Below are 67844 nucleotides of genomic sequence, written 5' to 3' on the forward strand. Positions count from 1 at the left end.
TTTCTTTTCTACCATTTTGGCTCAATGGAATCTTTTTCTATTTTGGTTTTTCTATTTGAATTGATATAGGATTTATGTTATTAAATGTAAATTTCTATTTTTAGATACCTTAACATGTGTCCTTGGTGCACATGTTAACATGACCCTAATAATAATAATAATACTCTGTTTTGTTTTTCTCTCTTTTGTAACAAAATAATAATAATAATAATAATAATAATAATAATAATAAGGGTTAAATATGCAAAAGGTCTCTGCACTTACGAGTCATTTGAGTTTTAATCCCTGCATTTTAAAAACATTGCATTTTGCCACTGCACTTTCATTTTACTTTAAAAATGGTACCCAGGCTTTTTTTTTTTGTTGAAATGACACATTTTTTTCTGATCTGTCATTGTTGACTGGACTTTAGAGTTGATGACTCCTTGTATTTTGCAGTGAATCGATCAAAATACCCTTAAATAAGTAATTTTTTAAAAGTAAAATAAAATTGACACATCATAAAAAAATGTGTCACTTCAACAAAAAAAAAGGATTCGGGGACCATTTTTAAAGTAAAATGAAAGTGTAGTGGCAAAATGAAAGAATTTTAAAATACAAGGACTAAAACTCAAATGACTTGTAAGTACATGAACCTTTTGCATATTTAAGCCTAATAATAATAGTAATTTACACTAATAATAATAATTCTATATGATAATATTTTTCCAACAGAGCATACCCAATTAGAGCTGTCAAAATGGGCGGCCCGGCCAATTTCGGGCCGGCCCGGTCGGGCTTCGGGCTTCGTCGGGCCGGGATAAAAAGCCAGGATAAAAAACGGGCTACCAAAATTAGTGCCCGAGCCCGGCCCGGTACGGGTAGTCGGGCTTTCGGGCCGGCCCGGTTTATTTTTTAATTTTTTTTTTTACTTCTAGTGCTCAAACTCAACCATATAAATAACATTAATCATTCTCGCGCGTCCTATTTTTTACTCATCCGCTATATATATATATAATAATTCTCGCGTGCCGTATTTTTACTCATCCCCTATCTACGAGTTTCTCGCGCGCCCTATTATTACTCATCCACTACCTACGATCTTCTCGCGCGTCATATTTTTACTCATCCGCTACCTACAACTTTCTCGCGCGTCCTATTTTTACTCATCCGCTACGTACGAGTTTCTCGCGCGCCCTATTTTTATTCATCCACTACGTACGAGTTTCTCGCGCGCCCTATTTTTACTCATCCACTACCTACGAGTTTCTCGCACCCTATTTTTACGCATCCGCTACTTACGAGTTTCTCGTGCGTCATATTTTTACTCATCCGCTACCTACGACTTTCTCGCGCGCCCTATTTTTACTCATCCGCTACGTACGAGTTTTTCGCGCGCCCTATTTTTATTCATCCACTACGTACGTGTTTCTCGTATGTCCTATTTTTACTCATCCGCTACCTACGAGATTCTTGGGTGCCATATTTTTACTCATCTGCTACTTAAGTAGCGGACGATGTTTTATAATTTATATTACAAACTAATTTAAAATCATCCAAAACAAATTATTTATATTTATATTTTATTTTTTTAATTTTAATTTTTTCGGGCTTGCGGGCCGCCCGCGGCCCATTCGGGCTAGCCCATATTTTAATCGGGCTTTATCGGGTCGGGCTAAAAAGCCCGGAAATAATTCGGGCTAGGATTTTCAAGGCCCGAGCCCGGGAAAAAATCGGGCTTGGCGGGCCGGCCCATTCGAGCTAGCCCATTTTGACAGCTCTATACCCAATCCAAGAGTTCCAGTTTTATACCTCTCGTTTCCTCGCAATTTTAAATAAAATTTCATAATCCAAATGATGGCGCAGATCTATTCATAACTGTCTAGATTTAACAAACATTATTTTGTAACAGCTGCAATCACAACCATTATATAAAAGCAAAAGCGATTAAAGTTCTAAAGTGTGACGGATGATAAATTTTAGGGCAAAATTAAACTACAAGTCCTTTATCTTATTTTTTTGTAACATTTTGGTCATTTATCTTATTTTTGTAACAATTTGATCCTTTATCTTTTTTTTTGTAACACTTTGGTCCTTATCTTATTTATTTATAAAAAATAAAGGATCAAAGTGTTACAAATAAAAAAAGATAAAGGACCAAACTGTTACAAAAAAAGGGACTAAAGTGTCACAAATAAAAAAAAATAAAGGACTAAAGTGTTACAAATAAAAGATAAAGGACCAAAATGTTACAAAAAAAAAAAGATAAAGGACCAAAGTGTTACAAAAAAATAAGATAAAGGACTTGTAGTGTAATTTTGCCTAAATTTTAGTGTGAGGTAAACTTTTTCTCTAATGTGTGAGCTACAACACAAAGACCCGGTCAATTTTGTAGTTCGCTGTTGATATTTTAAGTGTGACTTGAGTCTCAATTCGATAGAAAAATAGATATGTTAAACATTTTATAATTGAGAGATCCATAAATTTAATGTCTTAATAATATGGAAAAATCTATACAATATAAAACTACATGTAGCTAGCTAGGATATATTAAACATATCTATAATTTACATTTCTATCTTTTTCCTACTAGTTAATTAAGAATTCCTTTTCTTGGCTGAAATAGGGACATACAAAAATAAGAAGAACTTATAATATCCAACCAAAGTGGATATACAAGAAATTTGAACAAAACTATAGGAAGTAATGCAAAAACAGAAATAAAATATGGAACCCAAATCAAACCATGACAATATGTTATAAAAAATGAAACACTAAAAGCTATCATCATGCTTGTAATGGAGATGATTTGTGCAATCAATCCACATAGCAACTTTGAAGGAAGTGATTTGAAATAAGCATACTCTGCATAACTTGAGATGATAATAGATAAGAAAATTAGTATCGAAATTGCGGATGATATCATTGCAGTTGCATTCGATACCGCAAATATAAGAAATGCTTGTTTTTGTAAATAATTTGGTGTTCCTGTATTTTTGTTGTAGCCACCAGGTATGTTAAATGTTGATGTAAATACTCCAGTTGAAATGAGTGTTGAAATAAGAATGCAATAATTTGTTGTGCTTTCAATCCAAGATTCTGCTTTTGTTAATAGCTCTTTATGCTCCTCAGTAAATATATCATCAGGAGTTTTGCCATTGCAATTTTTCTTCTTTGTTTCTAATGGTGACATTAACTTTTTCACTTCCTGTAATGTCAAATTATAATGAAAAGTTTAGTAACAATAATTACTGATGACATGCATGTCACTTTTTTATTTTTGACATAAATCGGGTATACTCTGCGAGCAACTACAAAGACTAATCCCTAATATACTTAGATATTGCGACCAAAGAAATCATAACCACAACAAAATTTAAAATTTTAATTTAGATAAAATAAATAATCGAACAAACACATATAAATTTGGTTTGATTCCCAAAAAGTAAGTACATACTTGACAAAATAGTACTAGACAAACTTAATGCATTAGATAAATTTTGTCTCCCATAATGTTTGGTGGAAAAAAAATTATTTTAGTATTTTAGACAACTTTTATGGAAGAAAAAATGTTGTCTTGGCAGTCTTGTGGTTTAGTGAAGCACAAAATTTTTACTTAGTCCATTGATTTCCAATTTATCCGGTAATTTGAGGAACAATTTTAAAATCAAACACTGTATTGTCCTGTCTAATCCCTTAATTTTTTTAGCGGATCAAACATACCCATAGATCTGAAATTCAAAGAAGCAAAATAAAAAATAAATATATACATAAAAATATTTGACGATACGTTGAAATTTTAGATCGAAGGCATGTCCGATGTTTTGACACATTGCAGTGTCCACCATCAAACATGTTACTACTTTCAATTATTTCTATTAATATCTTAAATTATTACTAGTGTCTACATGTCATTATCAGTCAGTATTGTGTTTGATGTTCGTATATTTTTCAGCGCTTCAAAAGATATTATAAGACATATGTATGGTATAAAGTTGTAGGAAATGTACCTCAAACCATAGTATTTCATGTGTCATTTGAAGAGCTGCTCCTGAAATTAATTTAAGCTGACAATGAGGTGCTAATTTAGCAGCATAATGTAATATATTATTTTCTTCATCATCTTCAAGTGCTACAATTGAATCTTTGAAGGAGCCTAATTCATGTATTAGACTAAATATGCTTGAATGACAATGTTGAACAGCAATGTGAAATATGCTTCTTTTTTTGTCATCAACTTCTCTTATTAAATCAGGCTCAGACCTCAAAAGCTCAGCCACAAAGTGAAAATTTCCAATTTCTGTAGCATCAAATGTTATTTTTGATGGTTGATTTATAATTGTCCTATGTGTTTCTGTACATCCATGATTGAGAAGTATGTTCCAAAGACAACCAACAAGTTGGAGAAATAATGGACTTATCTCCATGCCTACACAAAGATATTCTACGTTAATTAGATATGTAAAGATTAAAAGATATTGTACTTGGTATCAAATAATAATTAAATTTTATTTATTTCGTACCTCGCACAATATCAACTTTTAAAAAGGAATACGAAAGAAAATATCTTATTAGATCAAACATATTTAACCCCTTAGAAGAATTCAAATTGGTCAATGGTTAGAGTAGAAATGCGGCTGATTTCGACTATTTGAAGGTTCTGTTTGAATATTAAAAATGGATCCTCATAAAAAATAAAAAATAATTATCATTATATATAACGTCAAAAAAGGACGTCCTAATCTAAGATTAAATTTGATGCAAAGATTTTTTTTTTAATGGCAAATCGTTATGTTAATATATTATAATATTATATTAGTTTTTCTCCTTGTCATGACTTGAATACCTCTAACTCCTTAATCTTTAATACAACTAGTTTAACTAGTTGAGTTACCCATCCGACCCCAATATTTGATGCAAAGATTAAAATGAGATAGAACTATATTTATGAGTATCGATAACTAATCTATTGATACTCATATGATATTTTATGAACATTAATAAATCTTTTTTTTTTAAGCAATGAACATTAATAATATATAACTATATTAATATAAGGAAAAACAATATACAACAATTATTTTAGGGTATCAAGATTAATCTATTACTACACATCTGATATTTTATGCGTATAAATAATATATAACTAATATTATATATGATGACGGATCGTCACACTTTCTAATCAATGCCTATTTTAGCAACATTAAATACATTTTAGTAGGTTTTAAGCAATAAATGTAAGAGAAATCTATTCATAAACATGATTACTTGTGTTGCAAGAAAACAGGTAAATTACAGGAAATTGCTGATTTTCACTACGCTGGGGGCGTAGCCCATCACGCGCTGCGTGATGGAGATCACAGAGAGCCAAGTTTTTCACCATGATCACGCGCGGCGTGATACCTACCACGCGCGGCGTGAAGCTTTGATCAGAATTGGATTGCTCTCTGAGTTGATCACGCGCGGCGTAGCACTGACCACGCGCGGCTTGAAGGAAGGAAGGATAACTGCGCCGGGGGCGTGAAGCTATCATGCGTGGCGGGAAGATTGCAGAGTTGAAGATCAGAGACCTCAGATTTGATCACGCGCCGCATAAGACCGTTACACGCGCGGCGTAGTTGAAGAAATTGCAACCACGCGCGGTGTGATAGATCTGGCGGGCGGCGTGGTTGCGATTATTATATAAGGAATCTGCATTTTCTGTTTCACGGGTTGGAAAATCTGCTACATTTCATCTACTTTCTGGTTTTGGAGCTTTCACAGTTGGATCCAGACCTTCATAGGATAGCTTCAAGCTCCTCAATAGCATGGATTCTCAAGCCATGAAGTTGAAGCTAGGACACGATCGAAGCAACATGAGGAGCTAAACTCCTTATGGAGGTAGGATCTAGGATAGCTTAAGATATAGATGGATCTAATGTAATCTGCTCTATTGTAAGAATTTACTCTGTTTCATAGTGTTTACTTATTGCAATTCTTCACTTAATGCTTTATAATCCTTCATTAGTGTTATAATGATTTTCAGTTAAGTCACGTATGAGAATATTGGTTTAATTTCTGAACTGAATTGCATTGAGCACTCGAGTGTTTCCGGTTGAGAGATTGAAACATAGAGTGTAGCAAACGATCGACGCGCTTTCATATCATTCGTTGTAGGAAGCTTCCACCCGAGAGATCGGGGGAGTATCGACAACGAATAGAGTGGATTTTGACAAGAGATTGCGATTCACTAATTTGTTGATCCAGTTGTGAACACTTGATTAAATTCGTATGATACGGTAGGTTGCATGTGATTTAGCTATAGACTAGGTGATTCCGATGATTCTACCTCGCTTTTCCACTTATTACAAAGCACGTTTTTCTACCAATTAATCACTCAAACAAACCCCCAAATTATGTTTTCTTATTGCATGATGTTTATGAACACTATTAGACTAGTTTAATCACACAATCCCTGTGGATCGATATTTTTATTACTACGTGGTATTTCGTTCACTTGCGAAAAATCCATCAAGTTTTTGGGGCCGTTGCCGGGGATTGTGATTGACCCAACAGTTTCTAATGTTTTAGTTTGTTTTGTTTTGAAGTATGTAGGTAGGTACGCAGCAGAAGCAAGGACTAAAGCAAAACAGGGCAAAACAGAGCTCAACTACGCTGAGGGTGCAGTACAATCACGCGCGGCGTGATCCTTCAGTACAGAGGAAGGAGTTTTTAAAAATGTATTACGCGCGGCGTGTGGGTGTATCACGCGCTGCGTGAAGCCTGGAGAAAGAAGGGCTCTCTGACTAGTGATTACGCGCCGCATGATGGCCATCACGCGCGGCGTGGCCTTTATGAAGGAAGTTCTTGACCGTTACAAATTGTACTACGCGCGGCGTAGCAGGGGTCACGCGCGGCGTGATTGCACAGGAAAGCGTGTCAAATTTGAATTTCTTCATCTTCCCAATCACTCCATTAATCCCATCATCATTACACACGGGTTCTCACGCGAAAAACTCCATTGTTAACCCATTTTCATCCTTCAAACCTCTTCAATTTCATCTCTAATTACCTTCAATCATCCCATTCCTTCACACTCACAAAACCCATCTCAACCACTCCAATTCCACTTCCAATTTCTCATTTCACCACTTTCCCAAAATCAACCCATTTCAACCTCCAATCTCCCATCATTCAGTCAAGATGTTGACAAGATTAATCGGGAAGTCGAAGAAGAAGAGTGACGCTAATCCTCCACAAGAACCATCGAAGAAGCCAAGGACAATGATGAGTGCAAGCAAGGGCCATTCTTCTCGGTCCGCTCAAGCATCTCCTCCACGCCGGAGCAATGTTACTCAGCCACAGGTCCACCCTCACTTCATTAGTGAAGTTCACGAGAAAAGGTACACAAAAATCCAAACCTTTACTATTAATCAAGAAAAAGGTTTTGGAGAGGATTTGTTAAAAGGTGTTGCTGAGATAGGGAATGAGATTAAGTCTAGAAAATGGGGGAAGTTTAATAAGTTGATGATTAAAGATGAAGCTAATCCTGGTAATCAGATGTGGGTTAGGGAATTTCTCACAAATGCTTACTTGCCTGACTAGTCTTCGCATTCTGAATATTATTCAACGGTTAGGGGAATTAGAGTGTATTATTCTGCAGCTCACATTAATACTTTGTTGGATTGTCGTGTGAGAGGTGCTTGTGAGTTGGTATCCGAGAAGGAAAGAATTGCTAATGGTGGTCTCGTGGTGAGGGAAGAGTTAAGGCGATTGTTTGTAGACCTGGTGCTAGATGGCTGTCACACTCGCCCACGTCTCTTCCTACTAGGTTGAGTTTGACGAGTTTTAACCCTATTCACCGTGCTTGGGGTGAGTTTTGGCTGAAGAATGTTAGAGTGGTTGGTAATAACTCTGAAATCCAGTTTGATAATGTTGCTGCTGTTCGACTACTAGCTAAGGGTCGTTATGTAGATCTTGGTCTTTGGTTACAAAAGGATTTACATGAAATGGCAAATAATAATAATCCGACTTTTACTTTGGGGCATTGCAACTTAATTGCTGCTTTGTGTAGGGCAAGCAATGTCCCAATGTTTGTGCAAGAAGGTGACTTACATCCTATTCGTCCACTATCGTTATCATACTTTGAGAAGAGATTTGAGAGAGGTCCCATAGTTCCCCGTGGTGAGGGGAATGCTGCGAGAGAAGATGCTTTGAGAGAAGAGGAAGAGATTAATCGGTTTGAAGATGGTGTTCACCCGGACCAACATGAGGTGCCGGTTGATGAACCACAAGGGATTCCGGAGTCAGCACCTCCTCGTTACTCTCATGATATTAATCAACTTGCTTCTATGCTACACCAGATGGAAATTTCTCAGTACTCCGGGCTTCCTAATCTTTACTTTGATACCGCCTCTTCCATGTACACCGAGGCGATGACTGATCGTGTGACGCGACAATGACCGCAAGTATACAGTCGTGTCGTGTAGTTTTAAAAGATATCGAACCCAAAGGACCAATAATCGACCTACCGTATTCTAGTGTTGCTTTGTAAATCTAAGGCTAATGATTTAAAGGGTTATGATTAATTGAATAACTAAAATAAGAGAAATAAATATTTTTTAGATTTTTAATATGTAAATAAAATATTGCTAGGACGTGCTATTAGTTGCTTCAGAGGGTTCAATACTTAGTTCGCGCTAGACAAAATTACTACCACATCTAATTGTCGTATTTTAATAAAATCGATGCTCCAGGCGAAAGCCGTTCTCACTTCCAGCTCTCACAACTCTCATCATGAAATTAATAAAATACTTTACAAAGTAGTTGCATTACTTCTAGATTTTAGTGGTGTAAACATTTAAATTTTCGAAACTATATTGTTTTAAAAATACAATTCAGATAGTATTATAAATTATAAAGGTGGTGCTTAACTCTCGTCCTCACACCCGCTAATAAAATACTCTTTGAAAAACAATATAATTTAATTAACTCTAATCCCAACTCTCGTTGCGAATTAGATTTAATGTTCAGTTTTTACTATCTAGTAGAAATCTCACGCTCTCGCTCTATTGATTTTTACTTTAATTAATTCTCACTCTCGTGACGAATTAAAATCAATGTTTAATTAAAAACTGCTTAAGAAAATAAAACCGTTGTCAGTTTTCAAGAATTATATTTAATTTAAAAACACTAATCTCAGCTCTCGCAAATCTTGACTAGCGTTATACTTAGATAAAATAAATGCTCAGCTCTCACGCGCTCACTTACCTATATAAGTACCTTTGAAAATCAATATAAAACTCATTAATCCTAAATAGCTCTCGCGGACTTTAGAACTAACGGTCAGTTTTAACTATCCGACCCTAAACCTCAACTCTCGTCAATGTTGGTTTATTGCCTTTAAAACAATCCTCACTCTCGTGACGAATTATTTGAAAACGTATTTATTTAAAACTGGTGGTTGAAAACTATTAAGCGCGAATTAACTACCGAACCCCTATTAGCTACTAACTACACATCCTAGCAACGCTAAATTTAGCTAGACATAACTAAAACTAAAGACATAAAAATAAAATAAGCAAATAAATAAAAAGACATAATAAAAATAAAAGCAGAAATTAAAAGCATAAAATAAAAGCAATAAAATAAAGACAAGAAATAAATAAGACCATAAAATAAAATAAGAACCTGAAATAACAAAAGGAATCTCGAGTACGGACTCCGACAGCGTAACAGTAGGAAAATAAAAAAAACTTATTTTATTCTCAACGGAGAATAAAATAATACTAAACTCTCAACTTTAGAGAAGAAAACCTTGTGGTACTAAGCCTAGTTCTCAATTCTCCAAGTCAAGTGTTATGTTTTTGAGTGAAGAGAACTAGCCTATTTATACTAAAATACAAGGAGGAAAAGACATAATTTGGCCGATGTGGGACTTGTAAAAATTCTTCGCGTTGCCGTTGGATTAACCGGATGGCCATGATTTGAAGGAAGTGGCGAGGGCCACTTGGATGCAGCTGGCGGGCGCCATTAGGGCCTTGTTGGCGGTCGCCACTTTGGCTTGGCTGGCGAGCATCTTGTGGGCTGCACATGTGTGGCCCAATTGGCTGCACATGTGTGGCCTTTTGTTCATTTTTGCTCTTTTTCGGTCCGTTTTCGCTCCTTTCTTCAACTCGTACACTTTTTATCTGTTTATTTAAAATATGAGAAATAAGTAACTATTTATATAATAAAACTTCGGAATCGAAATAAAAACATATAAAATATAATAGTAAATTAACTAAATAAATAGCATATTTTTAGGTGTATCAATGACTTATCGATCTACCTTCCCTCCTCATACTTTTGGGACCTTGTATCCCGTTGATGCTGATTGGGAGGCGCATCAGGCGAGGGAGCTAACATCATTTCAGGCCAGACAAGCTTACAATTCTGGTTTGAGAACTTCTGAGTTAGCGGAGATCGAGAGGTGCCGCCGGGTTGAGCAGGAGGAGGCTGCTGATATGGAGAGGGAGATGTTGGATGTGGACGGGCTGAATTTGAAATTGAATAGCCCTTTCACAAATTATTTCACTGGCCAACCGGATGACACCGCCTGACGTCCTTGGTTATGATTTTCTGCTGCTGCTGCTACTTTATTCCTACTCTATCTCTACTTTTACTTTTGCTCTTTTACTTTCGTTGGTTTGTAATAATGATTTGATGTTGCTTGGATATTTGGCTGGATATGTACTATTTTAACTTTGAATTTGAACTTTACCTTGTTCGATTGTGGAATGATTTTTACCTTTAGAATTTGTTTCAATATTTTGGCATGTTCCTTCTAGTTACTTGAGTATCAATTGCTTGATTGTCTCCGTGTGTAATTTGTGAAACTTGCAGTGCAATAGCTTGTTGCACTCATGTGATCAAGAGGCAAAGGAAGGGAACGCACACTTTTTGACCGGTTCTTTGATTCGACCCAACCATGAGGTATTGAGCCAAACACTCTTTTTCCTTCTATGTGTGATATCCACTCATGTATTGTCTCTCGATTTTGCTTGTCGTCTTTTTATTTGATTGGTACTTTTGTAGCACACACGAGGCATGTTCCTTGGTACCTTTGAACTTGTCTATCCACCCTTACATATAATTATCCTTTGCTTAACCAATTTGAGCTGAAAAAGAAAATGTTGTTTTGCAAAACCTTAAGAAATTTTTGATGAAAAAAAAAAGGAATGACTTTCTTGGAGGTTAGGCACCTAATTAGTGGTTGATGCGCATTGCTCACCACTAAGTTTGGGGTTGCTCTTTGGAATTAGCAACAAATAAAGTTTGGGGTGAGGGTACTAGAGAACTTATAAAAAGTTTTGATTGAAAAATTTCAAAAAATTGCAAGGCTTTAGTCATGAGAAAGATAGAAGAAAAGTATGAAAAAAAAAATGATGAAAACATGAAAATGAAAAAAGAGATGAATGATGGAAAAAAAAAAATATTGAAAAGAAGTACAAAAAGTAGTGATAGCCTTGAGTGCAAAAGAATTACAAAACTTTATTTGATGAATTGAAAAAAGTTCTCTAGTCCACTATAGTTCAAAAGAAAAGGGATTTGGTTTATGAAAAGTTTTGACCTTAGGGGGATCTAACTCCAAGTTTTTCTACTATTTATCCCAAAATGTCACCATCCACCCTAGTCAAGCCACGTTATAACCCTAAAAGACCTCTAAAGTGTGTGCCCAAAGTGAACCAAATGAATTCTTAGACTACTTGCAAAATTATTGTTGACTTGCATTGATGTGTTGATTTGAGTGAATTACCAAAATTGAAGAGTGTATGTGAGTAGTGTGATGGAATCATAGAGCCTTGGTTGAAAAGTGTGAATTACTTGAAAATGCCTTGCGGGAACGATTGTGCAATTGAGCATTGTTTGCAGATGGATCATTGATCATCAGGTGATTCTCACGTATGTATGATTCGAGTGAATCTAAGGAAAATGCCAAAGTATTGACACAAAAGCTTGAGGTAAAAGTTGTTTCCTTGAGGACAAGGAAATGTTTAAGTTTGGGGTTGTGATGACGGATCGTCACACTCTCTAATCCATGCCTATTTTAGCAACATTAAATGCATTTTAGTAGGTTTTAAGCAATAAATGTAAGAGAAATCTATTCATAAGCATGATTACTTGTGTTGGAAGAAAACAGGTAAATTGCATGAAATTGCTGATTTTCACTAGGCGTAGCCCATCACGCGCTGCGTGATGGAGATCACAGAGAGCCAAGTTTTTGACCATGATTACGCGCGGCGTGATACCTACCACGCGCGGCGTGAAGCTTTGATCAGAATTGGATTGCTCTCTGACTTGATCATGCGCGGCGTAGCACTGACCACGCGCGGCGTGAAGGAAGGATAACTGCGCCGGGGGCATGGAGCTATCACGCGCGGCGTGAAGATTGCAGAGTTGAAGATCAAAGACCTCAGATTTGATCACGCGCCGCGTAAGACCGTTACACGCGCTGCGTAGTTGAGAAATTGCAACCACGCGCGGCGTGATAGATCTGGCGCGCGGCGTGGTTGCGATTATTATATAAGGAATCTGCATTTTCTGTTTCAGGGGTTGGAAAATCTGCTACATTTCATCTACTCTCTGGTTTTGGAGCTTTCACAGTTGGATCCAGACCTTCATAGGATAGCTTCAAGCTCCTCAATAGCATGGATTCTCAAGCCATGAAGTTGAAGCTAGGACGCGATCGAAGCAACATGAGGAGCTAAACTCCTTGTGGAGGTAGGATCTAGGATAGCTTAGGATATAGATGGATCTAATGTAATCTGCTCTATTGTAAGAATTTACTCTGTTTTATAGTTTTTACTTAATGCAATTCTTCACTTAATGCTTTATAATCCTTCATTAGTGTTATAATGATTTTGAGTTAAGTCACGTATGAGAATATTGGTTTAATTTCTGAACTGAATTGCATTGAGCACTCGAGTGTTTCCGATCGAGAGATTGAAACATAGAGTGTAGCGAACGATCGACGCGCTTTCATATCATTCGTTGTAGGTAGCTTCCACTCGAGAGATCGGTGGAGTATCGACAACGAATAAAGTGGATTTTGACAAGAGATTGTGATTCACTAATTTGTTAATCCAGTTGTGAATACTTGAGTAAATTCGTATGATACGGTAGGTTGCATGTGATTTAGCTATAGACTAGGTGATTCCGATGATTCTACCTCGCTTTTCCACTTATTACAAAGCACGTTTTTCTACCAATTAATCACTCAAACAAACCCCCAAATTATGTTTTCTTATTGCATGATGTTTATGAACACTATTAGACTAGTTTAATCACACAATCTCTGTGGATCAATATTTTTATTACTACGTGGTATTTCGTTCACTTGCGAAAAATCCATCAATAGACCTCAAAATTTTGAGGCCCAAGGTCGTCACACACATTGCACATGTGTGTAAGTCGGACCTGAGTAGGAAGTAAACAAAAGAACATGAATATGATTTATGAGATCTTCTTTTATCGCCTTATTTGCTTCTCGCGCGCCCTACACGTTTCCGTTTTTATCCATCCAGTTCCACTATTTAAGTAGCAAATAAAAATTTATCGTCCTCTAGCGGACGTTATAAAAATAATTGGATGGCCAATAAAAATCTCATGGTTTATCTGTTTTCTGGAAAAGAGTGATTGTAAAGACTTACCAAGACAAAAAGGCTTTCTAGCCAAGACATGTAAGCCTGTTTCACTGTTGTTATTTCGAATCAATGCCAATGTTGACTTTTTCCATACCATTTGCAAAGCTAAATCTGCAAAATTTTCAGGAGTGTAATTGTAGGTATTAATATATATCAAACATATTACTACGTACCTCTGTTCATTTTACTAGAAACAGTTGACTCTTTAGATTTAGTCTGATAATATAGACTAAATACATCAAATATTCAATGAACATAAATTTAAAAAGTGAGTTGTTTCTTATAAAAAAGATCATAAAGTATATTACATGCAACAAGAATTGCTTAGGAAGGAATTAATTAAGGGCAATTTACTTACCATACAAATCATTCTTGATGCAAATGAAGAACAAACCATTCATCTCCTCTTCTTCCAATATATCTATATTATGATTGAATAGATACCTTGCAATGTCGCTTCTTCCATAAAAAGCAGCCATAGTTAGAGGACTCATTCCTTCAACACCTCTAATTTGTATTAGGCACCCATTTGTCTCAATCAATATAACAACAATTTGAAGATTTCCAGAAACAGCAGCCACACACAATGATGTATTCCCTTTATTGTTTTGTAGTAACAAGTCATTTGGCTTAAGTAATTTAACTAACTCCTCTACAAAATGAACATGATTTGTTCCTGCTGCAACATGAAGTAGTGTGCCATAATCCCTTGTTATAGCAGCATTTAATAGTTCATTATTTTTATGTATCATACCCTTTGATGCATTCCAATCACCTTCTAGTGCTCTCTTATAAAGGGGTACACATTGGTTCAAATATTTTCCTGAAGAAATTAAAGTTGAATTAATAAAGTGCCATATTCTAAGTCAAGTGGATGTTTGCATAGTTCTATTTTTGAAGGTTAAAATTGATTCCTAATGTACAAAATTTATTTTTTTGACTAAAACTAGTAAAGATCCACCTTTAAATTATATTTTAAATATTAGAGAGAAAGAGTAATGATCAAACTTTTATCTTGTAACAAGTGAAGGGAAGGCAGTCGATGTTGATTAGAAGTGCATCCTTGTTGGTGAAGCTGTGGCTGTGCCAATAATATTGATGATGTTGCTAATTTCAACTCAATATGAACCTCATGTGCTTTCAATTGTGATGGAGATGTTGCTGAGCAAACATTTAACATATCCATTTCTGTAAATAAAATTAACAAACACAGATAATCAATCTTTTCATTTTTTTTCACAGGAGGATATAAACAAATTAAACACTAAAATGGCAAACAAATATTTTTAGAGCTTTTTTATCAAATAAATTAGTGTTAGAATTTCACTCTTCAATAAAATAAATATATAAAATTTCTGAAGTTCGAATATCAACTCTTATATATAAAATAATATTCATGAGTATCGTTGATATGTCTAAATCCAACAACCTTTGATGATGGAGATAATAATACTTTATAACTTTTGTTAAAAATAAAAATAATATTTAGTTACTGATTGCTATTTTTAATTTTTTTTTTTGAACAAATTGATATTTTTAATCTTGAAATTAAATATCACGTTTTATAAATCCCAAGGCGGCTGTATATACTATACTATCATTGTTTCAACTTGCAATAAGAAGGACTACATATATGCCACGTGTAAGGACCTAGTTGGCCAGCATTTGCTTTCATGCACATCACATATATATATTTAGTCATTATTTGTTTTATATAATTGACTTTACAAAAACTATCCACTACAAGTCTTTGCCTTACACACCTCTAAATTTAATTCATAATCCGGCCAGTTTTTCCACAGACATATCTTTAACTAAGATTTATAGTATACTAGAAGACAGAATATATTATCTGGACCTAATAGAAATAATAATATGCAGTAATTAAATATAATAAGAAGAAATTAAATTAAATTTATATGTAACATTATAGTAGTTACATCACTTGATATATAATTTACAAAACTGATTATAGGTTGAATTTGAAAATTTATATGACATAATCTTTGTAAATTCTATTAGATATAATATGATATCATTGAGACAGATTTTTTTTTTTTGAATTACAAATATAATATTATATAAATGAAAAAAAATATAAGAAAAGGTCGAGAATAAAAATGGGCACATGAAGTACACCAAATCAGTAGTCCACGACCTACACTAAAGCAAAAGCCAAAAAGAAAAAACCATAAAAAATACACCAGAAAATAATAACACCCCCAACATCTCAACCACGAGGAGAGACACCTTCCCTCAAAGAAAAAGAAAGAAAACAACACATACCCCAAAAGTGTCTCCAACCCAACCAAGATCACCGAGAGTCTACTTTACATCTAATATAAACTTTTATGATTCCAACACAAAATAGGGTGCATCTTTCAACCATTAATGCAAATTAAGATTCATGTATTAGTTAACCATGTATGTGCATGTGTGAGTGTATATACATACAACTTGTGTGATAAAATAGAGGATGAGATGAGGAGTAAAAGTATAGAAAGAAATGGAAAAGAACCCATCAAAAGAAACATATTAACATTTTGAAAACTCCAGGCAACAAGAACAAATTTTAAAATGGTTGATTCAGAGAATATTTCTTTCACTCTCTATCCATATGAGTAAGCTTGGAAGAGAAATTATATATGTTGCTCCCAAAATAATAAACACGAAGGACTAGTTAGTGATATATGATATATATATATATATGCAAGAAAATTTGAAGTAAGGATTAAATTTAAATGATTCTCAAATTTTATTCGTTAGGAAAAAGAATGATTGTAAGAAAAAAATAGGAAAAAATTGAAAATTAAAGCCGAGTAGAACTTAAATAAATTAAATAGAGAGAAATTTATAGAGTTTACCTCAAGAAGCAATCTTAGAAAAGAGGAAAATGGCGATGAAGGATGAACCACAAATTTATGTTGTTAATATCTTCTAATCTCAAATGTAAAGGAATCTCTTGAAATATTCAGGTCTTGTGTGACTATGTCAAAGTGACTTGAGTCTTTACATGGGTGTAGTTCGTAAGAATAAAAACATGGTTCCTATTCTTAGTCAATTGAATAACATTTTTATAATATAATTCAGTGTGAAATATGGATAAAAGTATACTATATACTTTTTTAACGGAAAATATACTATATAATATCTAAATAAAGTTATATCACTTAATAAAGTTATATCACTTAATACTATATAATATCTATATAAAGTTATATCACTTAACGGAGATCTATTACATTAAAATGTAAACAAACTACGATATAAATTAATAAAAAATCTAATATTTCTAAACAACTTTTTTTTTACTCATATACTAATATTAAATATAATCATATTTTAAAATAATATCTATTATTTAACTATATGTGATTATAGTTATCGCAATTATTATTTTTTATTTATAAAAATATTTTAATTATATATTTTAATCAAACCCGTGCAACGCACGGGTTTATCCCTAGCATATATAACACAATATTTTAAACCTAAAGAACCATATTTCAAGAGTATTATAAAAAAAATTGTTTGTCAACCAATTTGTATTTACAATGAATGTTCCGATTTTTTTCACTTGAACACCTTGATTAAATCCAAATTGTATTACCTAAAATACCGTTCTACACCCTGCTCACTGAGCCGATATATTTTATAATGTGTCATATATAAAATTTTCATTTTCTTTACTCTTCTCAGTTTTCTTAGTGTCATAGACTCTTGAGTCAAAGTTTTAATCTTTTTATAAATACGGGTTCCTTTTTCCTATGCTCTAAAGCAAGTGGGTCGGGTGTAGGTGATAATAAATTTTTTAAAAATTCTCGGTTTAGTTTTTTTTAATAGGTAGTGGTTTTATTTGGGTTGTTTTTGTTTTTGGTTGTTATCACTATTAATTATCAAAGTGGGACATTTTGACAGTATAACTTTATCGGTTTGCAAAATGACGAATCTGAATTTTGGTATAAACAAATCAGGGAAAAACATAAAAAAGAGTCGTTTACAACAAATAATTGATTTTCGCAATAATGTTATAACTAGTGGTAGAAATCATTATCCCCAGGACAAAGTTCACAACATTCACAAAGATGATTTCAAGAGTTTTGTTCAGGACCATACTGGAAAACAATCTAATGGATCTAAATCTCTGGCTGAGAATGAGATCACAAGGTTGCAGAAGATTCGGCCTCCACCATTATCCATTACAAGGCCACAAATTCCAATTCAGGTTTCGGTTTCGGTGCAAATTATAACTTCTCCGCCAGCTCCTTACTATATAATATACTATTCATATTCGGTAAATCACTTGTCCACGGTAGATCACTTGTGAAGGTGATCCACCATAGCATTAGCGGACTTTTCAAATATGATGTTTTACAATATACTATAGTGACCAATTTAAAGATCGATGACACCCAATCAATTAGCGGTCAATTTAACGACCACGTTAAATTGGTTGATAAATTGTTAGTAACTAATCCATAGAGGCAAAAGTTAATATGCATAAGCCTTTTCTTATGTATGGTGCATAAGTCATTCACAGCCATCAGATGATTTTACACATGTAATAATCATAACCGAAGAACTTTCTATTTTTGCTTGCTCAATTTCGGCCACATTTTACATGCGATTCGATCACCGATTTCGAAAACTAATACCGGAAACATTCATAAAATCGAACGACGATCAAAACGGTATAAAGAACGTCGAGTTTCGTTGATTATTGAGGGAGAACGAACCGGGTCGATGAACCGGGTCGTCGTGACCCGTTTCTGCAGAAAATGGGTGAGGAAGATGATGAACAGTGACGCACGTCCACACCCACTCTCACTGGCGGCGCGTGGGGGCGCGTGCGGTGCCAAGGAGACTCCAATTTTTTTTATTATTTTTACATAAAAATAGTAAATAATTTTCTGAGAATTTTGGGACCAGTTTGGTATTTTTCTGAGACCTGGAACTATTTTTAGTTAATTAAATGAGGTAAATATGCTTTTATAAATATAAGATATTAATAAAATTTTCCCAAAATTTTATTTAGGGTATTTTGAATTATTTGGAACGGTTGGGGATACCTCACTCTCTTCGGTTTTATATCGTCTTAAAAATTTAAATTTATTTCACAATTTTTATTAAGGGTTAAATATGTTTTTGGAGAACAACTCTTTGAAACCATTCCACAGCAAAAATGGTTTCATACCGTTATACACTGAAACCATTAGTTTAGTTAAATGGTTTCATGGCGTTATACACCGAAACCATTATTATAGTTAAATGGTTTTATATTAGCATTAGTGTCAAGATGTTATACACTGAAACAATTAGTCTTGTTAATTGGTTTCAAGATGTTATACACTGAAACCATTTGTCTAGTTAAATGGTTTGATATTGTTATACACTGAAACCATTATTATAGTTAAATGGTTTTATATGAGCATTAGTGTCAAGATGTTATACATTGAAACCATTAGTCATTTTAATTGGTTTCAAGATGTTATACACTAAAACCATTTGTCTAGTTAAATGGTTTCATACTGTTATACACTGAAATCATTATTCTAGTTAAATGGTTTCATAGCGTTATACACTGAAACCATTAGTCTTGTTATTTGGTTTCAAGATGTTATACACTGAAACCATTAGTCTAGTTAAATGGTTTCATAGCGTTATACTCTGAAACCATTATTTTAGTTAAATGGTTTCATATGGGCATTAGTGCCAAGATGTTATATATTGAAACCATTGTTATTAAGTAAAACATCACATAACCATTTTACAAAACCATGCTACATAAAGCAAAAAATCATATAAAGCAATTAAGGTTAGTTTAGTTGAAAAAAATTTGGATAGTATGCATGAGATATTGGATTCGATCATTTTTTTATTGTAAAGAAAAATCGATATATATATATATATATATATATATATATATATATATATATATATATATATATATATATATATGTAATTAACGTATGAAATTTTATTTATATTGTGATTATGATTGATAAAACTTAAAATTAAATTGTATGTTTGACAAATATGCTTTATATATACATGAACCATTCGTTATTATGTTGGGCTTCGAGGGGGTGTATGACGAAAATTAATTAAAAATGGATTTTTATAATATATACTTCAAAAGAACAAAAATTATTATTTAATTGGAAACGGGGGGCGCGCTAGAAATTTGGGGGACGGGTGCGCTAGAAGTTTGGAGGAGAGAAAAAAATTGGGGGCGCGCTAGAAATCTAGGGGAGGAAAAAAAATTGGGGGCTCACAAGAAATCTAGAGAAAAAGGAAAAAAAAACTGGGGGGTGCGCTAAGCAAAAGGGGGGGCGCGCAAAAAGAAAAAAAAACTGGGGGGTGCGCTAAGCAAAAGGGGGGTGCGCAAGTAATGGGGTAGTATATGGGGGGCGTGCGAGTAATGGATTGCCTAATTTTGGGCTTGGGCTGACCTTTGGTTGACTTTTGGTATAGGAAGCAAATATGGTGGGTGTAGGAAGCAAGTTTATGCATGGTGCATAAGTTTAGGCTTATGCACCATAACCACACCCATCCATAGAGACCAAATTAGTGCCCGGTTTTTAGAGACTAATTTGGCTACTGATCTTAGAGATAAATTTTAGAGACCGATTTTAGAAACCATTTAAAAACTGATTTTAAGGATCGATTTTATTGACCGAGTTTAGTGATAAAAGTTAAAAAAAATTAGTCACTAATTTGTGCAATGCTTAAAAAAAAAATTAAAAATCCAAAAATAAATTAACCAATTAACCAACATATACAAACTTCATGAATATGCATATCATTAAACTAAAATAATTTTACTAAAATAATTTCTATTTCAACTTAAAGAGATCATTATACAATTTTTTTACTGAAATAATTGAGCTACTAGCCCAATTGGTACAACGCCAGGGGACAAAAACTCTACTAGAGAGGAGAGTAGAGAAGATCGTGAGGTACAACGCCAAGATTGCGTACTAAATACGTCGAAAAAGAGTCCGAGATTGCAAGCTGATTGCAAAGACTCAGTTAGAGAATAAAGCCTTTGTGAAAGTCTTTGGAAAAGAACATAGTGGATTTGCTCGTAGTATGGACTTGGGGGTAACGCTGTCTGATCAACTCAATACTTTCGATTCTACAAGTTTGGCATATTCCTTTGAGGCTAATGGGAAAAAGAAGAAAATGCAAGCTGAAATTGATTCGTTTAAGGACAAAGCTTCTCAGGTTGATATTTTGAAGGAGCAAGTTGCATTCTTATTGCAAATAAAAGTATTTTTTTTTTGTTTTAGTCCTTGTAAATATATAATGTTTTGTTATGTGTATCTTTGTTGTTGTTATTGAGCTTTAGTTGTATTTGGCCCAATGCATTGTAGCCTATATAAGGCATTGTTAATGTGTGAAATTAACAAGTTGGACCATTGATAACTCCGTTATTACATGCTAAAATTGACTTAATTCAAGGAAGATTTAGAGGACCTTTTGATGATTTTTAAGCTTAGAATAAGTGGAATTCATGGTTTTGAAGAGTTGGTTTATGTTGGAAGAAACAAGGAAAAACTGTCAAAAAGTGTTGCTAAAGGCCTAAAAAACTGTCAAAAAAAGTTGCTGAAGGCCTAAAAACTGTTGCTGAAAGTGTTGCGCCCCAAATGCTACGCCTAGCGAAATTAAGCTGTTTTTTTTTTTTTTACATTTTCTCGTTGTTCTCTGCGCCTAGGCGCAATGCTGACCTTGTTGACCCATTTTTGCACTATTTAAAGAGGAAAACACCCATTGGAAAGGGGTTACGCATTTTGGGATAAAAATTGAAGATTGGAGCTCAATTGGAGTGGATTCAAGCAAGGAACAAAGGGTGGAAACACTCCAAAACCTCTTGTCATGAAGATTTCATCTCTTCTTCTCCATGTAATTTCTACCTTTAATATGAGTTTCTAGATTCTTAGATTGGATCTTTAGGTGAATTTCATTGTATTTTGTTTGAACCATGTGAACTTGATTCTATATGATTGGATTGTGATCTAGTTTTAATCTTTTATTCTTTGCACTTAATGCTTCATACAATTTGATGAAATTGTGTCAATTTGGGGAGTGCGTTAAACAATTTTTATTATTTATGCATGGTGCATAAGGAAAAAGCTTATGCACCATAACCACTCCCATTTTAAACGTATCATTTTTTTTATTGTATTTATTTTATATTCTTTCTATACTCTTTTTAGATATTTTTTTTGGTTAAATTACAATGAAGGATATAAAACTTGAAATATGGTTACACCCACTAAGGATAAATTAGTAACTTTTGTAGTAATTAAAAACTACCCTTGATTTAAAACCATTAATAATGAAAAGTGAAAACTAAAAAGATCATTACCTCTTCAAAAAGCAGGGGCTGAATTAGAAGAAATAACATCGTTAAACGCACTCATTGCTACAAAAGTATATCCTCTGTGTGAAAAATTCCATATATCAGCAAAACGAAAGGAAACAAAAGAAAAAAAATATAAAGCAAAGGCAAAATTGAGTAATTACTCCATCAGCCCCACAACCTGTACATCTATAGCTGAAGTGTTTAATGTCAGAAACACTTGTTAACCATCACTGCTTATAAGCTATTTATTGCCTAGCCTTCAAAGCTTCCTTCTTCAATTCAGCCTCTTCTGGATCTTCATCCTCGTTAGGACCAGCAACTGAAGAGTTGTGTAATGAGACAAAATAAAGGGAAGGGTCTAGAAACTGATGAGTCAGCAAATGAGGAGTGGAGGGTCTCACAAGAGGCAAATGAAGGTCATTCTGTTAAGCTTGATGCGAATTATCACACTAAGGGATTTTATCACACATGGATAGTATATATAGTGAACTAGGAGTTATTTCTCATTTTTATGTGATTGGTGAAGTTGTTATTCTTCTCTCCCAAACTCTCTTTTCACATCTCAAATTCCTTTTGTATTGCAACTATTTGATCTAAGTTCAACAAGAATGATTCCTATCTTAGCTTTATTTCCTATTCAATTTTAGTATCATTTCATTGGTGCTTTCATTCTCACCATGGCAGAGTACGTGAAGAACATCGCCGAAAAAGATCGATGGGATCGATGGGAGAAAATGCACGCTCGCAACAACGCTGCTTTCGACAGAATCATCTCCAAATTGGAGATTCTACTTCAACACTACAACTGCTCGCCGAGCTCTTCCCATGGTGCATCGAACTCACCCAAATACATCCCTACACCAGAACCGTTGAATACCAATTTATTGATGCATGATGAATTTCGTTTATCTGCAAAACAGATCGAGGTTCCTTCTGTTAGTGAGCAGAAATTATTGCAAGAAGAAATTGTTGCTTCCAAATCGGTGAACGAAACTCTCTTAGTTTCAGATACAATTGTTCCCTCCATGGCACCAATCGTGAATCATGTTGTAACCAAGGACACTGCCCTGCCTTCTTCGGATGCATTTCTTCCATTCTTGGAACCGATTCTGGAACCTGAATCTGTCTGTGAGACGAAAATGGTGGAAACAGTGACGCCGACATGTGATGTCGATAACGATGTTGGAAAACTCGCCATAACAGAGTCATTCACGAGGATTCATGGAACACCAAGACAGAGGGATCGACGATTCACTAAAATTGGTTTGGAGGTTACTACAGAGACAATGGCCTTGATTTCACAGCACGAGCCACAAGATAACGAGTCAATTTCAGAATGGCTATGTACAGCAAAATCACCATATCCAATAATAATGTTGTCTAGCTCGATACAAACATGCCTTTCTCATGCTCGACGAAATGTCTCAATGAAGTCGCTGCTGCCAAAACCACCAGATTGGACCTATCGCACAATATCGAATCCTCCACAGCCACCTGCACCACCTGATCAGACAAGCTGTGTAGTTGCTACCAGGTCTATATGCTATTTTCAGTGGACAAAGAATAGAAAGTTGAAAACTCAAAGACGTGTATGCGACTATAAAATCTTCACTGGATGGAAGCAACAAAAGCTGCTGTCAAGTTTGTTTTTTCATGTGTCAGGGGATTATCATTCTTCTTTGGTTCAACTTTGGAGGAATTTTAGAGAGGAAAATATATCAATTGAAGAGTTTGTGTTTGCTCTAAAGGTTGTTAGCCATTGCTTGCTTACTGATGCAATGAGTATTTGGAAGGAGAAATATTATGAAGCAATCATTGCATGCCGGAGAGCATCAAATGATTTTAGGACTCACAAAGGAGAGACTCGTTCATCATGTTCACCGTGGTTGGATCGAGAGTATTGGTACCGGATTGAATCACACATTAATGACATTCTCATGATATGGAAAGATCAGTTGGTCCATTCATTCAGTGACTGTTATGCACACTATGGCAGCATTCACAAAGCTTGTGACCTATTTCATGATGTGCAGAAGAAGGATATGATAGCATACTATTCTGCAATGACTTACAACTGTGAAATGAATGCCAACATGATTGATGAGTTAATTGCACCAATAGTTGGCAAGGGAGTTGGCCTAAACTACACCACTTGTATTGGAATTGTCATTGTTGTGCCTCTTGAAGATGTTGCTGCTTCATTAATTCAAGTTCCGTGCCTGACTTATTTTTATGTTGCTTTTACTACACTAGTACATTTACTGAGTGTACACACTTCAATAATGCCAGCTGTTACAAATGTTGAGATGGTAGGAATGCTTGGATCTTGGTCACAAAGTGCAAAGCTTGATCTACTTTGTGTTCATCTTATTGTTTTTCCATGGCACTCCAAGAAATGGGATCCGGGTGGATTGTCTTTTGGCGCGGTGTGCTTTGCTTTGAACTTGGAAGTCATATGGAAATATGTTGCTATCATCCAATTGTATTCTCTAGTCCATAAAGAAGGCATGCTTAACTTGGAGCTTACTTTAGGAGTTACTACTCTCAGTCAACACCTTTATCTTAATTTCAACCTTGAGGACAAGGTTGGTTTTAAAGGGGATGGTATTGTAATGAGACAAAATAAAGGGAAGGGTCTAGAAACTGATGAGTCAGCAAATGAGGAGTGGAGGGTCTCACAAGAGGCAAATGAAGGTCATTCTGTTAAGCTTGATGCGAATTATCACACTAAGGGATTTTATCACACATGGATAGTATATATAGTGAACTAGGAGTTATTTCTCATTTTTATGTGATTGGTGAAGTTGTTATTCTTCTCTCCCAAACTCTCTTTTCACATCTCAAATTCCTTTTGTATTGCAACTATTTGATCTAAGTTCAACAAGAATGATTCCTATCTTAGCTTTATTTCCTATTCAATTTTAGTATCATTTCAAGTTGATTAATTCATTTTCATCATTTGTATTTTAATCCTCGTTAGAACCAACATGCTAACACTAACAGTGGTCTTACCTTATTCGCATAATGCTTTCCATCAACACTAATTTGATAAAGAGCCTGCAATGAATACCAATGACTCAAGAAGTAAGCTCAATGATAAAATAGAGCATAATTCCACAAAATTCAAGAACTATAGTACATGACAACAAAGCTTAAGGGACTAGTTACAGTACCTTACCTATATCAGAATGAGCAGGACGAATGTGAAATCTATTTCCTCCACTGTCTAATAACATAGAAGAATGTCAGAAAACCATATGATATCACTTTGAGAACACATATGATGATCGAAGAAATGCATTTTACATTGACTAAAATTGCAAAACCTCCTAGCCTGCTAATCACTTGTATAACACTAAGTACTAACTCACTCAATCTCAAACAATACAATCCAGAACTAACAAACCTCCCTACAATCACACTATTATTAACCTCTTTGCAAATTGCAAGGCCAGTACATGCTAATGAAAAAAATCCAAACGATTTAGGTATAAAAAAATCAATTTCAAAATTAACATGTGCCAAGTAATTTCAATGAGAATGAAAACTAACCAATAAAGACGATTTTGCAGTGAGATGAGAGAGAAATCCAAACGAACTACGAACGACGATGAACAGATCGACAAGAGGAACAGATCGAGAACAGAGAACGGTAATCGAATGCTATCACGAACGAAAAAGGGTATGACGAACGGCAAACGGGTCGGCGAAGGGAAGTGAGGGAAATGAAATGTACTATGTGAAAAGTGATGTACCAAAAAAACCATGATTGAAAAAATAAAATTTAAATATGTATCCATATTTAAATTAAATACTAATAATTAGCATCGTTTATCAAAAAAATAAATAATAATTAGCGTCAAGAGTAGATAGATTCTTTTCTTCTGATTTAAAGTTGCACAAAAAAATCAATTGCAAAAAAGAGACTTGTGTTGGATATTGTGGACGCTAAATAGATGCTACATAGACGCTATTGGCGTCCAAAATTGTCCGAGACTAAAACTTTTGAAGCTAAATGACAGTTTTCTTGAATTGTACTCTTTTTATATATTTTTTCAGTTAAATTACAATGAAAGATATAAAACTTGGAATATGGTTACACCTACTAAGGATAAATTAGTAACTTTGGTAGTATTTAATTTTATTATATCAGAAGTCGATATAAAATACTGAGATATGAGGTGGAAATAATAATAATCTATATTTATACCTATATACAGAGGATACAAATTTTTTTCGTGTGGACTTTTTATAATACTAACAATACCCTTGATTTTTTTTAGCAGCAAAAGTCTTTTTATTAACAAACTCAGCATAACATAGGGCTTTTTTTTTTTTTAGCAGCAAAAATCTTTTATTAACAAATTCACAATAACATAATCCATGACTTTATTTTTATATTTATTTGACATAAATATACTTAATAAACATAGACAAGCGTGAAATGCGCACTGTCTGTCCGCTAGTAGTAGTAGTAATAATAATAATAATAATAATAATAATAATAATAATAATAATAATAATAATAATAATAATAATAATAACAATAATAATAATAATAATAAACTCATTGGATTGTGATGAGATTATTTGTTAGAGATTTGTTTGTTTGTTTGATGAGGATAAAGATGATGTTATTGTTGTTTGGGAAATTGGGTGAGAAAATATAGGGATATGAATTACATTCTTGAAAATTTAGTTGAGAAATATAACATAAATTTAGTTGCATCTTTTTTTATTAGTGGGACCGGCCCATGTAAGCCTTTTCTTATTGGGCCGGACCATGAAATTTACCGAGCTTGACTGGACCGGCCTTTATATGACATGGCCCACGGGTAGGCTCTTTAACAACTCTAATAGTTACATACCATATTAGAATAACCAAAGGAACCCAATTACTTGTTAAATGACAAAACACGCATGAGGTGGGTTCAACCTTCATAATTATTAAGGGAAATAAAATTGGTAGACTATACTAGTAAAAATTGCTCTCTCCGGTGAAATCTGGACCACACCTATTATTTTAATACAAGAAATTTTAATTTTAAAATATAAATGAATGGCATAGATTGCACAAGACCCTCTCAATTACCGGAGAGGATCTTTTATCGTAAAAATTAACTCATAAAAAGTCACTAGTCTGTTCTTTAATCATAAAAGTAAGGGTAAATAGGGTTTTACCCCCCTGCAAAATGGGCGAATTTTGCATTACCCCCCTGCAAAAAAAAAATTTGTGATTATCCCCTGTAATATAAAGATTCATTCAATTACCCCCTAATTCGCCAACTAGACATGGAATCTTTTTTTTTATGATGTGGCATGCATATGTAGATTTTCTTAGAATTTTTATTTATTTTTATTATTATAATTATTCCAAATCATCTACAATATATTAAAAGAAGATACATTAAAAGAAGAAATCACCAATTTGCCCCTATTTCATTTTTTGACACATAATCATTTTCAAGGGTATTTTGTGTCTTTATTAAAAAAAGTTAGTAGAAAAATGCTAAAAAATTTCAAACATTTCTCAGCAGGATTTGAGCCCTTAACCTTTTAGTTACACTCCTTATTATATTTACCACTAAGCCATATGAATTGATTTGTTATATTTTTGGAACCATCTACAATATATCTACAACATATTAAAAGAAGATACATATGAAATCACCAATTTTCCCCTATTTCATTTTTTGACACATAATCATTTTCAAGGGTATTTTGTGTCTTTATTAAAAAAAGTTAGTAGAAAAATGCTAAAAAATTTCTAACATTTCTCAGCAGGATTTGAGCCCTTAACCTTTTAGTTACACTTCTTATTATATTTATCACTAAGCCATATGAATTAATTTGTTATATTTTTGGAACCATCTACAATACATTAAAAGAAGAAATCACCAATTTGCCCCTATTTCATTTTTTGACACATAATCATTTTCAAGGGTATTTTGTGTCTTTATTAAAAAAAGTTAGTAGAAAAATGCTAAAAAATTTCTAACATTTCTCAGCAGGATTTGAGCCCTTAACCTTTTAGTTACACTCCTTATTATATTTACCACTAAGCCATATGAATTGATTTGTTATATTTTTGGAATCATCTACAATATATCTACAACATATTAAAAGAAGATACATATGAATCTACAATATATTAAAAGAAGATACATATGAAATCACCAATTTTCCCCTATTTCATTTTTTGACACATAATCATTTTCAAGGGTATTTTGTGTCTTTATTAAAAAAAGTTAGTAGAAACATGCTAAAAAATTTCTAACATTTCTCAGCATGATTTGAGCTCTTAACCTTTTAGTTACACTTCTTATTATATTTATCACTAAGCCATATGAATTAATTTGTTATATTTTTGGAACCATCTACAATACATTAAAAGAAGAAATAACCAATTTGCCCATATTTCATTTTTTGACACATAATCATTCAAATTACCTCATTTTATACAAATTCAATTTTTTTATTAAACAAAAATCAATTAACTGGGCATCGATAAACCCTATACAATCTACTATATAGGCGAATTAATATATGCGGTATTAATTTTCTTTTACTTACTCAATTTAAAATGTTTCTTTACCTTAAAAAAATAAAATAAATAACATATAGAAATCCACATAAAATTAATAATTATGACCGATGAATGAATATAATGACACATCTACAATATATGAAAAGAAGATACATATTTTTTTGAAGGAAAAAAGAAGATACATATCAATTAACTGGGCATCGATAAATCCTGTACAATCTACTATATAGGAGAATTAATATATGCAGTATTAATTTTGTTTTGCTTACTCAATTTAAAACGTTTCTTTACCTTAAAAAAAATAAAATAAATAACATATAGAAATCCGCATAAAATTAATAATTATGACCGATGAATGAATATAATGACACATCTACAATATATGAAAAGAAGATACATTTTTTTTTGAAGGAAAAAAGAAGATACATATGAAATCACAAATTTTCCCCTTTTTATTTTTTGACACATAATCATTTTCAAGGGTATTTTGTGTCATATTTGAAAGTTAATAACTAATTTCAATATTTTAATAATACAAGGATCTAATTTTTTGTGGGATTTTTGCGAGGCATGTGTTTTTACTCTTATTAATGAAGTTTTCAGTTTTTTACTATTTTTTGTGAGACCTATATTTATACTCATATATTAATACGAAAATCTACTATTTTTTGTGATTCTCAAAGAACTTGTGTTTTTACAAATATATTATGTTGTCTATTTTTTTTAATAATTTTACGGGCTATTTTTATATTAATACGGGAACCTATTTTTTTTTTGTTATATCTACGAGCCTTATATTTTTACTCCTATATTAATAAAGTTGTTTGTTTTTTTATTTATAATTTTACGAGTTATACTCATATATTTATACGGAGACATAATCTTTTGTGTGACTTATGCGGGACCTATATTTATCCTCTTATTAATAAGGTTTCCTGATCTTTAATAATTTATGTAGAACCTAAATTTATACTCATATTTAATACGGTGACCTAATTATTTTGATGATTGTTGCGAGACCTATATTTTTACTAGCATATTAATAAGATTGCTTATTTTTTAATAATTTTTACGGGACTATATTCATACTCATATATATATTTATTACAAGGACCTAAGAAAATAAGATACATGTGAAAATCTCATGTTACCCCTACTTAATAATTTGACACATCATCACTTTCATGAATATTTTGTGTCATATTTGAAAGTTAGTAAATAATTTCAATATTTTAAAAATTTTCTTGAGGTGGTTAATTCCATCTTAATATTTTACTCCTTCCGTTTTTTTATAAGTGTTTAGTTAGAATGATAACACTTAATTAATAAAAGTGGATTTTTGCACATTATCTTCCTATTATACCCTCATCTTAATCCAAGAATAAATTCCTATTTTTTTGCACTTTTTCAAATAAATCTTTGTTTTCAATTTTTTACTATTTTTTTAGAGCTATATTTATAATCATATATTAATACGAGAACCTAATCTTTTGTGTGATTTTTGGGGACCTATGTGCTTTTTTTTTGTACACGGGGACCTATGTGTTTTACTCATATTAATAAGCTTGCCCATCTTTTATAATATTTGCGGGACCTATATTTATACTCATATATTTATATGGAAACTTTTTTGTTTGCGTGGTTTCTACGGGACTTATACTTTTAATTATATATTAATTAAGTTGTTTGTAACAAAAATAAAATAAAAATTAAGTTGTCTATTTTTTTTTTTTTTACAATTTTACAGGTTATACTCATATTTAATACGGTGACCTAATTATTTTTATGATTATTGTGAGACCTATATTTTCACATATGATTGCCTATTTTTTAATAATTTTTAGTGACTATATTTATACTCATATATTAATACATTGACATAAGTTTTTTGGTGATTTTTCCAAGACCTATGTTTTTACTAATATATTAATAAGATAGCCTATTTTTTTCATAATTTTTGCATTATCCTTATTTATATTCCTATATTAATATGGAGACATAAGGTTTTTTGGTAATGATTTTACCATTGTTCTTTTTCTATTTTTTTACCAAATATTATATCCCTTCTATTTTTTTATATTTTAATCAACTTTCCAATAAATTTCATCTTACCAAATGAGGAGCGGCAACGCCGCGACTCCCGTGCGGACGCACGGGTGTCATGCTAGTTGTTATTTAAAATAAAAATAGGCTTAACTATACATTTGGTCACTTACGTTTATTTTAGGTTTCAATTTGGTCCCTTACGTTTAAAAAGTATCAATTTGGTCCCTTACGTTTATTTTAGGTTTCAAGTTAGTCCTTTCCGTCAATTTTGTCACATGTGGCAGTCAATTTGCATATGTGGACTGACACGTGGCACTTGGACACGCTGACACGTGTACTGTTCAAACGGTGTTAGTGACAAAACTAACGGAAAGGACTAACTTGAAACATAAAATAAACGTAAGGGACCAAATTGATACTTTTTAAACGTAAGGGACCAAATTGAAACCTAAAATAAACGTAAGGGACCAAATGTGTAGTTAAGCCATAAAAATAAAAATAAAAAAATCTTCATCTCAAATCCCACAATTTTTTTTTCCAAAAAACTACTTTCATATCAAATTTCATGAAGCAACTTTCATCTCAAATCCCTAAATAAAAAAAAATAAATAAAATCAACATCTCCACAATTCCTCCAATTTAAACTCTTCCTCCACCTCCTCCATAACCACCACCACCAACAACCCTAACATAATCAACTCCTTCATCCCTCTCCTTCCTGGTCTCTACCTCTCACGTGTTCATTCCTTTGATCTTGGTGAAGGATATGGGTTGGGTTAGCAATTACAAGTTCAAGAAAAATAACAACACATGTTCTCCAAACATCATTAATTCTGATTTAATTTTAATTTTTTGGAAAATCAACAAACAACAAAATTCAGATCTGAAAATCGGCGGAAATTAGTGAGAGTGATGCTGCAAGGAAGAGAGATGCAATTGGTGGGAAAGAGAGATGGAAGACGACAGTGGTAGTGGCTGGTGGTGGAGAATGAACTGTGAGATTTTATGTTTTGAGAAACTTATGAGTTTTTTATGGTTTTAGATTTATGGGTTTGAGATTGAATTGATGAGATGAAATTTAAGATTGAAGATGAAGTTTGTTGTTGTTTTGATTTTTTTTTTTTTAATTGAATGAAAGAATGGGTTGTTGTTGTTTGTTCTTCCCATGAGAATGGTGAAGATTATTGATGTTTCTTGCGGTTTGTTTTTCCCCTTTTTTGTTTTTTATTTTTTATTTTTTTTAAATGACATAGCTCAATATGTGGCAAAATAAAAATTAAATAAATAAAAACAATAAAAAAAGCCATGTGTAAAAAAAAAAAAACCACGTATGGTTGCCATTTCAGCAAAATTAAGATTCAAAATCCATGTTGTCAATTCAGGGGATAAAACAAAGAATCTTAATATTACGAGGGGGGAATCACAACTTTTTATTTTACAGGGGGGTAATGCAAAATTCTCCTATTTTGCAGGGGGTAAAACACTATTTACCCTTTTGAATACAACGACCCAAATGATATATTGGAAAACCAATTACAATCAAGTAGCCTAGGCATGTCATTGTACATCTACGCGCGAGTGGGAGAAAAGTCAATTAAATGCACACACAAATGTTCTGTGGTTGCCAAATAAAGGTCCACGTCACAAGCCACCGGTAACTTCGAGAAATAATGGGGAACCAAGATTCTCTGGGCAGAACGAATAGATCCAACAAGCCTACAAATATGACTATATTGAAGTGTCCAAACTATCTATATCTATGGGTCTGTAGTGTTGATGACATCAAAATATACATGATTTGATTTGAACCACATCAAAGTTATTCCTTCAAGTTGAAACAAATAAACACCGCACAGCGACGAAAAAACAAAATGCACAGCACAAACACCGAAAAACAATATACCTCCTCTGTCCCAAAATAAATGACCTAATTTTGACTTAGTGTACTATTCATATGATCTAGTTTTACCATATTTTTCTACTAATATGTACATACAAATATAAGCATATGAGATGTTGTTTGATTTGTCCCGATGAATATTTTCAAACTATATAATTTTTAATAATAGATAACTTAAGATATTATTGATTAAAGCTGGACATTGACAAATGTGAAGGTGGTCAACTAAGTCATTTATTTTGAGACGGAGGGAATAAATTGTATCAAGACAAGAAATTAAAACAAACATGTGAAAATCACACTTATTTAATTTAACTGCTTATAAAAAAAACACTTATTTAATTTAACTAAACAAAAAAGAAAATATAATTTGGAGGGGTAATTTCAAGCCAAAATTTGAGGGTATTTACTCAAAACAAACCACATAAATAGATTTACATATGATATCCATAACTATCTATTACCAACTTCTACTTTACATGCATATAAAGTTTGTTCTTAATGAAATATCTCAAATTATCAAGGAACTGTGTTGAAAAAACCTTAATGAAATATTTTGATTCTTTAATGTCTGATTTGATATAGTAACCAATGCCGTGAGATTTCGTGTGTGTGTGATTCACAGTGTGAGTGTGAATGTACGAGTAAAAATTAAATAATTGAGTTTGATAGAATTGAGTTTGAAAGAATTGATTTGGTTTAAAAGTGAGTTTGATAAAATTGATTTATGTTTGGATACGTTAAAACAAAAGTGATTCTTATCAATTTATGATGTTTGGGTAATTTGCATCAAAATTGCTTTTAAACCCATAAATTACCAAAATGTCTTTAACATATAATAACACCCACACGGCCGCCAAGACACTAGTAAAAATTAAACTAGTTAAAATAAACTACCTTAATAACACCACCACTTGTTTAGTTGTTTTACTTTTAAAAAAAATTAAAATAAACACCGGCATTTGTTAAAAGTTAAAACATTACCATTATCCTCTTGCGTCAAAAAAAAACACCACCATTATCCATTCATTTTTCTAGAATTTTTCCAGAATCTTCAACGAGATTCTACCTTTTCTCCTTCCCATCTCTCAATCTTATCATACCATTTTTTTTTCACTTCTCCTTCCCCATCTCTCAATATTCTTATCCCATTCTAGCAATTTTTCATCTAATCTCTCTTTACCCTCACCATCAACATTGTTACGGTGCTCTGACAAATCGGCGTGGTTGTTGATTTTAGAGGGGAAAGGCAACATGCATCTTGTTGGAGTGGTGGATCTGGAGGATGAATTTGGAAAGACAATATGTCAAGGGCAGAAAAGGAATAAAAAAGAAGAATAAAAAGCATTTAAAGAAAAAATCTTCAAATCGATTTTACTTTGACGCAGAAGCTTGAAATTGTAGCTTCCATTGAACTCACGTTTGGGGTGTAGAATCACGTTTCAGGATTCGATTTTGCTTTTATCCAAACACACTAGAAAATGAAAAACTCACGTTTGGGGTGTCAAAACGCACAACCAAACAGACGCTTAAAGTGTAGTTATGTAAAAGTACTTCGCAATCAATAAATTGGAAAGCTCAATTGAAATACTACTAAGAAACCTAAATAGTTTTGAATTTGCAAAACTAAAATTGACGAGTGACCTAAACGTGTGAAAGGTTTGATTATTAATAATTAATAATAATAATAATAATAATATAAATAGGAGACTTGAACATTAATTACTATAAAACAATGACCTGCAAAAATATGGACATTTCACTTTGTTTAACAGAAGTTGACTTTGAATATTAAATATTGACCTTCTGACATTGAAAATGTGTGATTTATAATACTACTAGTTGTCTAAAAAAATTAGGTTTAATTAGTTTATTGGTCCCTTAAAGACATTTTAGGTTTTATAATGGTCCCTGGTTCGAATCCTATTGAGAAATGTTTTTCATGTGATGCCTATGCACGCTAAATGTTTTATAAAAAAAAAGGTTTTATAATGGTCCCTTAAAGAAAAAAATGTCTGAATTGGTTCTTTAAAGAAAAAAAGGTCCGGATTGGTCCCTTAAAGACATATATATTTGTCATATTGGTTCTTTCCGTTAAATTTTACCTCCAAATATAACAAAAAATTCCAATGGTTAAAATTTTAAAAATTAAAGTTTTTGGTGGACCACCTACACTTAATGACATCCACAATTCAGTAAACTAAAACTAATGTTTTTTGTAAAAAATTGACGAAAATGACCAATGTGAGAAACATATATGTCTTTAAGGGACCAATCCGAACATTTTTTTCTTTAAGAAACCATTGTGAAATCTAAAATGTCTTTAAGGAACCAATAGACTAATTAAGCCAAAAAATTATTAACAATTATTTTTTTGGTATGCTTAACAAGTGTCCCGAGGCACTCTTTAAGATACCCTTAATTTATATAGTCATTGTAGGTGTGTAAGTAAATTAAGTTTGATAGCTAATTTCAAATTACGTAATTATCAAATGTTTTTTTTCAAATTAAGCATGTATGGAAGCTACATAGATGCGCCGCTAAATCTTTTTAGATGGAAAAACCACCACTGAAAAACTACACATGTATAGATCCTTTGAACTCTTTTCAGAAGATCGACATCTTCAAAAGTGTCAAACACAAATAGTATATAATAGAGATATAATTATAAAATGACTATTAATATTACTATTTTTTTTGTACAATTAATATTATTCTATCTATTCAGCAACAGTTATGAATTCAACTTAACCTCAATTTTTAACTCAAAGTTTTGATAGAATTATTAAAAGTTTAAGTATGTTATTAACAGTAAAATGATTATAGTTGATTCAAGTGGTAAGGGTTTTAGACCTCTCTTATACATGTGTTTAAAGGTTTGATTTTTGTATGAAAAGAATTGGGTTAGGAGGAAATAACTTACCTTATGCGCTTCATTCGTTCCCGACAGGTTTCCATCACTAAATACAATGGAAACTTTAAATTAACTTATATAATAGACAAAATTGCACTGTAGGTCATTTATTTTATTTTTTTGTAACACTTTGGTCTTTTAACTTATTTATTTATAAAAAATAAAGGATCTATATGTTACAAATAAAAAAGATAAAAGACGAAATTGTTATAAAAGAAAGATAAAGGACCAAAGTGATACAAAAAAAAATAAAGGACCAAATTGTTTAAAAAAAAAAAAGATAAAAGACTTGCAGTGTAATTTAAGTTTGACATTTAATATATTTTCTTCGGTCTTTTTATAAAAAAACAACCAACTGTTTAGATTTAAATAATAACTGATATATATGATCTATAATGTATATAAAAATTTTATAATATATATATAAAATTTGGTCCTTTATAGAAGCCACCATATTGGTGAATGCTAGGGTGAGGGAGCAAATAGGTCCCTCACCGGTGAGGGAGTAAAAAAAAATTATTTACAACCATCAGATATAATCAATGGTCAAAATATGCTAAAATTAAAAAGGGTAATATGTAAAATTGTTCGCACAGGATCTTGTTGCCTTCTCTTCTTCTTCATACCTAAGTAACCTCTAGCATTGTACTTCAACATTTCCAAACCACCACCGACACCGGTGAACACCCAAACCACCAACACCGACTATTCACACCACCATTGAAAACAACTCAAACGGTTTCCAAAAATAATCGTTTCATTTCACGAACAGAGAAATATAGATACCGTCAATATTACATGATAGAATCATTAAAAAATGTTCTGCCATTTGAATAAAGATTTGAAACCATGAATTATCATTTTATCATAACCAATGGCACTATAAGTAATAACGATTAATAATATCCATTTGATTTCAATACTAACAAAATATCCATAAGATTCTCCGGTGGTGGTGGTCGCGGTCGGTGGTGTGAATAGTCGGTGTCAGTGGTTTGGGCGTTCACAGTTTGTGTCCGCAGTAGAATGAAAATATTGAAGTTACCGGGGTACAAGAAGAGAAAGAGATACAATAAGAAGTGGACAATTTTACATGTTCTCCTTTTAAATTTTAGCAGATCTTGACCATTAGTTATATCTGATGGTTGAAAACGACTTTTTCTTACTCCCTCACCGGTGAGGGACCTATTTACTACCTCACCTTAGACACAGCCATATATATATATATATATATATATATATATATATAAAAGACCGAAAGGACAATTTTTTTTCTTCGTCTAATTGCATAGTGGCTAAAAATTTCACTTTAAAGATAAATAAGTGAAGTGTCTATATTTCAAACCCAATTTCTATATAATATATGCAATATCTCTATCAACAAAGTTAATCATACAAGAACTGACTAAAATGAGTATTCTTATCAAGTATCAACCACTGTAATAAATCTTTCAAAAAATTATAATAATACTCCCTCCGGTCCTATATATAAGGAACATATTGAGAAAAACACACATACCAAGGAGACTTATTTTTTTATTAAAAATTCTAAAATGTTGGGTGTTATTCCAAAACTAACCTTGGAAATGTGTTGTGTAATTAATGCATAACATTGTAATAGGTTGCATTTTATACAATTTAATAAGGATATATAAAAGATTATCTATTTAATAAAGAATAAGTTTAAAGAGTGTTTCTTATAAAAATCGCAAAAAAAAATATTTTCAAAGTGTTACATTACATAGCACCGGAGAGAGTAATATATTAATTGGAGACTTAGCAAAGCATCAATCAACGTGCAAAAACTTTGTATGAACATTTACTTTATTTAAGAGAAGTTGACTGCAATATTAAATATTGACCTGCTGCAAATATTATATTACTAACTAAAACACGGTAAATCGGGTAGAATTTTATTTTTGTCCAAAACGTGTTAGCAAGCAAGAGATGAATTTCCGGTGAGATTAATATAGGTTGATGTTTGATTAGGGATTTTCATTTTATATTATGAGATAGGTTTCTAACCTGTAAGACAAAATTAAGTTTAAGAGATGAATTTTTATCCACTATGACAAAAAAAAAAAACTTGATTTTATATAGAAATGAATGAATTCCTCAAAAATGTCTTATACTAAAAGACAGGGAGTATTATAATCAACCACCGAAATAAATCTATCATTAAACAATGACAAGGGAAAATGGTGGACATTTTACATTGTTTAACAAAAGTTGACTTGAATATTAAATATTGACCTGTTGCAAATTAAAAAGGGGTGATTGTCTTACGAAGAGGACAAGAGAACTTGTTATTGCCTCCTCTCCCTATCTCTTTCTCTCTAAAATTTCCCAACTATGAGTTGCAATAAGCTCATTAGTTTTACTTTTCAGCAACTAAGTAAAAGACGATTTCATGGCACTGCCCAAACAAGTTCAAGATATTGGAGAGGTCTTGTTGAGAAAGAGTTAAATAGTGGAAACATTGAAGAAAAAAATGAGAGTGTATGCATATACAAGGTTCCACCAAACATGCTCAATGTAGAACCAAAAGCCTACATACCCAATAACATCTCAATAGGTCCTTATCATTATGGATCACAACACTTGCAAGAGATGGAAATTCTCAAAAACAAATTCTTTCACCGTCTTTTCGATCCTAATGGTGCTAATGGAACCAAATTAGAAGAGGCATGTAAGTTTCTTGAGAAAGAAGAAATCAATGCTAGAAGTTGTTACAAGGGTGACATCAAATTAAGCAGCGATGAGTTTCTAAAGATGATGTTGGTTGATGGTTCTTTCATCATTCAACTCTTGAGGGATTTATCAGATAACAATTTCAAACATGTTCCATCTCTTAGTAGATGGATGTTACCAACCATTCGTCGCGAGTTGATAATGCTGGAAAACCAACTTCCTATGTTTGTTTTAACAAAGTTGTTCGAGTTAACCGATAAGACGAATAGTTCTCAACCACAAATGAGTTTCTACAATCTCGCCTTCAAATTCTTCTACCAATTGCTTCAATCCGAGTCACGAAAAACCCCTGAATGTCAAACTGCTTACAAGTTCAAAATTGAACATGTTCTTGATCTTCTCAGATACAACATAAGACCGAAACTCATCGGTGAAGAACCGAGAGGGTCTCAGAGTCAAATGATTCATTCAATAACAGAACTGAAAGAAGGGGGTGTGAAAATTATAGCTTGTGAGGAGAGAGAATTGTTGGATATAAGCTTTGGAAAAAAATGGGGAATTATGATAAAGGAACTAAGTATGCCACCGGTTTACATCGGTGATCATAGAGGAACCGTGTTTCGTAACATGGTTGCATTTGAGAAATGTCACAAGAGATGTAATCCAGACATGACAACTTACATGTTTTTCTTAAACAGGCTCATAAATTCAGCTGAAGATGTTTCTGTTCTTCATTATAAAGGGATTATTCATCATTCTTTAGGGAATGATGAACATGTGGCAGACTTAATCAACAACATAGCTAAGGATATTGTTCCTGATATGAATGAGTCCTATTTGTACAAAGTCGTAAATGAGGCGAATGAGTATCTGGGTTGTTGGCGCGCGAGATTCAGGGCTTCACTAGTTCATAACTATTTAACAAGTTGGGCTGTTGGACTTTCAACAGTAGGTGCTCTTTTGGTTCTTTACTTTACATTCATACAAGCAATTTGTGGGTTCGCGGATGCATACGCAAAATTGGAGAAGGCTAAGTTCAGTACAGTGATAAGAGGTTTGCTTATTGTTCCATTTCAGTACCCTCCTCACTCTGCAGTATTCCATGATGACAGTAAAGAACCTGATCATGGTTCTAAGTAATTGAAGAACTTGACCTTGATCGAACGACTGAGATATGTGTGATTACACACAACCTTAATTTATTTTTTTCTTCTTTGTTGTATTTTCTTTTATTGTGATTTGGTTTGTATTCTTGTTTTAGTTTGCTATCTCGTCATTCATTTATATTGAGTTGGATTTACCCTAATGATATAAGATGATATAATATGTTTGTTCAAAAAGATGATATAATATGTTCTTAATATATTTCTATTATTACAAATGAACTTTACAAGTGATATTTATAGACAAATGCTCGGAGCTTAAATGACATGATGATCCAGAAGATTGTTTTATGTGTGTCTTCTTTAATCTGGTCATTGATAGGAATTAAATATCAATTAATAGTTTATTTTATGTCATTTTACATTTTTATTTTAAGTATTGTATTTAAAGGCCTTGAGCCTCATTTGATACTCAATGAATGAATGAACAATTATCTTCTTCTCTCAAAAACAAATTCCCTCGTTTATGTTTGCATAATCTCATTTGTACCGAATTCTATTCAATTCATTAGAATTCCTACTTTGAGACTCCGGCGACATGTGAGAATCCATTGCAGTTACAGGCAAGACTCGCACCAACATGTAGGATGAAGCTATCATGGTTTTGAGCAAATGAGTTGAGAATTGCAGACCCAATATTGGATTGGGAAAAGATGAAACGGACCATGTCTGATGATTATCCCCTCCAACTGTTTGATCAAATGTCAAAGTGCCATGTACCTATTTTGAGTGGCATCATTAACATGTCTAGGCATTGGTTTTTGTGCAGACATAGTGACAAGGTATAGTCAAGAGTTTAACATGAATTTGATTATATCTTTCGTTGTTCTTTATAGCAAGATTCTAAATAAGGCAACTCCGCTGGTCATTAAAATTGTAGCTGCAAAACAGTTGCTGCTGCTTCTTACTTCAATAGGTCCTGAAAAATTCTTCCAAATATCTCTTGCAGTAGTTAAAATTTCCAAGGATATGTTTGTATATGTGGGAATGTACAAGGAAGATGTTGGAAGGCAAGTTTCGGCTCACTTTGACATTAGTATGAACAATTCAAAAATGTTTGCTTTCGAATCCATCTCTATGGAATCCATCAGCAACCTTGCAACATTTGTAGTAGCCAAGATAGAGGGAACACCATATGAACTAGTGAAATTTGATGTTAATGCTACAAATAACCTTGTTCTAAGAGAGTTTTACCGGGGAAATGAGACCAACAAAGGCTAACTAAGGACGAAGTACGGAAGATTCTGACTCCCAGGTGAAGGTTCTATAATAAGGATAAGGAAGTCCACCGGGATTGACTTAAAGCTAAGCCAGGTGCTATAGGTGAGGAAGGTTTTCGAAAGCTAGAGTCCGGAAGTGAAAGATGAGCCAACACTGCCCTACGTTCTACCCTTCCAGCAACTAGTGAATAAGCATACCCTGGTTCTAGAAGTAGAATACTTTTTATCTGCTTCCTTGCTTTCCTCCTCTCTATCTCTTATTGTGTTCTCATTATCAATTCGTGTGTAGCGAGTTCATGCTTTTTCCTTTACTAGAAGACTGATCCTAACTGCTGAAATTCCTTTTTTACTTTTTTGCTTCGCCGAGCTGAACATTGAATAGGGAAGGGAATACTACTTTAGGACAGTCTTCTTCCACCTCGGTTTGTTCTTGATGTATCGGATTCTCAGCTTTAAAGAATTCTCCTGCTGCTACAACAAAAGAAACTTGGCTTCCTTCTAGGTAGGGGCGGAATAGCTTCACTGTCAGTTGTGCAATTTGAGTGGTACTGTAGTTGGAAATATCTTCAAAGAATATTGGTTAAAAACTCTTGGGGAGTATAATGACTATAATTATGCAACACTCAGTTTGAGGATTGGCGGGGGAAATCTTCAACATTTTCTTGTAGTTGATAGTGAATATTTGACTAGCCTAGATTTTGCCAAGAGACTAAATACTTTCATCCTTGTCTTTGCTGCTAGGCACAAATTGGTTTTGGGAGACAGTAATAAAACTCATGGTGCCATCATCTTTGAGCTTGCAGGAACTTAGTGAGTTGTGTTTCCTTAGTTTTATATGGAAATCTATTGAGATACAAAACTGAGTTTTCTAATCATGTTACAATAGAATTTAAGCATGTCTTGTTTGCTTTGGTGCACAAAGTGCTTAGAGAGTTTGTTACATGTGCATTTGGTTTATTGGTAAACCACATATGGAGCTTACACGTGATTAACTTGGTAACAAGCTTCCAGCAATGCTTTCTTCTTAATATATGCTGCTGCAATTGCCACCCAACAGATCCTAGCTTGGCTAATGAAAAAGAATGGTGTTTGTTTCTTATAGTCCTCTGGCCTAATTAAAGCTAGGCACAACACCTCCTTATGCTATTTTCAGCTCTTTCCCTGTCGAAGCTAAGCTACTCCTTCAATGCATTGGAATTATGACTATTTGGCACAGGAAGATGGTCAATAGGAGAAATGTTCGAGATGCTAAAGTTCTAAGCAAATGGAAAGCTTTGCCTCTTAAACATGACACTTGCGATTGTTAATCCTTGAGGACAAGGATGTTTGAAGGGGAGGGTATTGTGCAGGAATTCAGCCTCATTTGATACTCAATGAATGAATGAATGAACAATTATCTTCTTCTCTCAAAAACAAACTCTCTCATTTATGTTTGCATAATCTCATTTGTACCGAATTCTATTCAATTAATTAGAATTCCTACTTTGAGACTCCATTCTATCGGTTTCGTCCCTAGAATCTATTTTCCCGTCTCACATTATAGCATTAATGTTCATCCATAATAGTGATAATTACCTACTGGCTACATGGCTAGCTGCAGCGTCGAGCAACGGCAAATGATTCGTGGTGCTGAATGTAATTGAGGATACTAAACCGGTAGAAACACCAGTACCTGAATTAGATTGAACTTTGTCATATAGCATTGTAGCTTGGATGAAGAAATTGCAGAGAGATTTAACCGAAAAATTTAGGGGAATTGTTGTGAATTCGATTAAATCACACCAATAACCTTGATGTGTGGAGCAAGTACGATTAAGCAATCAAATAAGTGAACGACAATAATAATAGCAATCAAAAGATAAACGGCGAGAAAGAAATGGACACAATAAAATTGTTTACCCAGTTCGGTCAATGTGACCTACTCTGGGTACATCATAGATATTGTGTACTCTGTGGGACTAATAGTTACGAATCCGAAACAAGTACATAATACATATAATGATGATGATATTTTCGTAAAAGAGAACGTTTGGGGGATACCCGTTTTTGAGAGAAACAATAAAACTGGGCGGGTACATTTTGATTAGGTATAAAAAGTCCATCGTCGACGAAGACATAATATGGTCGTTATGACATTATTAATCGACGAAGACATTTTGATTAGTCATTTTGATTATGACATAAGGAAATAACAAAAGGAATCTCGAGTACGGACTCCGACAGCGTAACGGTAGGAAAATAAAAAAAACTTATTTTATTCTCAACGGAGAATAAAATAATACTAAACTCTCAACTTTAGAGAAGAAAACCTTGTGGTACTAAGCCTAGTTCTCAATTCTCCAAGTCAAGTGTTATATTTTTGAGTGAAGAGAACTAGCCTATTTATACTAAAATACAAGGAGGAAAAGACAAGAACTGGCCGATGTGGGACTAATAGTTGAATAGCGCGTCACCGTTGGATCAAACGTGTGGCTTGATGAAAAAGGAAGTGGCGACCGCCACTGGGCTGCAAGTGGCGAGCAGCAGCTTGGGCCAGTTGGCGGGCGCCAATGTGGGCTTCTTGGCGAGCTGATTTGTGGGCTGCACATGTGTGGCCCAATTGGCTGCACATGTGTGGCCTTTTTGTCCATTGTTGCTCCTTTTCGGTCCGTTTTCGCTCCTTTCTTCAACTCGTACACTTTTTATCTGTTTATTTAAAATATGAGAAATAAGTAACTATTTATATAATAAAACTTCGGAATCGAAATAAAAACATATAAAATATAATAGTAAATTAACTAAATAAATAGCATATTTTTAGGTGTATCAAACTCCCCTAAACTTGAACCATTGCTTGTCCTCAAGCAATTTAGCTTGCATATAGAAAATATTTGAAATGCGAAGCAACTCACACACACAGACTTAGAGAAAAATAACATCACAAGTACTCATACGTGGTCAGAAATTCAAATCGGCTAAGATTAATTAGTTAGGTTCTTTACACAATCAAGAAGGGTATTTTAACGACACACAAAGTTCTCCCTCTTATACATATCGAATTTGGATCATGCCGTTGTACTACAATCTAAATCTTCTCCTTTGTTTCATCCTTTTTCATTCTAGACAGTCACATTAAGACCCTTTATCTATGTCACACACATGGTAAGAAAGCCGGTTAGCGTCTTTGTTCATCTTTTTCAACTCGCAATTAGCTTGATGATACAAATTTTTGTATTAGCAATCATATAAATATATTTTTTTCTAAGGTTTAACCGTATTACCACAGTATGACCTTATATATTTTTTTTCTTCAAGGTTTAACCGTATTACCACAGTATGACCTTAATAACTTGCTTAGATGATTCGCTTATATTCATCGACAAACCTACTTAATGTGTGACTTTATAGATGGTGTCCGACTGGATAGATAAACTACTAAAGGATTCCACAAATTTAAATCAAGAGATTTTGGCACAATGGTTATTCAAATTATATCTATACTAGGGAGACTTCTGGGTGTTGGAAAAATACCGATTTTGTTGTAAAATTCCCTAATTTCCTTAACTTAGCCTCTCGTCTTTTCTTAACCTATATACTTTCTAAGTGAGCTATTATCCTAAGTCTTTGGAAAAAATTTTAATTTGGCTAAAGAAAAGGAAAAATTTAGAAAAACCAAAGAATATACTATAAATTCAATTTTTTTATTATGCGAAAGGAAATAAAAATTCAAATAACTAAAAATTAAAAGTAAATAGAGATAGTAGAATACTCCCCTAAACTTAAATCCAACAGTGTCCTCACTGTTGCGACTCAAGAGCAGAATTGGAGCGTAAAACCTGTGGTAAATCATGGGGGAGGCTGTTGATAATTTTGGAAATTGTTGAACTGAAGCCTCAAACCGCCTAGCTCTTGTATGACATTATCGAGCTGTTGTTGACGGTGCTCTTCTGAGCTCTCCCATCTATGATAATAGCCCTGCATCTCGTGTTGGTTTTGAAGAATTTGGTTTTGCTGGGCTTGCATGAATGTCATTTGTTCCATCATCTCCTCTTGTTGTTGATGCATGGCATAAAATAATCCATCGCGCTCTTGATTTAGTGCATTTTGGGCGCGTATCTCATGGAGTACATCATCGATAGTGCTTTGCCTTGATGAGGAGGAACTACCTGCAAAAGTGTTAGAAAAATGTGTAGTGTGTGCAGGTGGAACAATGCTTGCGCCCCCACCAGCAGCAACATTTGGAGAAATGTGCGTGGGAGCTCTATTAGTCGTAGAATTATTAGTATAGCAAAGATTTCTCGGGTCACGTACATCCGTTAGCCATTGGTTAGGAAGGGTGATATTATTAAAAACACGATTTTGAATCATTAAATCATATCTACCATCTTCTCTTAACCTTACTAGGTTCATACTCCTTACCATATCTTCATCGATTAACCGAGGTGGAGTATGTTCTAAATTTTCTAATCGAGGTCCTAGTCCTATGGCTTTAGCTATGGTCGTGATTAGCCCTCCAAAAATTATCGCTCCGCCCCGACTTGTATTAACTTGTGAAAGCATATGTGAAAATAAAAACGGGACGGTGTTAATTTTCATTTTTCTAATTGCAGCAAACATGTAAAACATTTCTTTGGAGTTGACTTTGTTAAAAGAGGCTCGGCCAAAGATGGTATGTGCCAATAAGTGGCGGAAATAGCGTAAGGCCGGATTATGGATGGATGAGGCCTTATTTCCTTCATGACTATTAATTTGTTTACCGGTGATAGTCATTCAAAAGTGGCTAAAATTATTTTGCCACTCTTCATTATCATTGACTTCACATGTTACACTTGGTCCATGGGGGAAACGCAAAATGTCAGCCATATCATTGAAAGAAAATTCATACTCAGTATTAAACATTCGAAAATAGACAGCGCCATGCGAACTCCTAGTTTCTCGAACAGTGTTAACGATTAAAGAGCTTAGGAATTCTAGCGTTAGTTGAGTATAAATAGGATTTTGTTGAGATAGGAAATGTCGAAGATTTAGATTATCAAACAAATAATTTACACTATCTAACAATCCTAATTTTCTTAAGAGAGAATTATCGGCATACCTTGTAGCTTGTATTTCCCTTCTTTGCAAATCCTCGTAGATTTGAGATTGATTTGAACTTCTTCTAAAAACTAACTCATAAACCATTTTGTTTTGGAAATAGATAGAGATTTTATGCTTTAGAAAGAATATTGTAGAAATGGTGAGTTTAGTTTATGTTGAAAGGCATGTATTTATAACTTGAAAAAGAATCTCCTTATGAAACACAAGGTCCTACCAATTAATTGTCATTGATTGTTTTGAAAGGTGGAAAGGAAATTGTGTAAGGGAATCAAAATTTGCATGCCATGAACTTCCAAAAACATTTTCCCTATGGAATCTATAGCATGGTCACGCCATGCTTCTTGTAAGAGTGTGGGAAAATGCATTTTGTTTGCTTTGAAAAAGGTTTTTTGACCAAAGACTACTCTTTTGATTGAATGCATATTTGACCAAATAAATAAACATTTATAAGTGCATATACTAATCGACTAATAGACGGTTACGAAAATAATTGAAAATCATTAAAAATAATTTTCGTAATAATGACTAAAATAAATACTAATGAAAATATTTAAGAACGTATTGAAATGGAAAAGAAAACATCTGAATGAAAATACTAAAATATGCAGAAATAAAATCACACGGAAAAACAGGGAAATAACTAAAAGAAAAAGAAAGCAAAAATAAAAGAAAGTGATTAAAAGTCATGGGTTGCCTCCCACGTAGCACTTTTGTTTAACGTCGTTGGCTCGACTGTTTAGAAGTGTAAGCACTAAGGGTGTTTTAAAAATGAATCTCCGATTAAACTTCTAATTAATCTTGGTTTCCATCGCCACCTTTCAACCCATCTCCCATACCCTTCACTCTTTATTTTCTTTTTCCTATAGGGAGATTCAGAGGTCTGAACGTGTGGTGGTGGTTCTGGATCAATTTTTATTATTAGTTTTTCGGGTCTGAGTTTAGTTTCTTCATTCGCCACCTCAAAGTCTACTCTCCCCTTTTTAACACTAATAATTTCCCTATTGTCCTCTAAATTTCTCTTTTTATACGGGATTTCATACAAAGGGGCATTAGTGTTTATGTTTTTCAACTCTTCTACATCCCTTTTAGATTGGGATTCTACCTTGGCTTCCACAACCATTTGGGTGAAAGGGGTCGGTGGATTGTAAGGGGGAGGGAGGATGTAAGTTGGTTTCTTCTCTACCTCTTTGTCACCTTCCTCTTTAGGCGGTGTAGGTGGAATTTTCTCAATCTCTATTCTTTTCTCATTAGATTTCTCATTGATTTCATTATCACTCTCTTTAAGATTTTCAATTTGACTTTCATTAGTTGTTATGACGTCTACATGACTCTTAGTGAACGATCCTAGAGATGCTTGTGCAAGCAAGGAGATTTGAGTCTCTATTGCCTTGTTATCTGCCGCGAGGGACTCGACTTTAGTGTTTAACTTCATGAAAGCTTCATTTACTTCTTTATTTATGCGAGTTTGTGCTTCCACAAACTCTAGCCTAAAGAGTGTTTGAGTCTTAATGAAATCCTCCATTAATATTTCGAGATTGGATTTATAGTGATTTTGTGGTTCCTCATAATATTGGGGGTGGTGGTCGTAGAGGAAATATGAGTAATCCATTTTAAAAATTTAAAATAAAAGTGCCTTAGTCTCTACGGTGCAACATTGGAGTTACGATATCGACTAAATTGGTCCCCGGCAACGGCGCCAAGAACTTGATCGTGTGCGACAACGTGACTGCAAGTATACAGTCGTGTCGTGTAGTTTTAAAAGATATCGAACCCAAAGGACCAATAATCGACCTACCGTATTCTAGTGTTGCTTTGTAAATCTAAGGCTAATGATTTAAAGGATTTTGATTAGTTGAATAATTAAAATAAGAAAAAAAAATATTTTTTTTTAGATTTTTTTTATATGTAAATAAAATATTGCTAGGACGTGCTATTAGTTGCTTCAGAGGGTTCAATGCTTAATTCGCGCTAGACAAACTGTTAAATTTTCGAAACTATATTGATTTAAAAATACCAATCTCAGCTCTCGCAAATCTTGACTAGTATTATAAATTATAAAGGTGGTGCTTAACTCTCGTCCTCACACCCGCTAATAAAATACTCTTTGAAAAACAATATAATTTAATTAACTCTAATCCCAACTCTCGTTGCGAATCAGATTTAATGTTCAGTTTTTACTATCTAGTAGAAATCTCACGCTCTCGCTCTATTGATTTTTACTTTAATTAATTCTCACTCTCGTGACGAATTATAGTCAACGTTTAATTAAAAACTGCTTAGGAAAATAAAACAGTCGCCAGTTTTCAAGAATTATATTTGATTTAAAAACACTAATCTCAGCTCTCGCAAATCTTGACTAGCGTTATACTTAGATAAAATAAATGCTCAGCTCTCACACACTCACTTACCTATATAAGTACCTTTGAAAATCAATATAAAACTCATTAATCCTAAATAGCTCTCGCGGACTTTAGAACTAACGGTCAGTTTTAACTATCCGACCCTAAACCTCAACTCTCGTCAATGTTGGTTTATTGCCTTTAAAATAATCCTCACTCTCGTGACGAATTATTTGAAAACGTATTTATTTAAAACTGGTGGTTGAAAACTATTAAGCACGAATTAACTACCGAACCCCTATTAGCTACTAACTACACATCCTAGCAACGCTAAATTTAGCTAGACATAACTAAAACTAAAGACATAAAAATAAAATAAGCAAATAAATAAAAAGACATAATAAAAATAAAAACAGAAATTAAAAGCATAAAATAAAAGCAATAAAATAAAGACAAGAAATAAATAAGGCCATAAATAAAATAAGAACCTGAAATAACAAAAGGAATCTCGAGTACGGACTCCGACAGCGTAACGGTAGGAAAATAAAAAAAACTTATTTTATTCTCAACGGAGAATAAAATAATACTAAACTCTCAACTTTAGAGAAAAAAACCTTGTGGTACTAAGCCTAGTTCTCAATTCTCCAAGTCAAGTGTTATATTTTTGAGTGAAGAGAACTAGCCTATTTATACTAAAATACAAGGAGGAAAAGACAAGAACTGGCCGATGTGGGACTAATAGTTGAATAGCGCGTCACCGTTGGATCAAACGTGTGGCTTGATGAAAAAGGAAGTGGCGACCGCCACTGGGCTGCAAGTGGCGAGCAGCAGCTTGGGCCAGTTGGCGGGCGCCAATGTGGGCTTCTTGGCGAGCTGATTTGTGGGCTGCACATGTGTGGCCCAATTGGCTGCACATGTGTGGCCTTTTTGTCCATTTTTGCTCCTTTTCGGTCCGTTTTCGCTCCTTTCTTCAACTCGTACACTTTTTATCTGTTTATTTAAAATATGAGAAATAAGTAACTATTTATATAATAAAACTTCGGAATCGAAATAAAAACATATAAAATATAATAGTAAATTAACTAAATAAATAGCATATTTTTAGGTGTATCACTACAACAAAAGAAACTTGGCTTCCTTCTAGGTAGGGGCGGAATAGCTTCACTGTCAGTTGTGCAATTTGAGTGGTACTGTAGTTGGAAATATCTTCAAAGAATATTGGTTAAAAACTCTTGGGGAGTATAATGACTATAATTATGCAACACTCAGTTTGAGGATTGGCGGGGGAAATCTTCAACATTTTCTTGTAGTTGATAGTGAATATTTGACTAGCCTAGATTTTGCCAAGAGACTAAATACTTTCATCCTTGTCTTTGCTGCTAGGCACAAATTGGTTTTGGGAGACAGTAATAAAACTCATGGTGCCATCATCTTTGAGCTTGCAGGAACTTAGTGAGTTGTGTTTCCTTAGTTTTATATGGAAATCTATTGAGATACAAAACTGAGTTTTCTAATCATGTTACAATAGAATTTAAGCATGTCTTGTTTGCTTTGGTGCACAAAGTGCTTAGAGAGTTTGTTACATGTGCATTTGGTTTATTGGTAAACCACATATGGAGCTTACACGTGATTAACTTGGTAACAAGCTTCCAGCAATGCTTTCTTCTTAATATATGCTGCTGCAATTGCCACCCAACAGATCCTAGCTTGGCTAATGAAAAAGAATGGTGTTTGTTTCTTATAGTCCTCTGGCCTAATTAAAGCTAGGCACAACACCTCCTTATGCTATTTTCAGCTCTTTCCCTGTCGAAGCTAAGCTACTCCTTCAATGCATTGGAATTATGACTATTTGGCACAGGAAGATGGTCAATAGGAGAAATGTTCGAGATGCTAAAGTTCTAAGCAAATGGAAAGCTTTGCCTCTTAAACATGACACTTGCGATTGTTAATCCTTGAGGACAAGGATGTTTGAAGGGGAGGGTATTGTGCAGGAATTCAGCCTCATTTGATACTCAATGAATGAATGAATGAACAATTATCTTCTTCTCTCAAAAACAAACTCTCTCATTTATGTTTGCATAATCTCATTTGTACCGAATTCTATTCAATTAATTAGAATTCCTACTTTGAGACTCCATTCTATCGGTTTCGTCCCTAGAATCTATTTTCCCGTCTCACATTATAGCATTAATGTTCATCCATAATAGTGATAATTACCTACTGGCTACATGGCTAGCTGCAGCGTCGAGCAACGGCAAATGATTCGTGGTGCTGAATGTAATTGAGGATACTAAACCGGTAGAAACACCAGTACCTGAATTAGATTGAACTTTGTCATATAGCATTGTAGCTTGGATGAAGAAATTGCAGAGAGATTTAACCGAAAAATTTAGGGGAATTGTTGTGAATTCGATTAAATCACACCAATAACCTTGATGTGTGGAGCAAGTACGATTAAGCAATCAAATAAGTGAACGACAATAATAATAGCAATCAAAAGATAAACGGCGAGAAAGAAATGGACACAATAAAATTGTTTACCCAGTTCGGTCAATGTGACCTACTCTGGGTACATCATAGATATTGTGTACTCTGTGGGACTAATAGTTACGAATCCGAAACAAGTACATAATACATATAATGATGATGATATTTTCGTAAAAGAGAACGTTTGGGGGATACCCGTTTTTGAGAGAAACAATAAAACTGGGCGGGTACATTTTGATTAGGTATAAAAAGTCCATCGTCGACGAAGACATAATATGGTCGTTATGACATTATTAATCGACGAAGACATTTTGATTAGTCATTTTGATTATGACATAAGGAAATAACAAAAGGAATCTCGAGTACGGACTCCGACAGCGTAACGGTAGGAAAATAAAAAAAACTTATTTTATTCTCAACGGAGAATAAAATAATACTAAACTCTCAACTTTAGAGAAGAAAACCTTGTGGTACTAAGCCTAGTTCTCAATTCTCCAAGTCAAGTGTTATATTTTTGAGTGAAGAGAACTAGCCTATTTATACTAAAATACAAGGAGGAAAAGACAAGAACTGGCCGATGTGGGACTAATAGTTGAATAGCGCGTCACCGTTGGATCAAACGTGTGGCTTGATGAAAAAGGAAGTGGCGACCGCCACTGGGCTGCAAGTGGCGAGCAGCAGCTTGGGCCAGTTGGCGGGCGCCAATGTGGGCTTCTTGGCGAGCTGATTTGTGGGCTGCACATGTGTGGCCCAATTGGCTGCACATGTGTGGCCTTTTTGTCCATTGTTGCTCCTTTTCGGTCCGTTTTCGCTCCTTTCTTCAACTCGTATACTTTTTATCTGTTTATTTAAAATATGAGAAATAAGTAACTATTTATATAATAAAACTTCGGAATCGAAATAAAAACATATAAAATATAATAGTAAATTAACTAAATAAATAGCATATTTTTAGGTGTATCAAACTCCCCTAAACTTGAACCATTGCTTGTCCTCAAGCAATTTAGCTTGCATATAGAAAATATTTGAAATGCGAAGCAACTCACACACACAGACTTAGAGAAAAATAACATCACAAGTACTCATACGTGGTCAGAAATTCAAATCGGCTAAGATTAATTAGTTAGGTTCTTTACACAATCAAGAAGGGTATTTTAACGACACACAAAGTTCTCCCTCTTATACATATCGAATTTGGATCATGCCGTTGTACTAAAATCTAAATCTTCTCCTTTGTTTCATCCTTTTTCATTCTAGACAGTCACATTAAGACCCTTTATCTATGTCACACACATGGTAAGAAAGCCGGTTAGCGTCTTTGTTCATCTTTTTCAACTCGCAATTAGCTTGATGATACAAATTTTTGTATTAGCAATCATATAAATATATTTTTTTCTAAGGTTTAACCGTATTACCACAGTATGACCTTATATATTTTTTTTCTTCAAGGTTTAACCGTATTACCACAGTATGACCTTAATAACTTGCTTAGATGATTCGCTTATATTCATCGACAAACCTACTTAATGTGTGACTTTATAGATGGTGTCCGACTGGATAGATAAACTACTAAAGGATTCCACAAATTTAAATCAAGAGATTTTGGCACAATGGTTATTCAAATTATATCTATACTAGGGAGACTTCTGGGTGTTGGAAAAATACCGATTTTGTTGTAAAATTCCCTAATTTCCTTAACTTAGCCTCTCGTCTTTTCTTAACCTATATACTTTCTAAGTGAGCTATTATCCTAAGTCTTTGGAAAAAATTTTAATTTGGCTAAAGAAAAGGAAAAATTTAGAAAAACCAAAGAATATACTATAAATTCAATTTTTTTATTATGCGAAAGGAAATAAAAATTCAAATAACTAAAAATTAAAAGTAAATAGAGATAGTAGAATACTCCCCTAAACTTAAATCCAACAGTGTCCTCACTGTTGCGACTCAAGAGCAGAATTGGAGCGTAAAACCTGTGGTAAATCATGGGGGAGGCTGTTGATAATTTTGGAAATTGTTGAACTGAAGCCTCAAACCGCCTAGCTCTTGTATGACATTATCGAGCTGTTGTTGACGGTGCTCTTCTGAGCTCTCCCATCTATGATAATAGCCCTGCATCTCGTGTTGGTTTTGAAGAATTTGGTTTTGCTGGGCTTGCATGAATGTCATTTGTTCCATCATCTCCTCTTGTTGTTGATGCATGGCATAAAATAATCCATCGCGCTCTTGATTTAGTGCATTTTGGGCGCGTATCTCATGGAGTACATCATCGATAGTGCTTTGCCTTGATGAGGAGGAACTACCTGCAAAAGTGTTAGAAAAATGTGTAGTGTGTGCAGGTGGAACAATGCTTGCGCCCCCACCAGCAGCAACATTTGGAGAAATGTGCGTGGGAGCTCTATTAGTCGTAGAATTATTAGTATAGCAAAGATTTCTCGGGTCACGTACATCCGTTAGCCATTGGTTAGGAAGGGTGATATTATTAAAAACACGATTTTGAATCATTAAATCATATCTACCATCTTCTCTTAACCTTACTAGGTTCATACTCCTTACCATATCTTCATCGATTAACCGAGGTGGAGTATGTTCTAAATTTTCTAATCGAGGTCCTAGTCCTATGGCTTTAGCTATGGTCGTGATTAGCCCTCCAAAAATTATCGCTCCGCCCCGACTTGTATTAACTTGTGAAAGCATATGTGAAAATAAAAACGGGACGGTGTTAATTTTCATTTTTCTAATTGCAGCAAACATGTAAAACATTTCTTTGGAGTTGACTTTGTTAAAAGAGGCTCGGCCAAAGATGGTATGTGCCAATAAGTGGCGGAAATAGCGTAAGGCCGGATTATGGATGGATGAGGCCTTATTTCCTTCATGACTATTAATTTGTTTACCGGTGATAGTCATCCAAAAGTGGCTAAAATTATTTTGCCACTCTTCATTATCATTGACTTCACATGTTACACTTGGTCCAAGGGGGAAACGCAAAATGTCAGCCATATCATTGAAAGAAAATTCATACTCAGTATTAAACATTCGAAAATAGACAGCGCCATGCGAACTCCTAGTTTCTCGAACAGTGTTAACGATTAAAGAGCTTAGGAATTCTAGCGTTAGTTGAGTATAAATAGGATTTTGTTGAGATAGGAAATGTCGAAGATTTAGATTATCAAACAAATAATTTACACTATCTAACAATCCTAATTTTCTTAAGAGAGAATTATCGGCATACCTTGTAGCTTGTATTTCCCTTCTTTGCAAATCCTCGTAGATTTGAGATTGATTTGAACTTCTTCTAAAAACTAACTCATAAACCATTTTGTTTTGGAAATAGATAGAGATTTTATGCTTTAGAAAGAATATTGTAGAAATGGTGAGTTTAGTTTATGTTGAAAGGCATGTATTTATAACTTGAAAAAGAATCTCCTTATGAAACACAAGGTCCTACCAATTAATTGTCATTGATTGTTTTGAAAGGTGGAAAGGAAATTGTGTAAGGGAATCAAAATTTGCATGCCATGAACTTCCAAAAACATTTTCCCTATGGAATCTATAGCATGGTCACGCCATGCTTCTTGTAAGAGTGTGGGAAAATGCATTTTGTTTGCTTTGAAAAAGGTTTTTTGACCAAAGACTACTCTTTTGATTGAATGCATATTTGACCAAATAAATAAACATTTATAAGTGCATATACTAATCGACTAATAGACGGTTACGAAAATAATTGAAAATCATTAAAAATAATTTTCGTAATAATGACTAAAATAAATACTAATGAAAATATTTAAGAACGTATTGAAATGGAAAAGAAAACATCTGAATGAAAATACTAAAATATGCAGAAATAAAATCACACGGAAAAACAGGGAAATAACTAAAAGAAAAAGAAAGCAAAAATAAAAGAAAGTGATTAAAAGTCATGGGTTGCCTCCCACGTAGCACTTTTGTTTAACGTCGTTGGCTCGACTGTTTAGAAGTGTAAGCACTAAGGGTGTTTTAAAAATGAATCTCCGATTAAACTTCTAATTAATCTTGGTTTCCATCGCCACCTTTCAACCCATCTCCCATACCCTTCACTCTTTATTTTCTTTTTCCTATAGGGAGATTCAGAGGTCTGAACGTGTGGTGGTGGTTCTGGATCAATTTTTATTATTAGTTTTTCGGGTCTGAGTTTAGTTTCTTCATTCGCCACCTCAAAGTCTACTCTCCCCTTTTTAACACTAATAATTTCCCTATTGTCCTCTAAATTTCTCTTTTTATACGGGATTTCATACAAAGGGGCATTAGTGTTTATGTTTTTCAACTCTTCTACATCCCTTTTAGATTGGGATTCTACCTTGGCTTCCACAACCATTTGGGTGAAAGGGGTCGGTGGATTGTAAGGGGGAGGGAGGATGTAAGTTGGTTTCTTCTCTACCTCTTTGTCACCTTCCTCTTTAGGCGGTGTAGGTGGAATTTTCTCAATCTCTATTCTTTTCTCATTAGATTTCTCATTGATTTCATTATCACTCTCTTTAAGATTTTCAATTTGACTTTCATTAGTTGTTATGACGTCTACATGACTCTTAGTGAACGATCCTAGAGATGCTTGTGCAAGCAAGGAGATTTGAGTCTCTATTGCCTTGTTATCTGCCGCGAGGGACTCGACTTTAGTGTTTAACTTCATGAAAGCTTCATTTACTTCTTTATTTATGCGAGTTTGTGCTTCCACAAACTCTAGCCTAAAGAGTGTTTGAGTCTTAATGAAATCCTCCATTAATATTTCGAGATTGGATTTATAGTGATTTTGTGGTTCCTCATAATATTGGGGGTGGTGGTCGTAGAGGAAATATGAGTAATCCATTTTAAAAATTTAAAATAAAAGTGCCTTAGTCTCTACGGTGCAACATTGGAGTTACGATATCGACTAAATTGGTCCCCGGCAACGGCGCCAAGAACTTGATCGTGTGCGACAACGTGACTGCAAGTATACAGTCGTGTCGTGTAGTTTTAAAAGATATCGAACCCAAAGGACCAATAATCGACCTACCGTATTCTAGTGTTGCTTTGTAAATCTAAGGCTAATGATTTAAAGGATTTTGATTAGTTGAATAATTAAAATAAGAAAAAAATATATTTTTTTTTAGATTTTTTTTATATGTAAATAAAATATTGCTAGGACGTGCTATTAGTTGCTTCAGAGGGTTCAATGCTTAATTCGCGCTAGACAAACTGTTAAATTTTCGAAACTATATTGATTTAAAAATACCAATCTCAGCTCTCGCAAATCTTGACTAGTATTATAAATTATAAAGGTGGTGCTTAACTCTCGTCCTCACACCCGCTAATAAAATACTCTTTGAAAAACAATATAATTTAATTAACTCTAATCCCAACTCTCGTTGCGAATCAGATTTAATGTTCAGTTTTTACTATCTAGTAGAAATCTCACGCTCTCGCTCTATTGATTTTTACTTTAATTAATTCTCACTCTCGTGACGAATTATAGTCAACGTTTAATTAAAAACTGCTTAGGAAAATAAAACAGTCGTCAGTTTTCAAGAATTATATTTGATTTAAAAACACTAATCTCAGCTCTCGCAAATCTTGACTAGCGTTATACTTAGATAAAATAAATGCTCAGCTCTCACACACTCACTTACCTATATAAGTACCTTTGAAAATCAATATAAAACTCATTAATCCTAAATAGCTCTCGCGGACTTTAGAACTAACGGTCAGTTTTAACTATCCGACCCTAAACCTCAACTCTCGTCAATGTTGGTTTATTGCCTTTAAAATAATCCTCACTCTCGTGACGAATTATTTGAAAACGTATTTATTTAAAACTGGTGGTTGAAAACTATTAAGCACGAATTAACTACCGAACCCCTATTAGCTACTAACTACACATCCTAGCAACGCTAAATTTAGCTAGACATAACTAAAACTAAAGACATAAAAATAAAATAAGCAAATAAATAAAAAGACATAATAAAAATAAAAACAGAAATTAAAAGCATAAAATAAAAGCAATAAAATAAAGACAAGAAATAAATAAGGCCATAAATAAAATAAGAACCTGAAATAACAAAAGGAATCTCGAGTACGGACTCCGACAGCGTAACGGTAGGAAAATAAAAAAAACTTATTTTATTCTCAACGGAGAATAAAATAATACTAAACTCTCAACTTTAGAGAAAAAAACCTTGTGGTACTAAGCCTAGTTCTCAATTCTCCAAGTCAAGTGTTATATTTTTGAGTGAAGAGAACTAGCCTATTTATACTAAAATACAAGGAGGAAAAGACAAGAACTGGCCGATGTGGGACTAATAGTTGAATAGCGCGTCACCGTTGGATCAAACGTGTGGCTTGATGAAAAAGGAAGTGGCGACCGCCACTGGGCTGCAAGTGGCGAGCAGCAGCTTGGGCCAGTTGGCGGGCGCCAATGTGGGCTTCTTGGCGAGCTGATTTGTGGGCTGCACATGTGTGGCCCAATTGGCTGCACATGTGTGGCCTTTTTGTCCATTTTTGCTCCTTTTCGGTCCGTTTTCGCTCCTTTCTTCAACTCGTACACTTTTTATCTGTTTATTTAAAATATGAGAAATAAGTAACTATTTATATAATAAAACTTCGGAATCGAAATAAAAACATATAAAATATAATAGTAAATTAACTAAATAAATAGCATATTTTTAGGTGTATCACTACAACAAAAGAAACTTGGCTTCCTTCTAGGTAGGGGCGGAATAGCTTCACTGTCAGTTGTGCAATTTGAGTGGTACTGTAGTTGGAAATATCTTCAAAGAATATTGGTTAAAAACTCTTGGGGAGTATAATGACTATAATTATGCAACACTCAGTTTGAGGAATGGCGGGGGAAATCTTCAACATTTTCTTGTAGTTGATAGTGAATATTTGACTAGCCCAGATTTTGCCAAGAGACTAAATACTTTCATCCTTGTCTTTGCTGCTAGGCACAAATTGGTTTTGGGAGACAGTAATAAAACTCATGGTGCCATCATCTTTGAGCTTGCAGGAACTTAGTGAGTTGTGTTTCCTTAGTTTTATATGGAAATCTATTGAGATACAAAATTGAGTTTTCTAATCATGTTACAATAGAATTTAAGCATGTCTTGTTTGCTTTGGTGCACAAAGTGCTTAGAGAGTTTGTTACATGTGCATTTGGTTTATTGGTAAACCACATATGGAGCTTACACGTGATTAACTTGGTAACAAGCTTCCAGCAATGCTTTCTTCTTAATATATGCTGCTGCAATTGCCACCCAACAGATCCTAGCTTGGCTAATGAAAAAGAATGGTGTTTGTTTCTTATAGTCCTCTGGCCTAATTAAAGCTAGGCACAACACCTCCTTATGCTATTTTCAGCTCTTTCCCTGTCGAAGCTAAGCTACTCCTTCAATGCATTGGAATTATGACTATTTGGCACAGGAAGATGGTCAATAGGAGAAATGTTCGAGATGCTAAAGTTCTAAGCAAATGGAAAGCTTTGCCTCTTAAACATGACACTTGCGATTGTTAATCCTTGAGGACAAGGATGTTTGAAGAGGAGGGTATTGTGCAGGAATTCAGCCTCATTTGATACTCAATGAATGAATGAATGAACAATTATCTTCTTCTCTCAAAAACAAACTCTCTCATTTATGTTTGCATAATCTCATTTGTACCGAATTCTATTCAATTAATTAGAATTCCTACTTTGAGACTCCATTCTATCGGTTTCGTCCCTAGAATCTATTTTCCCGTCTCACATTATAGCATTAATGTTCATCCATAATAGTGATAATTACCTACAGGCTACATGGCTAGCTGCAGCGTCGAGCAACGGCAAATGATTCGTGGTGCTGAATGTAATTGAGGATACTAAACCGGTAGAAACACCAGTACCTGAATTAGATTGAACTTTGTCATATAGCATTGTAGCTTGGATGAAGAAATTGCAGAGAGATTTAACCGAAAAATTTAGGGGAATTGTTGTGAATTCGATTAAATCACACCAATAACCTTGATGTGTGGAGCAAGTACGATTAAGCAATCAAATAAGTGAACGACAATAATAATACTCCCTCCGGTCCTTATTATAAGGAACAATTTGGAAAAAACACACATACCAAGAAACCTTATCTTTCTTAATAAAAATTCTAAAATTTTACAATCTATTCCAAAACTAACCTTGGTGTATTAATTTATCCTTAGGGAATATATCACTCTAATTAATGCATAACTTTGGAATGGATACAATTTAATAAGGGTAAAAATGGAATTGTAAGAATAAATTTAATGATTGTTTCTTATAAAAAGGACCAATTTTTTTTTTCCAAATTGTTCCTTATAAAAAGGACCGGAGGGAGTAGCAATCAAAAGATAAACGGCGAGAAAGAAATGGACACAATAAAATTGTTTACCCAGTTCGGTCAATGTGACCTACTCTGGGTACATCATAGATATTGTGTACTCTGTGGGACTAATAGTTACGAATCCGAAACAAGTACATAATACATATAATGATGATGATATTTTCGTAAAAGAGAACGTTTGGGGGATACCCGTTTTTGAGAGAAACAATAAAACTGGGCGGGTACATTTTGATTAGGTATAAAAAGTCCATCGTCGACAAAGACATAATATGGTCGTTATGACATTATTAATCGACGAAGACATTTTGATTAGTCATTTTGATTATGACATAATGATTTTTGATACATGCATAAGATCATTACGACGAAGACATTGAGGTCATTTACGTGTAAAATAACGAAAATAAAAAGACAAAAACTAAAAAAAAAACACACTAAACTAAAGACTAAAGAGGAGAATGTGAGAAGAAATAAGAATGACAAGAAATGAAAACAAAGGTTCCAATCTATAGTGGAAATGAAATGAACATGTACTTAAACCCTAGTGTACGTGGTTCGATTCATACGGAAGACAAAAATTATAAGAGAGAGGGGTAGAGAAGATCGTGAGGTGGTAGCACCGAGATTGCCTACTAAATACGTAGAAAGGGGGCCCGGGCTAATGCACCGAATTTACCTACTTTTTCATTTGCTAGTCCCATTAGATTTGTTTCACTAAAAATTGCATATGTGGCATTTTAAAATTTGAAGGAAAAAAAATACTTTTTAAAATTAAAAAATTGATTTAAAAATAAATGACAATTTTTTTTAAAATAACTTATAAAATGTTTTTTTGTTATATGTATTTTATAAAATATTTTTTTTTGTAAAAAAATGTTATAAAATATTTTTATAAAAAATAATAATTAAACATTTTTTAATACTTTTTCTTAAAACAAATATTTTTATTTCATAATTGTTTTTTTAAGAAATTATTAGTTAAAAACGTCAACGGAAAGCTATAGCAAATACAAAATTGGGTAAATTTATGGGGCAAAACTTAAATAATTAAGAAACTTAAGGGTTAAAATCAAACAATTGATATTTGGGGGATCAAAATCAAACAATTGTGATACTTGAGATCAAAACTGCATTTAAGCCTAACTATTAATGTTACTTTATCTACTTAACAACAATTTCGAATTCAAATTAATTAAGATTGCAAATGAGTTGAGTTGAGTCGAACCCGTCTGAGCTCGACTCGATAAGAATTGGTTCAGCTCGAAATTCGGCTCGGGTTCGACATTAACTCTTTTTTCAATTCGAATTCGACTTGTTTTCGACTGATTAGTTTCAATTCGTTTTCAGCTCGAAACTCAACATGAGAGTTCAACATAAATTTCTTCCTATCTCCTAAAAGAATTGCCTTCTTCCATAATACATTGTTGCTTTTATACATATTACTTTTTTTTCTTTCGGAAAGTCCAAAAAGAATTGCATTGGTAAGATAAAAGAGTAGGGTTGGCAACGGGCGCCCCATGGGCGTGGGTTTAACACTTACCAAACTCACACCCAAAATCATCACCCAAACCCAAACCCAAATCCAAAGGCTGTTCAGGTGGCAAAACAACACCCACGCCCACACCCATTGGGTTCGAGTTTTTTCCACCCAAACCTTAACCCGCAGCACATTTGAAAATAATTTGCAAATTTAAGAAAATAAATTCCAACATAGACTTTGAATTAAATTACAACTAAAATTAAGGTCTTCCAAGGAAATTCAAACATAGACTTTCTAGAAACTACAACATAGACTTTCAAGAAATTAAATTACAACTAAAATTAAGGTCTTCCAAGGAAATTGAGAGAGACTATAGGGGGTAATTAGGTAATTATAAAATATTTCAGGTGGGTGTATAGGTTTCGGGTGTGGGTTTGACTGATACCAAACCCACACCCATATTATCGGGTGTCACCTGAACCCAAACCCAAACCTAGTCAAATCGGGTTTCGCCCGTTGACTTGGGTTTTGGTGGGTCTCTCGGGTTTGGATTTTTTTGCCATATCCCTATAAAAGAGAGGCATAAGACATAGAGCTATCAAAATGGGCCTGCCTACCGGGCCATGCCACTAGCCCTGTATTTTAAGACGAACCTGAAATTCTGGCATACAGTAGACAAGTGTTGTCCACGATGTTCAGACACTTGTCGTAACACTTGTCTTAACAGTAAGAACAATAAAGCAGAGTATTAAAAACAGATACTGAAAAGCATAAATAACACACATAATTGTTATCCCAGTTCAGCCTAACAGCCTAATCTGGAGGATACCAATCCAAGAGGAAATTCACTATCAGCAATATTAATTCAGAGTTAAACTCCCCCGTTTACAACTCTTCACTTAATCCCTACCCAATGCAACTTCTACCTAGGAACTCCTAGATATGAGACCCCGTCTCACTCTCCTCAACCTTACAACCAGTAAGGATTTCAATAACAACGGAATGGAGACACTCTCCTTGACAAAGATGAAGACACACTTCAATGACATTAACACCTAGCCAACGACTAAGTTCACAATTTGGAGTTGCTTAAAAGATTCCTCCAAGTACAATTCTCAACTCATTACCTACAGGTTTCTGAGTGAGGACATAGTGACCATCTCACAACCCGAGTGGTTCACTTTACACCAACTCTCCTAGAGAGTGGCTTAAAGACATAAAACCCTTAAAAGACTACATCTTTGATATTCTATTTTTGCTTCAAGTTTTGGTGTATAAAACAGGGTTAGCAACACCCTTTATATAGCAGAAGACTAGCTTGGGCTTCAAGACGAAATTAGGTCTTCAAAATTGCAGCAACAGCAGATATAATTTCGAAAATAATAGTTATATTTTTGAAACACAAAAAATTATTTTCTAAAAATATAATTCCTTTAGAAAATATAACTAGGGTTTGACTATCTCCTGAAACACATTAATCACGTGCGCCTTGCTCTGTAAGAAACCACGAAACAATTCTTCAATCAAATGTTCGAAAGATTGAGTAGGAAAAAAACGCTAGCTGGCGCGCTGTTCAGAGATACAGGTGTTGTTCCAATGTGTACGCACATCTGTCTCAACACTTGGTGTACGCACATGTCTCAACACTTGGCTAAAAGATGTTTTTGCAAAATGTAGCCAACATACAAAAACCCAACAATCTCCCCCTTTGGCAAATTTTGGCTAAAACAATTTTAGACCAGTACTTAGAGAGATACAATATCACCTTTCCTTCGAGTCAACATGATCACACAATTAAGAAAGAAAGTAACACATCAAAGCTACTTCCAAGAGAGCTCTTCAGCTACGAATAACTTGTAAGTAGTAACAGAGGCATGCAACAACAGAAATAAACACATATAGCCTCAAAGAGCAGATAGAGAGAAATAAACTCTTACAGTAGATTCAAAGATAGGAGAAATAAACTCCTATAATCAGAGTACATCCATTCAACAAAAGATCACTCGTCCTCCACGATCTTATCAGAATAGGAATCGACCTCGTCCCAATTCTTCTAAGTCTGCTCCTACAACTGTTGCTGCCGATGAGTATCTAGAATCTTCTCAGTCTGCCTTCTCTATCACAAATATACAGTCTCTTCTTAGACAACTTATTCCTTCTGGTAATGGTAATACTCCTGCTGCACTTTCCACCACACCAGGTAATTCTAAATGGTATTTTGATTCTGCCTACTGTAACCAAATGACATCTGCATCTCATTTATTTTCTTCCTTGTCTAAAAACGACAGTACCCGTTCTATCCACACTGCTGATGGATCTCGTATGCATGTAAGTCACACAGGTTCTATCTCTCTGCCCAATTTAAGTCTGCCTAATACATACCTTATTCCTAAATTGAATTTTAATCTCATCTCTATTGGTCAATTATGTGATCTTGGCTATGAAATTACTTTCTCTTCCTCTGGATGTCTTGTGCAGGATCCACGGACCGGACAACTCATTGGGACTGGATGTAAGATCGGAAGGCTATATGAGCTCACTGAACTGCATGTTCCTCACGAGTCCAACATTTGTGCCGCTTCCACAAATGATTCCATGCAACTTTGGCATCGGCGCCTTGCCCATAGTTTTATTGGAAAATTGCGCCCCCTAGTGTCTCAAGGTTATTTAGGTTATGTCCCCAATGATTCTTTTGATTGTTCTGCTTGTCAAACTGCTAAACAACCAGCATTGTCTTTTAATTAAAGTACTTCTAATTCAGCTTCACAATTTGATCTTGTGCATTCTGATAATTGGGGTCCTGCTCCCACACCTTCTATGGGAGATTCTCGGTATTTTGTTATATTTATTGATGATTATTCTCGTTTTACATGGATATATATGATGAAAAATAGGCATGAACTTCCTCAAATTTATATCAATTTTGTCAAAATGATTCAAACACAATTTTCTAAAGCTATTAAAGTTTTTCGACGAGATAATGCCATGGAATATCGTGATTCTAAACTCTTGTCTTTTCTTCATAAGCAGGGTACCTTGTCTGAATTTTCATGTCCATATACATCTCAACAAAATGGTCGTGCTGAGAGAAAGCATCGTCACATTCTTGATTCAGTTCGTGCTATGCTTATCTCAGCCTCTTGTCCAGAACGCGCTTAGGGTGAAGCTGTTCTTACAGTTGTCCATATAATCAATCGTCTCCCTTCCTCTGTCATTGGAAATGTCTCTCCTTTTAAGCATCTTTATTTCACTACACCAGATTATAACTCACTTAAGGTGTTTGGTTGTGCTTATTTTGTCCTCCTTCAGCCCCATGAATATACTAAACTTGAGCCTCGTGCTCGTCTATGTTGCTTTCTTGGTTATGGGACTGAACACAAATGTTATCGATGTTGGGACCCAATATCCCAACGCATCCGTATCTCTCGTCATGTTGTCTTTTGGGAACATATAATTTTCTCTTCCTTGTCAAAGTTTAAGTCAATCCCTTCTACTTCAACTCCTCTCTTTACTAATCCTGATGTCGATTATTTTTCTAGTGACACAATTGCAGGTTCTGAGACGCATGTATGTTCATCTAGTGAGCTTCCGACGCTTTCTGATATTCCATCCACTTCTAGTGATGATGTTTCGCCTGTTGATCCTGCACCGCCCACTGTTGAACTTCCTCCACGGGTAAGAAATCCACCTCCATACCTTCGTGATAATTACCATTGTTATTCCACTATGCTTCACAATTATGAACCACGATCCTATAAGGAAGCATCTGCAGATCCTCATTGGCAGCAAGCTATGCAGGAAGAATTACACACATTGGAGAAAACCCACACAAGGGAACTTGTTGATCCTCCTACTGATAAGACTCTTGTGGGATGCAAATGGGTGTATAAAATAAAGACTTTTTCTGATGGATCTATCGAGCGTTACAAAGCTCGTCTTGTGGCAAAAGGGTTCACTCAAGAGTATGGTATTGATTATGAAGAAACATTTGCCCCTGTTGCACGCATCACATCAGTTCGAACTCTTCTTGCCATTGCCGCTACTCGCAAATGGAGGCTCACTCAAATGGATGTCAAAAATGCTTTTCTCAACGGCGAGTTAGAAGAAGAGGCTTACATGCGTCCTCCTCCAGGTTATACTTGTCAGGAAAACAAAGTGTGTCGCCTTCGTAAGGCTCTCTATGGTGTCAAACAAGCACCTAGAGCTTGGTTTTCTAAATTTCACAAGACTATCACCAAGTTGAATTTCTCCTTAAGTGCCCATGACTCTGCTCTTTTTACTCAAAAAACTGACAATGGTCCTGTTGTATTGCTTCTTTATGTCGATGACATGATTATTACCGGCGATGACTCTGTTGGAATTGAAGAGTTCAAGCAATTCTTGTGTCAACATTTTGAGATGAAGGATCTTGGACCATTAAGTTACTTTTTGGGGCTTGAAGTATTATCTTCTAGTGATGGCTTGTTTCTCTCACAAGCCAAGTATGCGTCTGATCTTGTCTCTCGAGCAGGTCTTATTGATTGTAAAATTGAACATACTCCTCTTGAACCCAATGTTCGATTTATTCCTCAAGATGGTACTTTACTTAATGATGCTACTCTTTATCGGCAACTCGTAGGTAGTCTGATATACCTCACAGTTACTCGGCTGGATATTTCATATGTTGTTCATCTTGTGAACCAATTTATGTCTTCTCCACGTACCACACATTATGATGTTGTCCTCCGGATCATTCGATATATCAAGGGTACCTTATTTTATGGTCTTCATTACTCAGCTATATCCCCATTGATTCTTAGAGCCTACTCTGATGCTGATTGGGCCGGTGATCCTAGTGATCGTTGTTCCACCACTGGTTTTTGTATTTTTCTTGGAGATTCTCTTATATCTTGGCGTAGCAAGAAACAAACTTTGACAGCTTGCTCTAGCACTGAAGCTGGATATCGTGCTCTTGACGATACTACTTCTGAGATACTATGGCTTCGTTGGCTTCTTGCTGATTTAGAGAATCTCAACCTTCACCGACAGATCTTTATTTTGACAATCGAAGTGCCATTCAAATTGCTCACAATGATGTTTTCTATGAGCGAACAAAACATATTGAAATTGACTGTCACTTCATCCGCCAACATCTTCTCCGCGCTGAACTTCATCTTATATCTATTGGCACTCTAGATCAACCTGCTGATTTGTTCACAAAACCTCATTCTCCAGGTCGCTTCCGCACTTTATTGTCCAAACTCAAGTTGTTTACAACTCCACCCACTTGAGTTTGAGGGGGGATGTTACGATATGTTATGATTCTCTCATTATAATAATTTATATTGTAATTAAGTTAGGATCATTAGCCTTTATGTGTATTTATTTTCTTTGTTTCTTTATCTCCAATCCTATATTATAAATAGGAACTTTTAATTATACTTGAAATATACAATGAATACACAAATATTCTCTCATATTTTCCTGAGTTTCTACAATCTTCATGAGTAACTAGATCCAGGTTGCTATAATCAATGAAAACTTGGCATCTGTTAACATATTCGCTACTAACATTTGATACTTATCATTAGAATTGGATAGATTCTGATGGGTTCTTTATTTAGAAATTCAGTTTTTTTTTTGGAGGTGCAGATGCTAAGAATGTTTGATTGTTTTGGTTGGGCACTTGGGATGCTTTTTTTATTGTGGAATAAAAGAAAGGATTGATCAACTAAAGATTGTCATTTTATATGTATTTTATAGTTGCACAGTGTTGGAAAATGCTTCAACATATATCTTCCTTTATTTGGTTTTAATTTGATATAGGTGTGGTGTGGTGTGTATTTTTCTGTTTGTATCTGAGTGATATATATCTTATTAATATATCTAAATAATCAAGTTTCATGTTTGCAATGGCACATAATCTTAATTAATTTTATATATTAGTTTAATTTGCTCTTCATCCCCCCTATAAGTTCTAGACTCACAATAATAACTTTTGAAGTCACAATGCTTTTAATTCTCATTTAAAAAAATTGAAATTTTGAATATTGAAATAATGTAGGAATCGTACCCACAGTAATCTAAACTTACTGTCTAAATTTTGTTAAGGGGATTTTTTTCATTGAATTGAACAAACAAAAAGGATTTTTAAGAGGGTAATCAAGTAACTTCCCTAGTTGATATTAATGCATAGTGTTTGGTCTGATACTATATGAAGATTTGATGATGTAATTAATGAGATACAATATTTGGGTATGATGTATCTCATCTCATTATGTTAAAGTGATATAAGAGAATCGGAAAGAGTATCAATAATAGTCCAATCAAAATCCAAGTTTGTTAAAAGATCGACAGAACTATTGGGTTCTCTATATATATGTGATACTTGAGAGAAAAAACATCCAAAATAGACTAGAGAGAAAAAATTGATGAAGTATTTTTTGGATATAATTTGTTGTTATGAGTTGCCATATATTTACTTGGTAGCACAAATACAAGCGTGTTTGGTGTCTGACACATGACAGCAAGGAGATTTTTTTTGTCGCATTGGTTTATCATTTTAAACTTAACTTAATTAAGTGTTCAAATGTAAAAACAATTTTATAACTAATGATGAAATGTGGTTAAATTGATTTTAAAATACGTTTATATAAAAATTAGTTCCTAACATCGAATAGTTTGTGTATCAGACTATCAGATACATAAAGGTATTCAATTTATGAAATCTCTATTGTCATTTTTTTGCTACATTTTTAGGTGACAACCAACCTAAAATCTGCAGGTTATTTTGTGCCAACACTGGCTCGGTTTTTGGTTGCTTCTGAGAGCCAGTGAAGTGTCTGCAAAATTGGTCAGCCAAGTCTCTCCACGAAGATACAGACTGAGGAGCTAGACTGTGGTACCATGCCATAGCTCCCTTTCTTAGTGTAGTTGGGAAGAGTCTGCACCTAATTGCTCCGCTGACTGTAAGGAAATCCATAGTGGCGTTGATGGATGCAATTTGGTCGTCAGGATCAGTAAGCCCGTCATAAGCAGACAAGGTAGGGGGTCTTTCAAATCCCTTTGGAATTGGTGCTCGCAGGATATCGCGAGTTAAGGGGCAGCGAGGGTCGTCCTCATCACTTTCCTGGTAATTCCGAGCAGGTGATTCCTCATGGTGGACAGGACTTGGGCTGCAGGAGTAATGGTTAGCCTGGTATCCTCGGCTTGTAGATTGTCCCTGTCTGGTCCTCATAGTAAGCCCTTGAGGGGAATGACGCTGAGGTTCTGCTCGGTCAACAACTTTTCCTTTCTTGTCATTTGGTGAGGCAATGCCTTCACGGGGAGGAGAGATGTAGTCTCTTTTCTTGCTAGGCTGCTCAATCCGTTCCAAGGCAGGGCATCGTTGTATGACAAGCTCCTGCCAGGGAGCACTACTACAAAAAAGAGTTTTAATAGCACCCATTTAATAGCGCTTATTGAAAAAGCGCTATTAAAACATAAGCCGGAACCATTATTATAGCGCTTTTAGAAAAAACGCTGTTAAAGCCTCAAACCAAAGTACACTATAATAGCATTTTGTTAAAAACCGCTATTAAAGCCATAAACGCACAGCTTTATAATAGCCCTTCTGAAAAAAGTGCTATTAAAGT

The 67844-nt window shown here is 34.1% G+C and overlaps 2 protein-coding genes and 1 long non-coding RNA gene across 7 annotated transcripts; 1 reads left to right on the top strand and 2 right to left on the bottom strand.

The window, feature by feature from the left end:
- Positions 1-2444: 2444 nt before the first annotated feature.
- On the bottom strand, positions 2445-16734 carry LOC123884268 (ankyrin-2-like). Of its 5 annotated transcripts, none has more exons than XM_045933339.1 (7): positions 16511-16711; positions 14799-14834; positions 14655-14747; positions 14005-14469; positions 13653-13757; positions 3990-4408; positions 2445-3187 (listed from the first exon to the last, which is right to left on the bottom strand). In XM_045933339.1, the coding sequence occupies exons 2-7, from the start codon at positions 14830-14832 to the stop codon at positions 2573-2575; spliced, it is 1731 nt and encodes a 576-aa protein (XP_045789295.1). In that variant the 5' UTR covers positions 14833-14834; positions 16511-16711; the 3' UTR covers positions 2445-2572. The 5 variants fall into 5 exon arrangements, with proteins under 5 accessions (XP_045789295.1, XP_045789294.1, XP_045789296.1 ...); XM_045933338.1 differs by having other exon boundaries at positions 14655-14683; positions 14729-14834; XM_045933340.1 differs by having other exon boundaries at positions 14799-14840.
- A 5279-nt stretch (positions 16735-22013) lies between these two features.
- LOC123884270 lies at positions 22014-25802 on the bottom strand. Its single transcript, XR_006800720.1, has 5 exons — positions 25567-25802; positions 25193-25240; positions 25027-25071; positions 22193-22333; positions 22014-22091 (listed from the first exon to the last, which is right to left on the bottom strand). It is a non-coding gene; the product is annotated as an uncharacterized LOC123884270 (long non-coding RNA).
- An 11715-nt stretch (positions 25803-37517) lies between these two features.
- Positions 37518-39436, top strand: LOC123887548 (UPF0481 protein At3g47200-like). The gene has a single exon (XM_045936879.1). The coding sequence runs from the start codon at positions 37774-37776 to the stop codon at positions 39250-39252; it is 1479 nt and encodes a 492-aa protein (XP_045792835.1). The 5' UTR covers positions 37518-37773; the 3' UTR covers positions 39253-39436.
- The last annotated feature ends 28408 nt before the right edge of the window (positions 39437-67844 follow it).

The sequence above is a fragment of the Trifolium pratense genome, linkage group LG5 (assembly GCF_020283565.1).
Source record: "Trifolium pratense cultivar HEN17-A07 linkage group LG5, ARS_RC_1.1, whole genome shotgun sequence".
Classification (NCBI taxonomy): Eukaryota; Viridiplantae; Streptophyta; class Magnoliopsida; order Fabales; family Fabaceae; genus Trifolium; species Trifolium pratense.

Coding starts and splice junctions, on each gene's coding strand:
- LOC123884268 (XM_045933336.1), bottom strand. CDS start 14,832: ATGGATATGTTAAATGTTTGCTCAGCAACATCTCCATCACAATTGAAA. Junction 14,470..14,654: donor TCACTTGTTACAAGATAAAA/GTTTGATCATTA, acceptor TAATTTCTTCAG/GAAAATATTTGAACCAATGT. Junction 3,188..3,989: donor ATGAAATACTATGGTTTGAG/GTACATTTCCTA, acceptor TTGACATTACAG/GAAGTGAAAAAGTTAATGTC.
- LOC123887548 (XM_045936879.1), top strand. CDS start 37,774: ATGAGTTGCAATAAGCTCATTAGTTTTACTTTTCAGCAACTAAGTAAA.